We start from the raw sequence: 70,214 nt of genomic DNA on the forward strand, positions 1-70,214 counted from the left end.
AAAGTGAAGATGATACCCATGGGTAAGGGCTTCACGATCTTCTAATTTGAGTCTGAGCATGACATGGCCCAGATGTGGAAGCGAAGCCCTATGAAGATTGGAGGTCAACTCGTTCGGTTTCAAAGATGGCGTCCAGATTTTAGCATCCATAAAAAATTGATCAATAAGGTCCTAGTTTGGGTGCAATTTCTAGATCTTCCTCTGGAATATTGGCATGAAAAGGTATTATTGACAATGGCCAAGGTGGTAGGGAGGCCAGTTGGTCTCGATCAACGCACCAAGAGCGTTATATACGAAAATTATGCTCGTGTTCTAGTGGAGATGGAAGTGGGGGTTCCAAGGCTGGAGGAAATCCAAGTTGAACGCAAACAGCCTGGGACTCAAACTTTATTCTGGTTCAAGTAGCAGTTGATATACGAGGATTCATTGGGGAAATACGGTTTCTGCAAAAAACTAGGGCACTAAGTTCACACCTACCAAGAAAAGAAGGCCTATGACAAGCGGCTTAATGCTTGAGACAATGCAGAGATACCAGGGGCGGTGTATGAAGAAGACAGAGTCAACTCGGGAATGAGTAATTCACCGGTTCGAATCATCACTTCTTTGGAAAGAAGGGATCACAATCTTGTGAATTCAAATTCAAAACGTGTGAACACTGATGGAGTACTGGCTGGCTCTTTTATTCCTCTTAATTCTCTGCCTCAGTTACCAAATGTGGAAGAAGGTGAGATTTTAATTGATTTGATTTTTCCATCTTACAATTCAATTACTCCTATTTCGAAAAATCTGGAAACGGCTAAGGAGGGGGAGATTTTAAATAAGGAAGCTCATGATAGTGAGGAGATACACTCTGAATCTTCTGATTCAAATAAGGAGGTGGTATCTTCTGATGATGAGGTGGGCCGGTCTGATGAGGAGTCTTCCTCTGAATTTGGGCAGGAATCAGACCATGATACAGTCAAGGAAGGAGAACCGAACCAGTTTGGTTCAGTTTCAACCACTGGTCCGTTGGAGCTTTAGCAGCAGGTGAGCAAGGCCATGGCACCCTCCTCTCAGGGTGGGGTGAGGGTTTCTGCTCGTCATAAGAGGACAGGGGTGTCCCTAGGTAGTTCTCGAGGAGGTCTGACTGGCAGGGGGGTCGTATAGCGACGAATAGGGAGTATACTGCCCCATTGCAGCTCCCTTTGAGCAGGAAGGAGATTGCTCGGATGGGAGTTCAAGCTATCGACAAGGCGACAGAGATGATTGAGAAAGGGACTGAAGCAAGGGAGAAAAAGAAAAAGAAAAAGAAAGGTGGTGGTCAGACCTTGAGGTCGGACAAGTCTGATGGAACATCTTTTTAATTATACGGATTTTCAATTGGAATATCTGAGGTGTTCGAAAGGCAGCGGCTTCTAGAGCGTTGCATATTTTTCTTCGTGATCACTCCCCTGATGTGGTGTGTATTGCAGAGCCCATGGTGGATTCAGTGTCTTTCCCTGCCTGTTTTTTTAATCGATTGGGATTCATGACCGAAATTATTCATAATTCCCGTCTTGATAACGTGCCAAACCTCTGGGTAGTCTGGAAAAATTCTCTTGCGAGGCCTGTGGTGGTGCAGTCCTCAGAGCAGATGATTTCAGTTTCAATGCAATGGAATGGTCAGCAGGTTGTGGTTTCTGTGATTCATGCCTCGTGTTTCAGGGCAGAGCGTAGGAATCTTTGGGTGGAGATGGGCATTGTGGCTGCCCTGTCCCTTCCATGGGTTGCTCTAGGGGACTTTAATGCCACCTTGTATTCTCATGAGAAGAGGGGTCCTGGTAGATTCAATGTGGGTCCCGCGGTAGAGTTCCAGGCCATGGTAGATGCTTATGATTTGATAAGCTCTCCGTCCCAGGGATCCAAATTTACCTGGACTAACAATAGATGTAGAGGACATGTGGCGGTAAGGCTTGACAGAAGTTTTTTCAATGCTCAATGGTTAGAAGTTTTTGGTGATTGTGGTCAGAAGGTGCTCCATAGATCAATTTCAGATCATGCTCCAATCCTTTTTTCCTCGGCAGCGATTCCTAAGCCTCGAAATGCCCCTTTCAGATTTCATCATTTTTGGATGGAAGAGGAATCCTTTAAGGACCTGGTGAGGGATGTGTGGTCTAAGGAGGTTAGGGGTGGTCCCATTGGCAAGCTGGTATATAAATTAAGGGCGGTGAAGAGTGCTCTAAAAGGGTGGGCAAGACAGACTTTCCCTAACTTGGATGTAGCTCTTAAAGATGCTACTGAAGAAGTGGAGGAAGTCCAGCAAACTATCGACCAGGTAGGGATGTTTGATGAGTTATACTCCAGAGAAGCAGAGGCGAAAACTAAGCTCTTAAAAGCAGTGGAGATGCACGAAAATCTTTGGGCTGAAAAGGCTCGCTGCAATTGGGCGAAACTTGGAGACCGTAACTCAAAATTCTTTCACTTATCGGTTAAGGTGCGACGTATAAAAAACAGCATTCGCACTTTGAAAAAACAAGACGGTACAGTGGTCTCTGAGCCGCTGCAGATGGCAAAATATGTGTCACTTTTTTTTGAAAATTTTCATAAAGCGGACCATTGCATAGATCATATGGAGCTGTTGCAGGTGATTCCTAATGAGGTGAATAGGGAGGACTCTTCCATATTAGAAGCTATCCCTTCCAGAGAAGAGATTAAGAAGGTGGTATGGGGGTTGGATCCAGATAGCTCTTCTGGCCCTGATGGGTTTCTAGGAGCTTTCTTCAAACAGTGTTGGGAGATAGTGGGTGATGATTTTTGTGGGGCTGTGATTGCTTTCTTCCGCTGTGGGAAGCTTCCGAATGGAGTAAAAAACAGTTTTTGACGCTAATTCCAAAGGTGGAGGGAGCGGTCTCTCTGGATAAATTTTGCCCCATCTGCATGGCAAACTTTTTCTGCAAAGTCCTGTCAAAGATCATGGTTGAGAGGTTATCTTGCCTTCTTCCTCGTTTGGTGTCAAATGAGCAAGGGGTGTTCCAAAAAGGTAAGATTATCTCATCAAATATTGGATTAGCCTCTGAGCTTGCTAATTTATTACATACATCTGTCAGAGGGGGTGGCATGGGTATTAAGATTGACGTGCAGAAGGCCTATGACACATTTTCATGGGATTTTCTTTTTGCGGTCTTGAAACGATTCGGCTTCTCGGATGTGTGGTTTGCTTGGATTCATGAAATCTTGGTTTCTTCTAGAATTTTAGTGTTATTGAATGGTGGTCCGGTGGGTTTCTTTGGAGTTGAGAAAGGTTTGAGACAAGGGGACCCGTTATCTCCTATGCTTTTTATTTTGGCAGAAGAAGTGCTGTGCAGGGGGCTAAATGGTCTATTAAAGGAAGGAAAACTAAAGGCGCTTCCTGGTCCTAGAGGTGCTACTGCTCCCAGTCATCTAATTTTTGCGGATGACATTTTTATCTTCATGAACGCCGGAGAAAGACATGTTCAATGTCTGAGAGAGTTCCTGCTTAAATACCAAGAATTTTCTGGCCAAAGATTCAGCTTGGAGAAGAGCAAGGTTTTTTTTGGCAAAGTCGCCCCTCAAGGGAAGAGGTATATTTCTGATTTGCTGGGTTTCCCAACTAGCTCTCTTCCGATGAGGTATCTTGGGGTTGAGATCTTCAAGGGTGTTGTCAAGAAGGATAGGATGCTTCCTCTTATGGATAAAATTAAATCTCGATTACAGGGATGGCAAGGCAAACTCCTTTCAATGGCTGGTCATGCAGAGCTCATTCGGTTTGTGATCTTAGGTATGCCTATTCATAATTTTTCCATTTATTGGTGGCCTGAATCGGTGATTAAAACGGTGGAGCGCTGGATTAGGAATTTCCTATGGTCAGGGGATATTTACACAGTGAAGAAAATCACTATGAAATGGGAAGAGGTATGCCGGCCTAAGGAGGAAGGGGGTTTAGGTATCAGGCAATTGAGGGATGTCAACTGTGCGGTGCTTAGCAAACTAGTGTGGCAAATAAAGCATGAAGGATCTGCTTTTAGTTCCTTCTTGTGGGCTAGATTTGTGAATGAAGGTGGAGACCTCAAGAAGGGTTATAGAGCATCTTCGGTGTTTAAAGGAATTGCGAAGATGTGGAACTTTGTATCTCTATCTGAGCGTTGGATGGTGGGTACCGGTGAGGACATATTTTTTTGGCAGGATCGATGGATAGGCCCTTTGTCTATTGCTGAGCTCTCTCCCCTCCCTTTGTCTCATTTTTCTCATAGCATTTGCAGAGTGGCAGACTTTATTGGAGACGGTAAGTGGTTTTTTCCTCCTATTCAGTATGAATTTTTAAAAGATATATTCAAAGTTATAGGGAATATATCCTTGCCACAGGGTCAGAAAGACCGATGCTGCTGGTCTCTATCCTCCTTAGGAGTTTTCTCCACTAAATCGGCCTGGGAAGCACTGAGAAAGGTTTCTCCTAAAGTGGGCTGGGAAAAAGTGGTGTGGAGCTCGGTTTTGATCCCCCGCCAATCAGTGTTTGGATGAAGACTTATGCATGGAAAGCTTCCTTGTGATGACAAGGTAAAAAGAAAAGGAGTGCCGCTCCCTTCTAGGTGTGAGGTGTGCAATAAGGCTGAGGAGTCTATAAATCACTTGTTCTTGGAATGTGATGGAGCTGTCTACATTTGGAGGGCATTTGCTGAAGTCTTTGGATTCTATCGGCCCTATCAGGAGGATGATTTTTCAGCGCATGTTTCATGGTGGACTCAAAAATCCAAAGCCATTGGACTGTCTCAAATGTGGATGGCAGGTTTGATTATTGTTCCATACTTTATTTGGATGGAAAGGAATTCAAGGAGATTTAGGGGTCTGCATCGATCTTATGGTCAAGTCTTTCATACAATAATGGAGGAGATTAGAAGACGTGGCCCAGGAAAAAGTGATAGAATTAAATCTCGACTAGATTCTGAGAGATGCTTGAAGCTTAATATGGAGGTTCCAAGAAGGAAGATTAAAGGGGTGCGAGAAATTTTCTGGCTGCCTCCGATGGATGGTTGGTGGAAGCTAAATTGTGATGGCTCGTCCTTGGGTAATCCAGGGAATGCAGGAGCAGGTGGCATTATAAAGGGACAGTAAGTGCCAGATTGTATCGATTTATAGCTCCTATTTAGGAATAGCTTCAAATTTCCATGCTGAATTTCAAGCGTTAATTGAAGGAATTGAGAAAGCAAGAGAGATGAATTGTGCATCTCTGTGGATTGAATGTGATTCGGGCACGGTGGTGCTCATGGTTCAAAGGGGCTCGGTCCCGTGGTTTGTTTGGCAAAGGTGGTCTTCCCTTATTTCGTATCTCAGTGGTATAAGATGGAAAATCACTCATTGCTATCGGGAGGCAAACCCTATAGCAGATTTTCTGGCACAGATGGCGGCTAAGAAGGAAGTATCTACATCAGTAGTGGCATGGCCTCCTGAGGTGCTTGAGTTCATGGCTGAGGATGCGATGGGCGGATCGCGATTCAGATTTTATTAGTGTTCAATTTATGTTTTTGGCCTAGTACCTATCTTTCCGCTGATGACAATGGCGTAGGTGGAGGTGGGTCCTAGGTGGTGTGCTTTTTGTTTGTTTTTCTTTGGATCTTCTTCTTATGGATCCTCTTTGTACAGTTTTATATTTTTTCCCTTTTCGTCTCTTAATATACATGACCCTTTAGCGAAAAAAAAATAGTAGGGCCATGTTACACAATCATTTCATATATACGTAGCCATGAACTTCCCCTGTCTTTTGTTTATTTTTCTTTACTCTTTACCATCAGAGCTGGTCTCTTAGAAGACTTCCAGTATAATCAAATCAGCTTTAGTGTCCTAGGTTCCATGTATATTTCAATTTCCTTAAAGTAGGTTCCTCTTTTGAACTCATTCAGACAATGCCCTTTTAAAAGTTCAATAACAGTGGGATTCCAACTATAGTTGCTTCCAATATTTTTCATAATTATACTAAACAAATTTGATTTAAAAATACAAAAATAGGGGAGGAGAAGCCAAAACCTCAGCTGGACAGTAGCAAGCCGTGAGGTTGGGCTGCAAATTGGCCTTGGCAGCAGCTTCCTCTCCCAACTCACTTCTCTCTCTCTCTCTCTCTCTCTCTCCTTCTCTTTCTTTTAAAACTCATGTAACCATGAAAGAACTAAGGTTTGAAAAGCTAAAAACCTCACCTCCACTTCCTCTTTCTTTTCTCAAATTTCAATTGAGAAGCTCTTCCTCCACCAAAGTCGTTGGAGTCCTTCTCTCCTCCTCCTTTCCTCCACTTTCTTTACCTGAATTTGAGAAAATCACAGCCACTCTCACACATGTCCCTCCATCTCTCTCTCTCTCTCTCTCTCTCTCTCCCTTATTACGTGAGCATTCCTCCCCCTTTCTCTTCTCTTATCTTCTTCTTTTCTTGATTTTCTTTTTTTTCTCTTAGCTAACAAATGAGGAAGGTGAGTTAATGGTGAAAGGATTGGTAGGTCCCACCCAACTTTATCTCACTCTTCCTCTCCTTTTCTTCTCCACCAACAATAGACAAGCCCCCCCTTTTGTGCAATGAAATTAATATTTATATATTATATTATTTCCTTTTGTGCAATGTCATACATACATGTCATCCCATCCCCAAAAGTCTCTCATCTTAACTCCCCTTTGTCTTTTTTTATCCTATTTTCAAACCATTCCAACTACTATCTTGTTTTTTTTGTTTTTTTTGTTAAAAGATGCTATTATTAAAATAAAAGGGGAAAATACACCAACATAAAAAGAAAGGAAACACAGCCGAGACCACTAGAGAAACTTGCTCTCTCCACCTTCGGCATGGCCATCAGCAGAGAAAGCAAGAAACACCCCAGTAGAATCTGAATCTATGCCTGTCCATTGCATCATTTTCAATCTCCATCATAATATGACTTGGGAATGTCACAGAGGTTTCGGTGATTCCTGATTTTGAAGCCTTCCTTGCCAAATAATCTGCAACCACATTTGCCTCGAGAAAACAATGAGAAATTTTCCATGAAATAGAGTTCAAATAAGGGAGAATAGCTCTCCATCGTTGGAGCACAAACCATGGGACTTGGTTCTTCTGCACAGCAGACACCACACCAACAGAATCTGACTTAACCCACACTTCTCTCGCACCATATCTCTTTGCCATGATCAGACCTTTCAAAACCGCTTCAAACTCAGCCTTGAAGATTTTTTTAATGCCTAAACAAATACTAAAAGAGTTGCAAATCTGACCCTCTTTGTTACGAGCAATGCCACCAGCACCTGCCCTTCCTGGGTTCCCCAGAGAACTCCCGTCTACATTGATTTTAAACCAATTTGAATGGGGTTTACACCAATGAACTTCTAGAGGCGAAATATACTTAGGGCCCTCTACATGTAACCCCAATTTCCTACAGCATGAGAGATCGCTGATGCTCTTCACTTCACCCTTCGAACTACCCAAACAAAGACCAATCTCATGGAAAATTAATTCAAAAATATGCACATCGGATCGAGCCTTGTCCTCATGGCTTCGTCTATTTCTCTCCCACCAAATATTAGTGGCAATGATTGAGAAGCTCAGTAGCCATGGGTTTTTTAAGTTTAAGATTCTTGCCTTGGAATTCCACCATTTTATCAAACCTTCTATAGATTGATGCATCGGCCAAGAAATCCCAAAACAAGCACAGAACCTTTCCCATATGCAAGTTGAGTATGGACAGTGAATAAATACATGGTCAATGCCATCTTCATCTTGGTTGCAAAGGAAGCATCTCGATGCCATCATGATGCCTTTCGCTTTGATCAGCTCGTCCGTTGGGAGTTTCTTATGATCAAGCCGCCATCCTAGGGTAGAATACCGTGGGGGAAGACCTTTCCTCCAAATCAAAGAGAACCAAGGAACTTTTGGGGATTTTTCTCTAATTTCATCCCATGCAGAAGCCGTAGAAAAATTCCCCATAGGAGATAATTCCCAGGCGCAGAAGTCCTCCATCTGATCAGGGCAAATAGCTATCTCCTTGATGGAGTTAAAAATATTATTTAGAAGTTCAGACTGTATTATAGGGAAGTTCCATTGACCATCCTGGATAAAATCACACACTTTGGCATTAGTATTAGGGGGGCAAAGGTCCATAGTCTATATCTCCTCCATCAGAGATTTAGGTCCCCACCATTTATCCTTCCAGAAGTTTGTCAAATTGCCGGTGCCAATAACCCACCTCTCGTACTCTGACACAAAATCCCATGACTTCCGAATCCCCAGGGCAATTGATGAAGGCCTGCTTCCCTTGGAAAATTTACCATCCTTCTTAACAAATCTTGCACGAAGGAAGGAACTAGCATTCGATTTCCCATGTTTAATTCTCCAAACCATTTTACATAGCATAGCATTATTTGAATCTCTTAGCTTCCTGATCCCTAGTCCCCCTTCATCTTTGGGCTTGCACAGAGTATTCCACTTCACTGTAATTGCTCTCATACTTTCCACCTCCCCTGTCCATATAAAGTTTCGCATCCATCTCTCCATAGTAGCTAGAAGAGATGAGGGCCACCAGTATACAGCAAAATTGTGAGTGGGGATGCTAGAAATCACAGATCTGACTAGTTCTATTCTTCCCGCCATTGAAAGAAGCTTACCCTTCCACCCTGCAAGGTGCTTCTTCACACTATCCATAACAGGCATGAGGGCGTTTTTTTTTTTAACCGACACTTAAAGATTTCAACCCCTAAATATTTTGTAGGGAAGCTACAACTTTGAATTCCCAAAATATTAGAGATATTCTGCCTCCTTGCTGAATTAATCTTGCCGAGGAAAAGCTTACTTTTATCAAGATTGATGGATTGACCTGAAAATTCTTGATATTTTGTCAAAAAAATTTTTAGATTGTTGACATACCTCTGGGAAGCATTGGTGAATATAAAGATATCATCCACGAACAAGATGTGCCCTGGGGTTTCAACGCCTCTTGGTCCCTGGATTGGCTTTATTTGGTTCGACTGGATTAACCCCTTCAATCCCCGAGATAGAACTTCTTCTACGATGATAAACAGCATCGGCGAAATCGGATCACCTTGTCTCAGGCCTCGTTCCACATTAAAAAAACGTTGCGGACCTCCATTAACTAGAATTGAAATCTTAGAAGATATTAGAATTTGGTTGAGCCAGCCTATCCATCTCTCAGAGAAACCAAATCTATGCATAACCTGAAAGATAAACTTCCAGTCAATTGTATCATAGGCTTTCCTGATATCGATTTTTATGCCGATACCCCCTCCTCTGGTGGATGAGAACATCAAGTTCGCAAGCTCTGAAGCAACACTAATATTATCATGGATAATCTTTCCTTTTTGGAAAGCGCCTTGCTCATCAGATATTAATCTGGGAAGAAGAGGCTCCAACCTCAATGCCATCACCTTTGTAATCATTTTGCAGAAGAAATTGCCCATGCATAGGGGGCGGAAGTTACCTAGGTTATCAGCCCCATCTACCTTTGGGATCAGCATAAGGAAATTATTGTTCACACCCTGCGGCATGTAGCTTGAGCTGAAAAAATATCTGACCGCATTGCTCACTTCTTTTTCCACAATGTGCCAGCATCTTCTGAAGAAAGCCCCAGGGAAGCCGTCAGGACCTGGCGAGCTGTCCGGATCAAGCTCCCACACAGCCCTTTTAATCTCTGCATCACCAGGAAGGGCATCCAAGTGGTACTGATCAACTTGGTTCAAGATCAAGGGAATGTTATCCAGTAATTCCTCATGCTGAACAGTCGGGGTAACTTTGTGAAAATTCTCATAGAAATCAACTATGTAGTTCCCTATTTGGATGGGATCATCAACCATAGAGCCGTCCTGCTTCTTAAGTGATCTAATCGTGTTCTTATTCCTCCTCATTTTTGTAGAAAGGTGGAAGAATTTGGAGTTTCTATCACCAAATTTCAGCCATCTAATCCTTGCTTTTTCAGCCCACATTTTTTCATGATTCTCCATGACCTTAATCAGGGTAGTCTTAGCCTCAGCCTCCAAGGCAAACAACTGATCATCCATACCTTGTATATCAATCTGCTCCTGAATCTGAGCTAGATCCCTCTTTGTCTCTTCCAGCGCCCTATCCAGGTGAGGAAAAACAGACCTTGCCCAGTCTCTAATCACACCCTTAAGCTTTTTAAGCTTATTGACAAGGACATAGATAGGAGCTCCCGAAATCCATTCCGACCAAGAATCCGCCACCACTCTATCGAAGTCGTCATGATCCATCCAGAATTGGTGAAATCTAAATGGGCAATTCTGAGGCCTCTGACTATATTCAGACATAAGAAGCAATGGGGCATGATCAGAACCAATACGTTGAAGAACATATTGAGAAAAATTCTGAAAACTGTCAAGCCATTCTTTGTTACAGAAACTTCTGTCCATAACCGAACAAACATTTCCACTGCATCGATTGTTTGTCCAAGTGAATTTTCTGCCAATCGAGGGAACCTGAGACATGGAGCAAGCATCTACCATGGCTCCAAACTCCGCTGCAGAGCCTAGACTAAAGTTCCCTGGGCCTCGCTTTTCATGAGAGTGAAGAGTGGCGTTGAAATCACCCATCATTGCCCACGGGTAGGAACCAAAGGGGAATGAGCCGCCAAAAGCGTCCATAAAATTCTGCTCTCTGCTCTGAAGCAGCTGGCATGCACAAATGTCACCTGTATTCGATGGGCCCCCCAAGACATGGAGGCAGTTATGTGTTGCTCTGAATTAGAGACAACCACGGGCACTCTCAGATTGCGCTTCCAAAGAATCCACAGGTTAGAGACTCTATCTGCTCTATGATTAAAGATAACATCGCTATGAAATCCCAATTTATTAAAAAATAGATTCGAGAAATCACTCACAGAGATCATCGGCTCTGCAATGCACAGAAGGTCTGGGTCCTTCTTAATTATAATATCCCTCAAGGCGCGTTTACCGAACGCCTTTCGCATCCCTCTGATATTCCAAAACAGGATCTTCATAAAATCACCTATGGAGCACAGTCTCATGGTCAGACCTTGACGCCTGCCCCGTCACTGCGATTGTCTTCCCTTTTCTACTTTCTTCCTCTGCCTTGCATATGGCATTATCCAGTTCCGCAATCTCTTGGTGTTGAATAATCATCTTGCCTCCTAAGTATTGAGATGATGCCATGCTAGAGACCACATGAACCTCCTCGCCCCAGTTCTGAGTTCTCCCACTCTTGCCACCTCTAACTTGGGTTCTTCCTCCACGACCAGCGGTATACGACACTCTATTCTTGCGAGGGCGTAATTTACGCTGCACCTTCTCACTCCCCGCATTTTCTGGCACACCTACCATGATCGGACCAGCAGCCTTACGCATATTTTCTTCCTCAGAAGCTTGCGTTTCCTTCTCAGAGGAAGAGAATTCGGATTCAGTTGGGTCTGATCCATATTCATATCCACCTTCACCAAGTGGATTATCCACCATAAACGGATCATTGGTATTACTAGTAGGAACATGAGATATTGGGAGGAATATCTCCAAATCACCTTGATTCCTATCCAGATTACCTTCCAAAATTGGAGGGGAATCTCCCATTGGAGGATTTCCATTGTTTATGGTATTTTCCTTAAAAAAAAGAGGGGGAATATTACCTTCCATATTAGCCCTTCCAATGTCACTGGAAGCATCAGGATTTGCCACTGGTGAGAGCCGCCCACCCTCTGTCCGGCCAACACCTCCTTGGTCCAGAGTCACAGCTGCATCTCCCTTTAAGCCTTCATCGGACCTCTCCTTACCTTTTTTCTCCCTGCATTGGTTGATAGAATGACCCAGTTTTTTACAAAACGAGCATCTGCCAATCTCGTCTTCATACAAGATTCTCTGCTTAAACCAGAATAGAGTGTTCGTTCTCGATTGCTTTCTCTCCACCTGGATCTCCTCCACACGAGAACCCCTAAGTTCCACCTCTACGAGGATACGTGCATAGCTGCCCATAGTAGCGTTCTTCGTCCTACGGTCTATCTCCACAGGGCGGCCAGAGGCCTTGGCCATTGATAGTAAAATTCGCGCATGCCAATATTCCATGGGCAATTCAGGATAGCGAATCCACACTAATTTAGTTTGGGTATGGTCATCGTGAATACTAAATTCTGGGCGCCATCGCTGAAACCAAATGACCTGTCCCTTCACCTTAACTGGACCTCGTTTCCACATGGATGACATGTCCCCTTCGATTTCAAATCGGAGAAGAATAAAGCCTTTCCCCAAGGGAGCAAGAGTTACTCTACCTTTCAGATTCCAAGCTTCCTTGGCAGCACTTCACACATCATTCATCGAAATAAATCGAAAATTGACTCTCCCGATCAACGCAAAGTTGAAACTTTGCAGCTTCTCCTCATATGCTTCCTGAGGGATAACTACCTTAGTGAGGGGCCCTGCATGAATCGGATCTGGCAGGTTCTCGATGTTTGGAAGGGAACTCTTCGTCACCGTAGCATAGGATTTCTCCCTCTGGACAATCCCGCCATCCCTGAATACAGGTAAAGCCTCGATGGTAGCCTCCACCTGAGACTGCGTCTCAGTCCCTTTCTCCATGTTTCTGTCAGAACCTGTTTCAGTCTCATGCTGTATGCTAGGGGCCTCCCCAGGATCCTGGAGGGTGTGATGCCTATGTACAGCCGACCAAAAATCAGTGATTTTTTTTTGTTTACCTCTATCCGGCGGCGGATCCCCATGGGATCCTAGAATTCCCTCCGCCTCAGAGCTACACTCTTCTCCGTTGTTCATCTTGGTTTCACTTGCTTCATCATCAATGGCCCATATCTGTTCAAAGATTAATCACCTATTAATCACTTTTCAACCATTTCTCAAAGCTTTAACACCTAGTCATGGATCAATCTGATTAGGCTGAAAATTTAACATATAAGTATAATTACAATAAAATATGCTTTCAGCTAGCAACTCATTGATTTGATTTCTTCACACCAGAAGCAAGAGGTTGTCGTGGCTGGTTGTGTACAATATAGGCCAAGAATAGTACAACTGATGACACACCAATGCCTTGTATTTGCATACACACAATTTTTGTGTCATGGAATTTGGTTCCACATTGGTTGCATCTTGGTCATTGATTTTTCATATAAGTGGGGACCACTTTAACACGCAGAGTCGTATTTTAAAGTTGTGTGGAAAACCTTAACCAAACGGAACAACAAACATGTGGGGCCGCTATGGACTTGTGGCACAGATTGTTTTAGGTGATGATTAATGCCAAATCTTAACTTGATATATGTCTTAATTGCATCAGAGTATCCAAACTAACCTAATCCATTTATTAACACCTAACCCATTTATTAATAGGTGATGTTCATGTCAGCCAGCTAACATATCATGTTAGTATTAAGAAAAAGAATGATGTCAGATTGCGTAGTGTACACTACACAGCCGGATAAGGAGCTCAATCTTGTTAATTAGTTTATCAAATAAGCCATATTGATTCAGATAGAATCTATGCCATATGAGTTGTTAAATGTTTATTATAAAAAGATGACATCTAAACTTAGAAATTTTGGGCTCGATGCATAGACCTACATAAATTAAAACAGAAGCTATATATTCATCAATGTTAACTGTTATATATACATAGCTATATTAATCGTGGAAAAAGAACGATCCATGGTTGCATGGTTCCTGCACTCAGACATAGAGGGTGGCAAAATTATGAAATTATGCCTCTATCCCTGTGAAATTCAAAAAATCTACCATGTCTATATGCCCATTTATGCCAGGTTTGCATGACCAAGGACTGTTATTTTCCTCTAATATTAAAAGAAACTTAATTTGTCAAGTGGGTTGTGTGTCACGCACCCTCAACACTAGCTCAACTGCCCAACCCTTTTATTTACTTTCTTGTGCCGTGTTATTTCAAGTGTTGAGTTTCCCTCCATCCAAACTCTATAATTCCATGTTGTGTTTGTGTTAGGTTGTGTGTATCATGTTGAAAATTGCCACCTCTACTAGGCTACTGGTTAGGAAACATTTTTTACTTCTCAAAATAAATGAAAAATTATTTAGATGATCCTCATAAAAAAAAAAAAAAAAAAAAAAAAGAAAAAAAGGAAAAATGATTTTTTGGGTTGGGACACAAGAATTTTGGATCTGAAGATTTTCTCCAAAAAAATTGAAAAAATAAAAAATAAAAAAAATCCAGAGACTCAGAAACATCACAGGATCAAAGACAACACCTATACATAATAAGATTTATGGGATACAAATATCTGATCTGCTCTCTCTCTCTCTCTCTCTGTCTCTCTCTCTCTCAGCATCTCCAGCAACAGAAACATCCTTTAATTTGGTGCTCCTCCTCTTCCTGTTGAACCATAGATGACACCACCTTTACAGGACGAGCAACTGATCCATGATCTGCCACTACCTCAGTTTTCTTAATTGTTCCAACCATAGCATATTTGTTCATAAACTTATTTTCCCAATCCTGTAAGTTCTCAAGTTCTAATGAGCTAAGACCTGAGATATCACCAGTGAAGTTTTTCTCCTCAAAAGACAGTGTTGCCAAAGCTCTACTAGCATCCTTACCACCGAACAAAGCATAAGGTCCACTCGGTCCATAAAACTTCCTGCTTTGTGATACATCATAGATCTGTCCTTTGATTGCAATCAACAATGGCTTCTTCGGGTTCGATCCATCGTAGGCCTTCAGCTCCTCTACTGTAATCTCTCCAAGCTCAGTAGGAGGTGACAATGGCTCCATCTGTTCTTGGGTTATCACTTGAGACCTTGGAAATATGTGGAAATGTTCTTGAGAGCCATTTAAGGGGACTTAATAATTTATTTAAATGAGACACTACAGAAGAAGAGAAAAGGAAATAAAGAGGTTTCAGGTAGGTTTCCAATATTGCTTTGTTTGGTTTATTGGAATCAGTTCAGAAACCAGAATGGAGTGGCCGGTTGTACTGGTTTGAACTAGAACCTTGCCAACCACCTAAAAATAGTGCCTTATTTTACCATTAAATTCGCAGTTTTCATGTGAAAACAGTTGAACCAGGAAAATGAAATTGGAATCCGTTTTGATTCAATGTGGACAGGTTTAGGGAGCTATAATAGTAAGGTCAGGCTCTGGTCTAATTTTTTTTTTTTAAATCACGTTTGTCTAGGGCTATTTGTTATTTGGGGAGAAAGAATGCAAGACGAGCTGGCTAATGAGAGCACAGATGGGAATATCTTTAACGCTCATAGGGGCAATACGGTTATTGTGAGCCTGTTGTATCTAGATGTTTTCTGCACTAGATAGGTAGAATTCTTTTTCCCTTGCTATTTTTAGCTTATACCTATAATCCCTTTCATATTGAAGTTCTGCCTTGCCCCAATCCTTATCTTTTGGCTCATCCATTGCACTATAACTTATGTAGTTGTATCCCCCCACCTCACCTTATTCTAAAAGAAGGTTTAGAATTTAGTAAATTGGGTTATAAATTCCACCAGCTGGTTTACCAGAGAGATTAAGGGGGAAGACTTAAGATCTTCTGCACATAAGTGTGCATGGGTTCGAACCCCATAGCCAGCAAAGTATTCCTTGCTTTGGTAAGATTTGCTTTGTACTACTTTTTTTTTTTCTTTTGCTTTGCTTTATCTAAGGTGGTGCCGTGGTGTGATGTCTCTTATTTTCTCACTAATTTGATCTGTATCCTTTCATTTTGCTCCTTTTATATAATTTTTTAATTAAAAAAAAAAAAAAAATTGCAAAAAAATTTACGATTAATTGTTAGTACATCAGAAACTTAGAATGGATTTTAAACCAAGTTTAGTCCATAAGCTTTATAACAATACAAAGTGAGTAATTTTCAAATAACTATCCTGATTGAATATTAAAAGTAGTTGTTGATTCAACTATACAAATATATTATAATTACATACTAGAGAATAATATATGGGGAGAAGAACGCATCCTTGGTGCAGTGGGCAATTAATTATTCACACATGGACATAAAAAAAAGGTGGATATTTTTAGGTTTTATAGGGGTGGGGGCATCATTGTCCACGGATGGGGCTCCTCTATTGCGCAATAGAGGCGGCGGCTCAGATCTGATGCTTTGGAGCACCTCAAGGCCTGAGTTTATGTGTTGGGTTTCGTGCCGAGGTGTTCGAAGGCATCGGATCTGAGCCGCCACCTCTATTGCGCAGTAGAGGAACTGAATCCCTATTTCACCTCCCCCACCCCACACAGCTAGAAAGAGTTCATTTTTTCATAAAATATATAAGAAGATCATCAAACAAATTGTAGGATCATCTTAGCTGAGATCATCCTACAATCTAATGGTCAACCACCCATACCTAACCCTTTTTTTTTAACCCGAATATTATTTGGGACCGGAGAAGCCCTATGGGGAGTGTGGACTTCAAAGTAAGGAATTTTCTTTGATGGTTCTTAATTATCATAATTTCATGACTGATATTAGAATTAAAATGATCAATACATCATCCCTACCTAATGCATGCAAGTTCAAGATCTTGAAAATCGGTCTTGGGATTGAATAGGACTGATACCAATCTGATTTCAATTTGGATCGGCTGATACCTGTCTATATCGAACAATATTATCCCTAATTATCATTAAAAAATTGGTTTATTCTTTTACCTTATAACACTTCATCCTTATCAATCTAGTTAGTGATATGATATCTATCAAGAATCAGGATTGAACATGTCAATACCAATCCAATCCAATCCAATCAATTCAGGCCAATCCAATGCGGTCTGATTCTTCAAACCATATAAAGGGATAGTCTAAATTAGCTACATCATCCCTTGAAATAGCTCCAATGCTTAAAAATTTATATAGTGTTCGCAATTTTCTGCAATTTCCCATCTATATATCTTGTTTCTAGAGGATCCCACGTAATACATTGACTTTGCCATGCAATAATCAGCTTCATCAAAATATTTTTATGCATGTAAATTATTGTATTGTTTTGGATGGTGAAGAAGTCTCCAAAAGAACTAAAAATTAATGAAATGATAAAAATTTCATCAACCTCTTAGGTGGAACGGTCTTGATATATAGTAGGTCTTGATGCTGTAGTTGGTAGATACATAATATAATATTTTTTGCTAAAAGTCAACAAAGTTAAATCATAAAAATTTGAAAGCGATATAATTTTAAAAAATACTCATTAGATCTACTCTACCTTTGGCATGGTCATTAGCAAAGAAAGCAATCCAATAAAAAAAATTACATAAATCGAAATCTGGGTCTTTGTTGGAAGTCACAGCTTAAATCATAGTTAACAAATTGAGGACCTACATTCCAAATTCTTGAACTTCTGGTTGTCACCGCTTGCTTTGCTAATTTATCTGTCACGGAGTTAACCTCTATGTGAGAATGAGAGATATCCCATAATGTAAAATATTATGCGTAATTTGACTGTTAATTTGCAGCAGTTTACATGAACATTTCATTATGTTGTAGGCCTAGACCATGGCAATGACCGAATGCGATATAGTGAAATAGTCATATATTACGTAGGGGATTATTTTATAGTGTACGAAATCAGTTGTCAATTGTTGGATATTTTGACATTTGATGTGTGTTTATCAAACCAATTTAATTAAATTAAGTCAATTAATTATCTCATGATTCATAAGCATTAAATCATAATTATATTTACAGAGACAGACAAAGAGGGAGGCCGGGGGGAGGGGTGGGAAGAGAGAGAAAGAAAGAAAAAGAAGACAATTATGCTACCCACATTAAGGTGTAGGTTAATGTAGAGGATAGAAAACAATAGGGGAATGCAGATCTCATTAAATTATACTCGTGTTCAGAGAAATTTGAGGTGATTACGCTGTTCTTTGTTTATTTTTATGCTTTGACTCATGATCTGTGTTTAACCCTGAAAATTTAACTGTTAGAGAAAGAAAGGCGGATTTGAATTATATTAGATGTCGGATTTTGCCCAATTGAACACAAATCACTATTGCAGTCAAATCGGATTTAATCCGAAGATTTTAACAACCATTCTCGGCTGCCAAAAAGATTTCTTTTTCTTTTGTTAAATACGGGTCTATATATTTATGCATGACCAGTGCAAGGAATCTGATTTACATATAAAAAAAAAAAATTCTATAAAGGAACAAATCTCATGACCTATGTTATCCCTGAAAATACTTCCAGCACTAGCCCTACCGGGGTTATCCAAAGAGCACCCTTCAATGTTGAGTTTAATCCAACCCATGCTAGATTTAATTTGCACTAAAAAATTTCCAAAATAGCTTTAGGGAGACTAGTGGGATTCCAACCCCGATCTCTTTGAACAAGCAAGATCCCTTCTTGTAGCAATCGAATCATATAAATTTGGCTGACATCACTTAATTTACTCAACACCATTCTGATTATTAGTGTAGACTTAGATTTTGATTTATGTGATCTGGTATTCTTCTGCTTTAGATCTTTTTTCTACTGATGGTCATACTGAAGGTGGATTAGAGATTTAAAGAGTTTTTTTGTAAGCTCTCATTCTTATCATTCATTCGTTCTTATAATACATTTTTTGTGATCTTTAGAGAAAAATAAAAAATAAAAAATAAAATCAACTCCATTCTATAAATATGGATAGCCGATCTTCATAAACCCTAATATTGATGATAGTTTCGCTCCAACCAATGATTATATGGAAAAAGGATAAAACCAGCCACCTGAGCACTTTTAAAGATGTGGTAGGACCTTTACGTTTCCACCACTATTCACACAGGCAAAAGTGACCATTACAATTCAAAACAGCCTAAGAACACAGACCAAACTAATCTAGAAAAAGAGCAATCAAGAAAAATATGAGAGAAGAATCTGTATGGCACCTACAAAGTTCACATCTTGAGGCCAAATGTACCCTTTTGTTGAAAATAGATTCATCGGTCAATAGCTTTCCATGCATACACTCCCAATCAAAAGTCGAGTGTCTAGGAAGAAGACTAACCATTGATGCCCATGGAACTTTTGGATTTTTCATCCTAATCTCCTCCCAAGCAGATTTGATAGTAAAAATACCAGATGGAGAAAGAGACTAAAAAAATAATCCTTCACAATAAGCGGGGATTCTAATAGAGCATGCAACAATTTTCAAATTAGAGGACATACTAGGAAAGCACCATTGAAAATTTTCAATGTGGTTTGAAAACAATGATGAGAAATTTCGAAAGTGAATTCAGCCATGAAACATCCTCCACTGTGATATCTCCTAGCCATCTATCTTTCCAGAACCGGATATTCTTTCCATCACCAGCCATGATGCCTCAAACCTTACTGACAACCGGCCATACAGACTCAAAAAAGTCAACGAATAATTAAGTCACAGTTTTCTAAGTCAAAAGACCTCCTACTTCCTTGGGTTTGTACATTTAAGTCCTTGGTTTTACTTGGGTTATCTTATTTTGTGGACATCAACATCAATATTACAAAGTATCAGTCAAGATAGAATCATTTTTTATACTTGGCAACTATATTTTCTGATGTGTCTCATTTAGGACTCTAGCTGCTCCATATCTTCTAGGATAGGAATTGTTATCACATGTGATATTAGAATCGATTGTAATCCTATCCTATCTAGTTTGTATGGATCGATTAAGACATACTTGTGTAATCTATATATACACTCTCTATGAGAGAATTATAATGCAAGGAATACCAATTTTGACATGGTATCAGAGCCACATGGCTAAAGCCTCTATACCCTAATCAATCTCTCCCTCCACCTTTTTTTTTTTTTTTCTCTTCTCATGGTGCCAGAAACTTCCATCGCTGATACTTCCTCTCCCACTGGGGTTAGCCCTACCAACCGTCCCCTTACCTCTACCCCTTCTTACCATCATTATGTGTCCCTCAAACTGACACCCACAAACTATCTTCTCTGGAGAAAATAGCTGGTCGCTTTTCTTAAAGGCCAAAACCTTTTCTCCATTGTTGATAGCTTTTTCTTACTGCCCTTCCGATTCAACAGCAACTGCGACCTGGCACCAACAGGATGCCTCCATTACCAATATGCTCTTCTCCTCGTTCTTTGAAGATGTTTTTCCCCTTGTACTCGACAAGTAATCCAGCCTTGAGATTTGGATTGCGATACAAGGTGCTTTGGTTATACTTCTTCCACCAGACTAATGTCTCTCAACATGAGCCTTAAGAATCTGTACTAAGATCTGAGTACATGATCTGTACTTAGATCTCTCTGCACTGACCTTCAGGATATTGTTCTCTCTATCCTGACCCATCTGGAACCACCTTCTTACATTGAACTGAGTGGACTTCTTCTCAGCCATGAGAGCATGCACTCCTTCCAGAAGCTCAAGGCCTTTGATGCGCTAGCCATTGCTACACCAGCCACTGCCAATGTTGCCCAATCTAACGTCCCTACCCCCTAGTTCTTCTAACTCATCTGGCCACAACTCTAGTCACATACGTGGGGGATGGGGGGGGGCTTGGTGGTCGTGGTTGTGGGGGTCGCCATGGGTTCTTTTGCATTATTCGCCATCGGACAAACCATACAGCCCAAAACTACTATTACCGTCCTCAACCACAGAACCAATCCTCCTATTCCCAGTACCCATGCCACACCAATAACCCCCATCCTGCTACTTATTATAGCACTGCTGGCCTTCTCCCAACCCCATCATACCCTCCCTCCTCTGCCCTCACCTGGTACCCTAACACAGGCGCAACCCACCACATTACCTGAGATATCCTGTCCTCTTACAATCCCTATGGTGGTATAGACCAGCTTCATATTGGTGACGGTAAGGGTCTCCAAATCTCAAATATTGGTTCTTCCTCTATCCCCTCTAATTCTTCTTCTCGTTCCTTTCTTTTGAATAATATTCTTCATGTTCCTAAAATCACTAAGCCCCTTTTGTTCGTGCAAAAATTCACCAGTGATAATAATGTTTATTTTGAGTTTCACCCATCTCATTTTCTTGTCAAGGATCAGGTTTCCAAGGCAACTCTTCTCTCTAGACTGAGTAATGGCGGGCTATATGCTGTGTCTTCTTCCCCTTCTTTTCCTGGCATCTGTGTTGCTGAACGCACCTCCATCAATGGTTGGCATCACTGCCTCGGTCATCCTCTTGAGAGTCTTTTACTTTTTATGTTACGTGTCACTAATATGCCGTTTCAGTCCATGCGGCTCCAGTTTGTTTGTCTTGCTTGTCAGTTAGGGAAGGCTAGTCGTTTGTCGTTAAAAGAAACACATAGTCACATTTTATTTCCTCTTCCTACAATTCATAGTGATGTATGGGGACGTTTTAACATTGTTTTGGTCAATGGTTTTCGTTATTTTGTAATTTTTGTTTATGACAATACGAATTTTATTTGGTTCTACCCTATTGCACAAAAATCCGATGTATTCAACATCTTTCTTCGTTTTCAAGCATTTGTTGAACAACAATTTTTCTCAAAAATTAAGGTTATGCAAACTGATTGGGGTGGTGAGTTCCGCTCCCTACCATCATTTTTACCCCTCTTGGAATTTCTCATTAGGTTTCCTGTCCTCGCACCCATGAGCAATAGGGGTTTGTGGAAAGACGTCATTGGCATATTGTCAAGACTGGTCTTACATTCCTTGCTCATGCTTTCGTTCCTAAACAATACTGGGATTTTGCTTTTGAAACTGAGTCTGTTTAATTAATCATATGCCTTCCCGTACTAACAGTCGTGTCTCTCAATTCCAACTTGTTCATCATTGTCAGCCTGATTATTCATTTTTACGCATTTTTGGTTGCCTTTGTTTTCCCTACTTCAAGCCCTACAATCGTCATAAGATGGATTTTTGATGCTCTCCCTGTGTCTTTCTTGGTTATAGTCTATCTCATGTTGGTTATCATTGTCTTGACCTGTCTACGAAGCGCATGTATATAACACGCCATTTAAGGTTTAATGAAAGTGTTTTTCCCTTTCTCACTTCCACTCTTGGCCCCTCCATCCCTTAAAACCCCCCCTCTACCCTTGTTCCCTGGGGAATCCTACGAACTCGCCTTCCAACACCACCACGGCCTCTCTCTCTGTCACTGATCCCTATCACATCCACCAACCCCTCCCCCGCACCACCTAATCCCCAAACCATGCCTCCCACCACTCCATCACCCTCTCTCTCACCTGCCCCCTCCTCAACATCCACCACTCCTCAACGCACTCGCCCATTATTTGAGCTCTATCCCTCCACCCAACCACTCGCCACCACACCCCCCCCATCGTATTGCCTAGCTCTCCATCACCACCGACCACCTGGGATGATACCTTGCACCCCCAACCCCCCCAACATGCTCACCCAATGCGACTTCTATCTCATGCTCTCACAACCACTGCCTCTCTCCCTGAGGAGCTTACCTATTAATCCCAGGCCAAGAAATCCCTAGAATGGCATTTGGCAATGTCTGAAGAATTTCATGCTCTTCTGAAAAATGGCACTTGGACTTTGGTGCCTCGGTCCACCCATATGAATTTGGTTGGCTGCAAATGGGTTTACCGTATCAAGTGCAAGGCTTATGGCTCACTGGAATGCTACAAGGCTTGGTTGGTTGCCAAGGGGTTTCACCAACAAGAGGGCCTTACTATACAGACACATTTAGTCCTGTGTGAAACCTATGACCATTTGTTCTATTCTTGCAATAGCTCTCTCTCAAGGCTGGTCCACTCGTCAGTTGGACATTCATAATGCCTTCCTCCATGGTGTCTTGGCTGAAGAGGTGTTTATGGTTCAGCCCCTGGCTTTGAGGATCCTGTCAGGCCGGATCATGTCTATCGTTTGCACCGCTCTTTATATGGTCTCAAACAGGCCCCTCGGGCTTAGTTTCATCAGTTGTCTAGTTTTCTCCTTTCTTTAGGTTTCTTGGCATCTTGCAATGACCCTTCACTTTTTATTTACAAAAAGGGTATGATTTTGGTTTATGTTCTTATATATGTTGATGATATTATTGTCACCAGTAATATTGATTCTCAGGTGACTACCCTCTTGGCCAAGCTGGTTGCGGAATTTTCAATCAAGGACTTAGGCCCCCTTCACTTTTTCTTAGGGGTTGAAGTCATCCCGCATCAGTTTGTTATGCTCCTTTCTCAGTCGCAGTACATTAAGGATCTCCTTCATAGAGCAAGTATGATTGACTACAAGCCAATCTTGACTCCTATGGCTATGACTCCCCCACTATTTGACACAGGGGGTGCTCCCATGGTGGATCCCACAAGGTATCGCCCCATTGTTGGGGCCCTCTAGTATGTTACTCTCACACGGCCTGATGCTGCCTTTGCTGTCAACCGCGTTTGTCAGTATATACACTCTCTTATAGAGTCCCACTAGACTACTGTGAAGCTCATCTTGCGGTATTTAAAGCATACCCTATCTCGTGGACTTTTCATTACCCATTCCTCTAGCTGCTCTCTCCAGGATTTCTTTGATGCTGATTGGGCGGGAAGCAGGTCTGATCACCATTCCGCTGGTGCCTATGTTATCTTTCTTGGCCCTAATTTGATATCCTAGAACTCTTGCAAACAGAAGACCGTTGCATGTTCGTCGACTGAGTCTGAGTATAAGTCATTAGCAGATGCCTTGGCTGAGTCGATATGGGTGGAAGCTCTGTTTCTTGAGCTGGGTTTTCCTTTGCAAGGCCCTCCTATTTTGTGGTGTGACAACATCGGGGCCAGGTATTTGTCTGCCAACCTTGTGTTTCATGCACTTATGAAGCACATTGAGATAGATTTTCATTTTGTCCACGAGCGTGTTGCCACTTAGAAGTTATCTATCCAATTTATCTAGACCACAGATCAAATTGCTGATGCACTTACCAAGCCACTATCCACGACACATTTTCAGTTCCTGCGAGACAAGCTGAAGGTCCACTAGGCTGGTCCTCCATCTTGAGGGGGTGCATCAGTTAAGATAAAATCCTTTTCTATCTTGGCAACTATATATTCTGATGTGTTTCATTTAGGACTCTAGCTGATCCATATCTTCTAGGATAGGAATTGTTTTCAAATGTGATATTACAATTGATTGTAATCCTATCCTACCTAGTTTGTGTGGATCGATTAGGGCATACTCGTTTAATCTATATATCCTCTATGAGATAATTATAATGCAAGGAATACCAATTCTAACACAAAAATATAGAATTTAAAGCTCAAACTAATATTGGTCTTCTTGAAAGATTTTTTCATCTTGATTTATCTCGAAGTGCTTTGATTTTTCATATCATGAAAATCCGTAGCTTCTCAGTGGAAGTCCGTAGACAATAGTTTTCTCTTTAATCAACATGCATTTTCTTCCATCACAAGTTCCTCATCAAATTCCTGAGTATCATTTTCGAAATGAGGATATTTTGTCATCTTGTGAGTTACTTTTCATTGCGATATCATATTCTCTTGAGCTACTCCATTTGATCAGGACTATGCATATCAAGAGGGATCAAGATCCTCTGTTGTACGACATGCCCTGTTGTGCACATTCAAAGATCAGAAATGCTTTGAACTGCGTTTGAGTGTTTTGGACTGATGACATAAATATATGAACTCGAAGTCTGACTTTTAACGGTAGCCAGCTGTCCTCATGCTCGTCTTTTCACCACTTGGGTCCCTTGCTCTAATCCTTCCAATCACTTTCTGGCGGGAGCCCTGACCTTATAACCTCCCATTCTTACGAAGGAAAGTCCCTTTGTCAACTTGGGAAGTTCTACAAGCAATAGCTGGCCTTGTCCTATCTTTGGCATGTCTTTCACTTTGGAGGACCTCACCAAAACAGCCAAACAAGGGCAGCAAGTTGGGAAGGATTTTCTGCCATCCCTTATTCCTAGTTCTGATATTATTTTTTATAGCAATAATGTACAATGGAACCCCAGCCGAATAGGGTTAGTACTTCCTTGAATTTCATTGTGTCTTGATTCTTAGATCTTAGCTGTTAGTTTAGTATTATTTGGGCAAGAGAATCAGGATTCTGTTTTGTCTTTCTTTTAGTAACATAGCCTAATTTCAAAGATAATGAAAATATAAATGCGATATTTTTTTCAAGGTTCTCACTAGCTGTTCCTGACGCCACATTGTAGTAATCTCTATATATTTATGACTCTTTGCAGTCATATCCACTCTCATTCAGCTTTTTTCTTGTTTACATTTCCTTTGACAATGGCCACTGCTTTTCCAGTCTATGCACTCTTCATCATCTTTTCCTTCACCATTTTCATCTCCTTACCCTGCTTATCCATCAACACCTCTGCTACAAACCCTAAAAACCTTCGATTCGCCCTAGATCTCATCCACCGTGATTCTCCTCTATCTCCTTTTTATAATCCCCGATCCACTTTTTGGGACAAAGCTGAGAGACTATATGAAAGCTCAATTGCACGCTATGCATATATGGCTTCGAAAGGAACAAGTGACAAGTACCGAATTGATTCCAATGTTGAAAAGTTCTTATACTATGCAAAAATCAGATTTGGTGCACCAGCGGTTGATCTCTTCGTGGTTGTTGATACCGGTAGTGAACTTTTCTGGGTCCAATGTGAGCCTTGCAGCAATTGCCAGTCACAGACTGGACCAATCTATGATCGCACCAAATCAATTACCTATTCCAACGTAACATGTGGCTCTTTGGATTGCAAATTAGCTCCAAACATGAAATGTGATAGCGATTATAATGTGTGTAGTTACCGAATTAACTATGGTGATGGGAGTTTTAGCAATGGCCTTGTTGCCAAGGATGCCCTATTTTTCAGAAACCCTGGTGGAAGTGTGGTACGCAAGAATGTAGTCTTTGGTTGTGGTATTCACAACCAGGTTTCAGCCCATGGCCTATTGGGTGGAATATTAGGTCTTGCAGCAACCAAAGTATCAGTGGTCTCTCAGTTAGGTGGAAGAAAATTTTCTTATTGCTTGGGCAACTCAAGTGATCCATCTTCCAAAGGTAACGTGATCATTGGTGAGGATGCACATATTGCTGGCTTCACTACTCCCTTCACATTTTATAAGAGTTATCAAGTCTATCCTGTTGAGATTAAAGTGGGATCAAAAAGTCTTGATCTTCCTCCATGGGCATTTGGTGCACCTGCAAGTGTGATGTTAGATAGTGGCACTGCATACACATTTTTACCACAAGTAGTACATGATAAGATAGCAGATGCTATATCTCAGACACTCAAAAGCTTCAAGGTCCAACCAATTCCACCTCCAATACCAGGATTGTCATGCTACAATGGAAATATTGGCAGAGATTTGAATGGATTTCCTACTATGACTATTCGATTTCGAGGACAGGCAGAGCTGGTTTTAGAGAAATGGAGTATTTTCATCCCCAAAGGAGAGGATTCATTTTGCTTAGCTTTCGCCCCTGCTGTTGGTCGCAATTCTGAAAGCTTGATTGGTGGCATGGCTCAACAGTTTTACAATTTTGGGTTTGATTTTGATACGATGGAATTGTCTATTATCCATTCTGTTTGCATTTACTGAGAAAGATTGGGTTAGTTGGGCTTGATAATCATGCTTAATTAACTAACATATGTGTAATTATTTCGATTAGTTTTGTTTCAGTTTCATGGGTTTCGATGTGAGAATGAGTGAATCAAAACATGAACCAATAAGGGTGCATTTGTTTCTGTTTCTTATCGATTTCTCTTATCAGTTTATTATCGGTTTCCTATCAGTATACCATATAAATATATTCAAAAGTACGAAAAAAAAAAGTTTTATTTATTTATGAATTTTCGGATTGTTATCAGTTTCTTCTTGGGTTAAATCCACTTACGTTCAGTTTTTAACATTTGATTCTGTGTCTTATTGGTTTTGATGTGATTTAGTTTGGTTTTGATCTCACATAACCTCATTTGAAATATGATCCAATAAACTCATATGGCTTTTGATCAGTGTTGTTGATTTGGGCTAGGTTTTCACAACACTAGTAAATATACACCTACCTGGTCTTGTGTATACAAGAAAAAAAGATAAATACAAATGATAATTAAAAGGGATAATTACAGAAGAAAATGATTCCTAATTGACTGACTTTCGAAAGGAAAGGAAGATTGCCTTGATTCAAGGGTTTATGAGGTGGCTCGCATATCCATTCTAGCTATAAGGTTGCCTGAATCACTAGTGGATTGCAATCTATTAATGGGTACGGTATTGCGCCCTCACAAGCCATTGGAGACTCCAAGCTTGATTATGAGAAGTGTAAGCCGAGGCCGAGATACAAATTTTGTGAGCACTTCAACAATTTGATACTGAGTGCAAACATGAGATACATCAAGTAACCTTAAGCAACACGGTCTCAAACAAACACTACAATAAATCTCAATTTGGTAATGGACAAAAGCTCTCGTTAAAACCTATTTTCCCGTCGCCAAAATTATCCTCGATAGAATATTTATCCGTCACTAAAATGGCCTTTGCGCATGTTAGCGACAGAAAAAATGCCTCTATCTATCTAGCAATTTATCTTAGGCGACATTACAAAATGTCCATTGTTAAAATTTTTTCTTAGGCGACAGTCTTAAAATCCTTCATTAGGCATCTTGGGCAATGATATATTTTTCTGTCAATAATAATAATAATAATATCTTAGGCAATAGATTTCGTAATTCCATCTGCCAAATCTTTTTTTTTTTTTTTTTTTAAATTTGTTTTAAATTTCATCTTTTTTACCTGTAATTACATTCACACACTGTCGTTTCACCAAAAATACACATCCATCTAACATTAGAATTGAATACTTTATTCAAATTTAAAAAGTGTACTAAACATTCAAAAAATTCATTGTTTTTCATTATAGTTTCAATAGGTCCGTACATAATACTTCATTCGACTGTTCACCACCATAGTTAGCAAAAATGGGAATGGCAAAAAAACAGAGACGGATGGTATGTGTTTTAAACAGTAAAATCTTTTGAATGAGATGGTCAAATAAACGGTCAAAAAATAGAAAACGGAAAAAAGGGAAAACGGACGGTATGGGTTTTAAATGTGTAGATTTCAAACAAATGGGACAAAAAAAAAAAGGTAGTATTCTCGTATAAATTAAGAAATTATTACATGAATACTTGCACCTAATGTTCAAAACAACTACAATATCCAAAACTAATGCATATATATATATATATCTCATGTCCCATTATAAGTTTTATGACATATAATTGAATATCATCCAACACCAATTCTATATTCTTACACCACACATGTCCAAGTTTTATTGAGCAATGTGGCTTGGTTATGATGTTGTTCATTGTTGTCAACATAGTCAACACTCTTGGAGTAATGTATGTTCGGTTTGAGTTGGGAATCATCACTTTAGAAACATTTTTCGGCGATTGCATCAGTTTGTATCTCAATTTTGGGGTCCATACATTGATATTGAGTTGAAGATTATACATGAGAAATATAGGCCATTGAGTTAGCTTCAAGTGGAAAAAAAAATTGGTGGAGACTATGACTAAGATAGAGGGAGATCGTGCGACTTGCCGGGAGGGGGAAAGAAACGATGGCCGCCTGTCGGACAGAGGGAAACAGCGTCTGATCACGGGCTTCTTGCACCCTGCGTGCCCTTCCACTCTTGTACCTGATGTGATGCCTGGCACCGCGGCGGAGCAAGGAGAATCTGAGGCGAGAGAGGGCGAGAGAAACAATGAGGTTAGATTGCTTGTGGATCGGCAAGCATGCAAATCCTATGCGACTATGACTAAGAAGACTCTCCCTGATGTGGACGTTCTTCCAAATCCGATATGTGTCGGGTCTTTGACGAGGGTAGTGATTCCATAGGAAGCGTATGAAGAGAAACTAGAGTCTTTCTCCTTTGCACTGATAGGCAAAGTGAACTCAGGTATGTTTCTATGGACGATATAAGGAGAGAGGTGTCAGCTGCACGGAAGTTGAAGGGGAAAGTGAACCTTTGTCCCCTAGGGAAGGGTTTAATTCTATTTCCCTTTGAGAAGGAGGGAGATATGGCCTCAATATGGAGAAGAGGCCTGGTCAAAGTAGGGGGACGGATCATTCGGTTCCAGAGTTTAATATCAATGACAATTACTCCCACACCAAGCTCGTCTGGATTTGGTTCCCTGAGCTTCCCATGGAGTATTGGCATGAGAAAATTCTATTGACCATGGCAAAGGTAGTAGGAAGGCCTATGGCCCTAGACAATAAAACCTTAAATGCAACGATGGGCAATTATGCAAGAGTCCTCGTTGAGATGGAGCTCAATGGAGCCAGAGCTGAGGAGATGCAAGTAGAATGGAGACATCCAGGAAAGGAGATGCTATTCTGGTTCACTCAGCAAATCATTTATGAAGAAGATACGGTTAGATGCTTCTCTTACAAAAAGTTGGGACATCATGCTAACTAATGCAGAGGAAAGATGGTGGGGAAAGATGCTGGTGAACAGGCTCCTCCCCAAGTTGGCGGCTGCCAGGGTGCTAGCTGGGAGAAAAATCCTACAAACAAGGTAGGAGATCATCGGTCCCCTACTAGAATGGTAGCTGCAGTTAATGGGAATAGTTCCCATATCTGCCAAGATTTAGTGGTGGATTTAAATGGGGAAGAATATTTCTCAAATGAGAATATTCTTTACAATGCGGTGGCTGCACAGGGTCCGATGGGTGTTGAAGTGTAGATGGTGGATAACCCACTGTGTGTGGAGGACCTTGGGTCGACCCAGTCCTCTAGTCCGTTTGAGACTGAATCACATGCCTTAGGCGAGGAGCGATCACAAGGAGGGCAGTTCACCTGTAAGGGAAGCTTCGATATAGAGGGGGGACTCTCACATGGTGCATGCTCTGCGGCCACGACGTGAAGTAAATTAAAAACTAGGTGGCCGTGGTGGTAGAGGGGGAAAGAGTGGCAGAGGCCAAGTTTGGGAGGGGGCTAAGACCAATGAGACAGAGCTCTCTCAATCGTGCCTGGTGGAAGACCGGGTGGTCATTCACCATAAGGAAGTTGAAGAAATAGATAGGATAATGTAGCAAGTTGAAGAGTCTGATAGGCTTGGAAAGCAACCTTCTGAGAAGGAGCAGACCGATGTATCTGCTCACCACTCCTCCACCATGTAATTGCCCATGAAGGTCTTCTTCTGGAATATTAGAGGAATCAAGAAGGCGGCAGGCAGGAATGCCTTACAGCACTTTATTAAGGAAAGGGTGCTGGACATCATATGTATAGTGGAGCCAATGATTGACGTAAGTGCTTTTCCAATTTTATTTTTTAATAGATTGGGATTCAATAGTTCTTTCATTCACAATTGCAGAGCAGGGAAGCCCTCTGATTTGTGGATTTTATGGAAGAGAAATTTGAACATCCCTAATGTTGTTTCTAAGTCAGAGCAGCACATTTCAATCTCCCTTAAGTGGGAATCAAAATGGGTCCAGATTTCTCTCATTCATGCCAGCATCTTCAGAGCAGAAAGAAGGGAACTATGGCTGAGGCTAGCAGCCGATCTCCCCTAGACTTTGATCCCTTGGGGTATCATTGGGGATTTTAATGCGACTCTGCTATCCCATGAAAAAATGGGGCTAGGGAATTTAGTATGGGTTCAATTGCTGAGTTTAGGGCCATAGTGGACGCGTATGGGATGGCCCAAATGCCGTCTTCTGGGAGGAAAATTACTTGGTCTAATAATAGACGTAGAGGGAGTGTATCTACGGTTCTGGACAAATTTTTTTGTAGTGAAGAGTGGATCGACTCTTTCTAGGATTGTGCCCAACAGGTGCTCCCCAGAATTGCCTCGGATCATTCCCCTCTATTGTTCATCTCTACTCTGTCTCAACGGCCCTCAACGGCCCACAAACTGTCCCTTTAGGTTCCATAAGTTCTAGATGGAACATGGGAATTTTGAGAAGATTGTTGCCACATCATGGGAGGAGTGGATCTCAGGTAATCCGATATCTGTTCTAATGTTGAAACTCAAAAGGCTAAAGGGCGTGCTTCAAAATTGGGGGAAAGATGCCTTCCCGAACTTCAATAAAGTGTAGGAGGAAGCCAAGGAGAGACTAGTGTAGGTGCAGTAGAATATTGAAATAAATGGTCTAGACGATCATCTTTTTGGTCTAGAGGCGGATGAGAAGACCTCTTTGATAAAAGCACTAGAAAACCGTGAAAAACTTTGGGCCGAAAAGGATAAAGTTAAATGGATGAAGCAAGGGGATCACAATTCTAGGTTCTTCCATTTGTCTGCTAAAATGCGAAGACTCAGAAACTCTATAAGAAGCCTCAAAAAACCAAATGGTACCTTGGTGGAAGGTCAAGACCAAATAGGTAATTATACTGTTAATTCCTACGAGCAATTTTACAAAGTTGAGCCTTTAGTGGAGCATGTGGAGATTCTCGATTCCATCCTAGTGGTTCTTCACCAAATTTATTGCTATGTGCTTGAAGCCTTATCGGGGGATGGAGAAATTAAAAGAGCAGTTTGAGACCTAGATCCCGATAGATCTCCAGGCCCGGATGGATTTTTTGGAGCTTTCTTTAGAAGATGCTATAATACAGTGGAGAAAGAGGTGTGTAATGTAGCTAAATATTTCTTTAGTTCTAGCCAGTTGCCCAATGGTGTGACCAATAATTTTCTGGTTCTTATTCCCAAGGTGGAGGGGGCCTCTTCTCTGGATAAATTCCGGCCTTTGTGTATGGGGAATTTTTATTGCAAAATTTTATCCAAAATAATGGTGATGAGGCTTGAAAAATTTCTCCCCAAATTGATATCTAAAGAACAGGGACCCTTCTAGAAAGGAAAGCTAATCCATGACAACATCAGTGTTGCTTAAGAGTTGGCAAATATGATGTTTGCTTCGACGAGAGGGGGAGGTCTGGGAATAAAAATCGACATCAGAAAAGCATATGATACAATCTTGTGGCCTTTCATATTTTAGGTGTTGCGTCGCTTCGGGTTCACAGAGAAGTGGATAACGTGGCTAAACCAAATCTTGATATCCACCAAGATATCGATTCTGATTAATGGTGGTCCACAGGGATTCCTTGGAGTGGAACGAGGTCTGAGGCCAGGGGACCCAATATCTCCCATGTTCTTTATTATTTGGATGAAGTGCTCTCCAGAGGCTTGAAGCATCTGATCCAGGAAAATAAATTAAAGCCGATTCAAGGTCCTTGCGGTGCCAAAACCCCTGCTCATATCCTATTTGCTGATGATATATTTATCTTCTCCAACGCTTCAATAAGGTATGTGAGGAATCTTAAAGACTTTCTTCTCAAGTATCAAGAATTCTCAGGGCAGGTTATCAGCTTAGAAAAAAAGCAAGCTATTTTTAGGGAAAATTTCCCCCTCCATGAAGCAAAGAATCTCTAATACTTTAGGCATTCCCATGTATACATTCCCTACAAGGTACCTAGGTGTGGAAATCTTCAAGGGAAGAATTAAAAAAGATTCCATGTTGCCGATCATGGACAAGGTTAAGGGGAGATTGGTTAGATGGAAAGGGAAACTGCTTTCAATGGCTGGCAGAGTCGAACTAGTTAAGACGGTGATTTCGGGAATGTCGACCCCTAGCTTCTCTGTATACTGATGGCCTGCATCTCTAGTGGCGATGATGGAGAAATGGATGCATAATTTTATTTGGACAGGTGATGTAGACACGATCAAGGCGGTCATAGTGAAGTGAGACTCTATGTGTAAGCCTAAGGATGAGGGAGGCCTGGGGCTTAGGAGGCTTCGAGATTCTAATAAAGCAATGTTGTGCAAAATGATTTGGAGGATTAAAACTGAGAAGACAACAACTTTAACCTTTCTCAAAGCTTGGTTTCTAAAGAAGGATGTAGATCTCTCAAAAAATGCAACACCTCCTCCATATTTGCAGGTATCAGGAAGATGTGGACCTTTATGGATGACAAGGAGCGCTGGATCATTGGGAACAGGTAGCTCACAGATTTCTAGAAGGATAAATGGTGGGGTCCAACCTCCGTTATCAACCTGATATTGCTGGACAACGGTCAAAGCATCTCCACTTCGACAACGGTAGGGGAGTTCATCAAAAATGGGGAATGGCAGCTCCCTGAGGTAGTATCTCCTCTTCTTCATGAAATATTTGCTCATATTAAAAAGATTGATATTCCGAGTTTGCAGATGGAGGACTTCAGGGCCTAGTCGCTAGCTGCCTCAGGGAACTTCTCCTTGAGATCTGCTTGGGAAAATGTTAGAATGAAGTCCTTGAAGGTGCACTGGTCTACTTTGATTTGGTAGAAGAACCTTCCTCCAAGACACTCTATTTTTGGATGGAGAGTGGTGCATGGCAGAATCCCTACAGATGACTTGGTCCCCCAAAAAGGTGTTTGTCTCTCGTCCAGATGTGATATGTGTGGCAAGTCTGAGGAAAGTACGTCTATTATTTTCTTACGCTGCTCATTCTCTATATCGATCTGGAAGCAATTCTTAGATTTTTTTGAGGTGGTGTGGGTAGATCACCCAACCATTCAAGCGATGTTTAAGTGGTGGAAGCGGGGAGCTCGAGCTATTCAGATTAAGAAACTATGGAAGCTGGGTTTGTTAATCATCATCAACCATATTTGGTGGGAAAGAAACAAAAGAAGGTAGGGAAATAAAGAAAGGATAGCGAGGTATGCCTTCCAAAGTATAAGACAGGAGATTCAGCTGTGCTGCGAAGGGTCAAGTGAAGTAGTTCGTTCGGTATCAGACTTGATTTCATGTAGGAAGCTAGGCTTAAGTATCAGAGATCCTACCTCCCCTCCCCCTCTTGAAGTTCACTAGTGTAAGCCTCCCCGGGAGTGGAAGAAAATCAACGTGGATGGTAGCTTGCTTGGTAATCCAAGCAATGCAGGTTCTGGTGGAGTCCTAAGGAACAATGAAGGCAAGGTAATCGACTCTTTTAGCATTTTTTTGGGAGTCAAAAAAATATATGAAGCTGAATTTGAGGCGGTGTTGGAGGGTATTTTGCTCGCTAGACACCATAATGCCAGGGGTGTTTGGATTGAGTCTGACTCAGCGTCAGTGGTTTCAGCAGTCCAGAGAAGGGAGATTCCATGGTTAACCCTGCAAAAATGGAGATATGCCATTCACTTCTTGGAGTCAGTACAATGGAAGATCACACACTGTTTCCGTGAAGCCAATGTAGTGGCTGACTACCTGGCTAGGAAAGCATCCAAATATGGTATTACTGAATTCTCGGTGGAGTTCCCGAGCCATGTTGTTACTGAGTTAGCATCGGATGAGATGGACAGGCACCATTTTCAATTCGGCTAAGCCCTTTGCTTGTTCCCTCCGCTAATGGCCATGCCAAAGGTGGAGGTTGCAATTTTGCTTAGTGGTTTCGGCCTACCCCTTTGTTTTTCTCTTTGATTTTTATTATTCCTATATTTTAATAAAATTACTGTTTAACAAAAAAAAAAAAGGGTTAGCTTCAAGTTGGTGAAAGAATCAGGTCGATCAGAGTACGGGAGAGAGAGATATGGTCAATTAAGTAGACATTATATTCAACAAGTTAAGTCTTAAAAAACGTGAAAAAAGGGGAATGTGTTTAAATGCATTTTAAATGTGTTTAGAATGGGAATGCTTTCCATTTGAATTTTTTTCAAGTATCTTTGGGAAGCATATGGGAAAACATGTTTTAAAAGGTAAAAAATGAGAATGTGTTTAAAACAGAGTTTCAAACGCTTTTTTGCTAATAATGTTCAACAGTGGGATTCATTAAGAGACACCATTCCATTGTTATTGCTGTCCACATTGCCAACGAAACATAATCTGCTATAGGTCATTCCATTGTGATCTTTCACTCCACCTCTCATAGCTGGAACTTTGGAACTTCTAATTAAAATCATTGCACCTGAAAGAAACAAATAGGAGCAGCAAAACTACCTTATTAATTGCCTCATTTGAAAAGGAAAGCCTCAATCGTAACACTTGGCCTCTGTAAATGGCCATCGCCTATGTATATGTCTCTTCCTCTGTCTCTCTCTTATTTATTCATCTATCAATGGATCTCTAATATATCTTTTCAAAACAATAACAATAATACTAAATATATCCAAAGAGAACGATGAATGCATAACATTCTAAACATTCCAAACTTAATTGCTATAGGACAATCTTGTGGTAACCTGGTAATCCAAATATCATAAATGGGCTTCATAATATAAATAGTGAGATACAATGAACCATGTCCTTCCAAAGACAAAGGAGAGGGGGGTGGGAGGGGAATGACAAACGACAGAAGAAGAATTAAATTATGAAATATTATAAACCAATGCATTAGGGTATGGAAGCACCAAGCTCTCATCCCTACTATTAATGATAAAGGGGGAAGTGTCAAAATCATTCATGTTACTGTATAAGGATTGACACTATATGTTGCGCTGATATTACCACAACAGAGGCTTGCAAAGGGAAATGCCCAATTCAGAGAGAAGAGACTGAATCCATGCACATTCAGTGACAGTGGTGACTACTGAAGATATTCAACTTATGTTGAAGAGCGTGCAATGTCTCATTGTTTGTGAGGGCTCAAACAGAAAAAAAAAAGAAAAAAAAAAAGGAAAAAGAAAAAGCAGTTGAAGTTCAATCATCTTGATCACTTGCCCAATCAGCATCCAAATAGGCATGCAAGGACATAATGGCTGATTTCTTGAGGTGGAGACCATAATAAATAGTTAACTACAGATAGATGAGAGGCCGTTTGGTGGCTACACAAGGATGTCAATTCAAGATATTGTATTGATTTCCCTTGCATATCTTAGATTACAGAGAATACAAATATATATACAAAGAATGAGTAACCCTAGCCATATGCACATGTATGGTAGGTTAGATTCTTTCCAAGGATAAAGAGGATCCTTTCCATGGATAAGAGATACATGCAATATAGAACATTGGGATCCCAAAGATAGAAGATACATGCAATATGTATCTTCTATATGCACTGATAAAGGAAGTTGTAGACACGTTCATCGGTTTGGTTGTAAATGAAAAGGGAATTGTCTTAGCAAGAGTGGGAGAAGCCATATATTACTAAGAAGAAAGGAGTTCAGATTTTGTACCAAGCACCCACGCGTGCTTGTTTGAGACCATATAGTGACTTGTAAAGATTGCACATGTGCATTGTCTTAGGTCATATCAATAAACACTGCTGATTATATATATATATATATATATAAGAGCTGTAGTATATTACTATCGCTATACATATAGTGTATACTTCATCAATGTAGTAGTGGTAATATTTCATGATGCAAGCTTGCCTTTCATCTCATTGTTCTAAGAGATTCAACCTTCAAGGCAGCTGATCAACCCGCAGTCCCCACATCAACCTTGCCTAGCTTGGCAGCCCACATGCACGGCCTAAACCAAGTTCAACTTGGTCCACACAAGCAGACCAAATCCAAGGCCAGCTTGTCCAAGGTTCTCTCCCTCCTTCCCATGATTAGGGGTGTCAAAACCTAGCCTGAACTGGTAAAATCGGTCGGATCAAACCCAAAATAATTTGGATCAAATTGAACCAATAAAGTCTTCTTGAGTTTTTTTTTTTTTTTTTTTCGGTTTGAGATATTATGACTCCAAAACCAGTTTGAATGGCATAGGAAACCGAACAAAACTATAACCAAACCAGTAAAAAACCAAAAAAACAACCCAGAACTCATAAAAAATAAGGTTTTTGCATAATTTTATATAAAATTTCCATGGTAAATCAAACACAAACTAGACCAAAGCTGAAACCAACCTGATTAGAAATAGATACAAGAAAGCATAGTTGAACCAAAAGACAATAACAATAACAACAACAACCATAACCTTATCCCAACTTGATGGAGTCGGCTACATGGATCTGATATGGACTAAGATAATAGTAAGCATAAGAATAGAAGTTCTAAAAAGAGGTGAAAGGAGGTAAAAGAAGAAGTCAAAGCAGCAGTCAAAGCAACATCCTTGGAACATACCCTACAAGAGGTCGGCTACACGTGTCCTTGTCATCCATTTACCTATATCCACAGTCAAACTAGAATCGAGCCCTTCCAGCTGTATATCTTTTCTTACTACTTTGTCAATAGTCATTTTAGGTCTACCTCTCCTTCTAGCTCCATGTGATTGAAATTGGTTACTCTTCCTTATTGGGACATCCATGGGTCTCCATTAAACATGGCCATACCACTTCAATCGACTCTCATGGAGCTTGTCCTGGATTGGTGCAACCCCTAACTCTTTTCTAATACAATAATTCCTTACTTTATCTCTCCTAGTCTTGCCGCACAATCCTCTCAACATCCTCATCTCTACTACACCTAATTTATTCAAATTACTATTCTTTACTGCCCAACACTCCGCCCCATACATCATAGTGGGTCGTATTACTGTCTTGTAGAATTTTCCCTTGAGTTTAACAGGCATGCGTTTGTCACATAGCACCCCCGACGCACTTCTCCACTTCATCCATCTCACTTTAATTATGTGGGAGACATCATTCTCTATATCACCCTCTTTGCTAATGATTGACCCTAAATATTTAAAGTAGTTACTTTGTGGTCGTTCTCACTCCTTGAGTTTCACAACTTCCTCACCTCTCATAGTCTAACTAAATGGACACATCATATACTCTGTCTTTGATCTGCTTATCTTAAAACCCCTTGATTCTAGGCTAGATATCCATAGCTCCAGTTTAGTATTAATCACTTCCACTGTCTCATCAATCAAAACAATATCATTAGCGAATAGCATACACCATGGGAATTGGTCTTGGATGTGCCTGGTTAGATCATCCATGATGAGAGCAAACAGATAAGAGTTCAAAGCTGATCCTTGGTGTAACCCAATTGTAACTGGGAACTTGTTATTTTGACACTCCTCACCACTCCCTCATATATGTCCTTAATTACATCCACATAATTTAATGGACTCCTTATGTTCCCTAAGGCATGCCCAATGAGTTCTCTAGGTACTATGTCATACAATTTCTCTAGGTCAATAAAGACCATATGGATGTTCTTTTCATGAGCTCTAAATGCTACAAAATCAGACCGAATTAAAACCTCAAACAAACTAAAACCGATATTTCCTTATTGGTTTGGTTTCAATTTTGCCACTTCCACATGAAAAACAACTCATTTCGGACCAAAACCCGACAAACCGACTGATTGACACCCCTACCCATGACCCCAGTGGGTGATGACTCAGCATTCTATAAGGCTTAGGGTCGATAGCTTGGAATTCCATACCTGCCGATTCCATAGAACTTGTGTTTTGATCACTTTCCTATTTTGGGTTTGGAAAAAGTATCCATGGAGGTTCGATCGATACAAAAGGAATAAAGACATTTTGATATCTTGTGAGTTAGAAGGAAAGTCCCTTTGCCAACTATGGGAAGTCTTACTAACAACGACTAGCCTAGCGTGTCCTATCTTGCTTAGTTTCCCTCTCTACAACTACATATGACAGGTGATTAATGCATCTATTTTTATAACCTTTCAAGATATATATATATTTTTTTTGGTAGAAATCTTTTAAAATCATGAAAATATTAATGTGAAATAATTTTCAATGTTGTTGCTAGCTGTTCCAGACACCACTTTGTAGTAGTTTACCTCTATATATTTATGAATCTTTGCAGTCATCTTCTACTCTCATTCAGCTTTCTTCTTTGGTTAGAAATGGTGACTTCATTTTCACTCTATTCACTTTTCATCTTCTTCTTTTTAACCTTCTTATCATCCATTAACACCGCTGCTGCAAATTCTAAACACCCGCGATTCGCCTTTGATCTCATCCACCGTGATTCTCCTCTTTCTCCACTCTATAATTCCGATTCCACTTTTTGGGACAAAGCTGAGAGATTATATGAAAGTTCAATTGCACGCTATGCATATATATCTTCCAAAGGAATAAGTGGTAAGTACCGAATTGATGTTAATGTTGATAACTATTTCTACCTTGCAAAACTCTCCATTGGCGCACCAGCGGTTGATGTCTTCGCGGTCATAGATACCGGTAGCGATCTTCTATGGATCCAGTGCAATCCTTGCGACCATTGTCAGCCACAGACTGGACCAATCTATGATCGCACCAAATCAAAAACCTATGCCAACGTAACATGCGGCTCTTTAGATTGTGAATTAGATCCCCACATGGATTGTGATAGCAATAATGTGTGTCGTTACAATAGTAAGTATGTTGATGGGAGTTATAGCTATGGCATTATTGCCACTGATGCCCTACTGTTCAGGAACCCTGATGGAACTGTGGTACCTAAGAATGTGGCCTTTGGTTGTGGTATTAACAACTATGTTTCAGCTCAAGGCCAATTGGGTGGAATATTAGGCCTTTCTGCAACTGAAATGTCATTGGTCTCTCAGTTAGGTGGAAATACACACCAAAAATTTTCTTATTGTTTGGGCAATGCAAGTGATCCATCTTCCAAAGGTAATGTGATCATAGGTGGAGATGCACATATTGCTGGCTTCATGACTCCCTTCACATTTGATAATTTGTATCATGTCAATCCTGTTGAAATTAAAGTTGGATCTCAAAGTCTTAATCTTCCTCCGGGGATATTTGGTCCTCCTGGGAATGTGATCTTAGATAGTGGTGCCGTATACACATTTGTACCACCAGAAGTATATAAAATGCTAGCAGATGCTATATCTCAGACGATCAAAAGCTTCAAGGTTAAACCAATACCACCTCCAAGACCAGGGATGTTATGCTACAATGGAAATATTGGCAGAGACTTGAATGGATTTCCAACTGTGACAATTCAATTTCAAGGAAAAGCAGCGCTGGTTTTAGAGAGATGGAGTATTTTCATAGATGATGGAAATGGAAGATTTTGCTTAGCTTTCGCTTCTACTGGTGGTTCCAGTAAGAGAAGCACTATTGGTGCCATGGCTCAACAGTTTTACAATTTTGGGTTTGATTTTAATACAAAGGAATTGTCTATTATCCATTCTGTTTGCATTTACTAAGAAAGATGGGGCTAGCTGGGTTGATCAACTAACCCAACACAACTAAATAAGAAATATTTGCCTTTTGGTTTTTACTTTGTTTTTGTATCAAGTCTCTTTAGTGATGGGTATAAGATGATTTGATATCTTATGAGATTTCTCAGTTTGTTTCATTCTTTTTTTGCTAGAAGTCAGCAAGAGAATATCATTAAATATGAGGAAATAGAGATATAATTGTACAGAACATCCTTGGATCAATATTCCACCTTCGACATTGCCATCAACAGAGATAACGATCCAAACAAAATAAAATATAGAAGAAAATTATATAAACCGATATCTCGGTCTTTGTTGGAAATCCCAATTTATATCATAAGTTATAAAGTCTCAAGGGGGGTTCCAAATTGCAGAGCTTCTATATGTTGCAGCATGCTTTGCCAATTTATCTGTGATTGAATTAATTTCTCTGTAACAGTGAGTAATGTGCCACTGAATATTGTTTAAGTACTGTCTGAAGTTTCTCCATTGTTGTTCAAAGAGCCATAAAATAGATTGATTTCGAATGTAGCTTACAATAGCCTGTGAGTCACATTCAATCCATAGTTTATCTATTCCTTTATCCCAAGCCATTTGCAATTCAATAAAGAGAACAACAAATTCAGCACATAGTTTGTCCCAATTCCTTTAAATTGTGCAAAACAACCTAAAGGAAAGCCCCATCATTTCTTATAATTCCTCCTACTCCACAGCGACCAGGATTACCAAGAGAGCTTCCGTCTATGTTCTGTTTAAAGCATCCAATTCTGGATATTCCCAGATCATTTCCAAGATTTTTTCTGCAAGTGATCTACTAACCATCACCATTAATTTTTTAGTTAAGAGCAGCTCAGCTACAGAGGATACCTGAATTGCTACCTGTGTGGAAAACTCCTGTAGGTCTCGAAGGATAGCAGCTATCACAGAGGATGTGGGCCGTTTTTGACTGTCAAATACCCTTTTATTTCTTTCATCCCAAATGTGGTATGGAATCAGAATTGCTAGCGGAAGCCATAACTTGATGTATTGAATCATCCTAGATTTTCTTCTCCACCATGAAAATAGCTCCTCAATTGACGGGAAGCCACTCCAATGCAAAGAGAAAAAGCTAAGACAAGCTGTCCAGATAGCAGAGGCATACTTAGTTTGCTTCATTCATTGTATCAGTGCATGTACAAATATTAGGGGTGTCAATTGGTTGGTTTTGACTTGTTTCTGTTAATTTGGTTTATTGATTTGGGTGTAAGAATGAATGAAACCAAAATATGAACTAAGAAATTAAGGTCCACTGGTTTCGATTTCTGATCGATTTCTCTTACTGGTTTTGATATAACATGATTGTAGTAGATTCGTTGATTGGTCGATTAATATTGAATCGAAATCAATGGTCAGCCTAGATGGTTTTGACCATGGTAATTAGTAGTATGAGACTCGACTTCAACATGAACTAGTGTTCGCTTTGTTCAGCACACTTGCATTTCGCCTCATATAAGGAAGAGGTCCATGTTAGCATAAGCGCGGCAACATAGACATAACTACCCTTGATCTTATCCACACTCCTTAACCTAACCAGATGAGGGTTAGATAGTTATTTAACTAGGCTTTAGTTAAGTTGAACCATGGTCGAGTTAGCCGTTATAAAATTGGCCAGCTTACCGGCAAGTTGAAGTAGATCCACTAATGAGCAAAGAGTCTACATCTACCATAAAAAGAAGGATGAGGGAACTATTATATAAAGGATCCATAACAGGTCAGGAATGTAGGACTCTAATCAGATCAAGTACTGTATGTTAAGGTTTTAATTCGGAGTTAAGGTTTGACTTAGGCATCGTGCAGGTTCGCATTAAGGCAAGATCGTGTACTAACATGTTTAATAGAGGTTCTGATTGAGCACTTGATCCTGTGTAGGGAAAATGTTTATTTGCAATTTTGAAAAAGGGGACTTTTCAACTATAAATATCCAAATTCAGATAAAAAGGCCAATACTCGAATGGCAAAAGCAATTGCCGTTCATAGAGGATTTGTATCGCTTTAAAAGGTCATCAGAAAATTGGGTCAATTTCATTTCCACTTTACCCAATTCTCTTGATAGAAAGGACAAAGGCTATGTTTGGTTGCCAAGATAATGTGGAAATGTAGGGAACAAGACTATCCAGAGAGCGGAATCCAAATCATGCAAATCTTGCCCTTCCCTTCATTACGTCCAATCTTATTGCCCATGGCTGTATGCCTAGATACCTTAAGTAGGATTCTATTTGGACGATCTGTTGTCCCTTACATGCCTCTTAGTTTTGGCCTAAAATCTTTTTAGACAATTGGTAGCTTTTGTTATCAAAGCCAGGCTGGATGATAACTCTTCTACCCTTCTTTTGCTTTGGAAGTAAAACTCTAGAGTGAAGTTAGAACTTCGAGCTCCATCAAGAAGCAATAAAGGCAAAGGTACAACCACAGAAGACCTAAGGAGATCAGCTAGGATTAAGAATTGCACCAACAAGATTGGACTTGGTCCATCTAAGCAATCCAGCCCCTCTTTTACACCTCCACAGTTTTTAGTAGAGGATAGCTCATCCTTTTGGAAGGAAGGCCAGCCCACTTACAAGGATTTTTCCTTGTGTACTCAAAATATATCAAGGAATTCTTCTATTTGTGGAAACTATATCAGCAATTAGAGGGAAGATTTTTTTTTTTTTTTTTGGCGGGCGCGAGGGGAGAGGACTGCATCATTGCCAACTCACCTAAAGCTCGCACCATTCACGTTTTCATAAAGGCATCTTGCCTATTCACGGTTCTAGCAGTTTGCTGCCTTTTTAATTGCTTTAGTTGCTTTATTTTAAGCAATTTTATTCCTACTCTTGACTAAACCGAGTAGGGCCGTTCTTGGGAGGCCATATTGGCTATTCTACCATAGCCTAGGACATTATCTTAAGTCACAGTCCTAGCACCTAATGGATTTGGGTGTGACACAAAAAAACATCTCAGAATCAATACTTTATGGACAAGAGCGGTATTCGACCCATATTGTCTTCTAGTTAGTATCATACTATTAGTGCGTTGGTGTACGATGTCTTGTATTCTATCGTAGTTTAACCGAGGAAGTACTGATGCAGGGCCCCCCGACAGAACGGCAGTTCAGTTTAACCCAATTTATTTTAAGGCAGTTTTATACTTTTCGGTATTAGGGTTTTTCAATATATATATATTGAAATATATTTTTAAAGACAATTACTTTCTCTGTAAGCAATTCTGAGAGGTATGAGGACGAGCATTGTAACCCTATTCTTTATTGATAATGAAGAAGAATCTCATCTCACTAAGGACATAGGCAATCTTGCCAAACTTCGTAAACCTGTGTACATTTTTTTTTGCTAGAAATCAAAATTGTATTAAAATGGAGAATAAAAAGATATAAGGGTACAGCAAGAAAAAACCAAAGCTAAAGAAAGGACCCCACCTTCGGCATTGCCATCAGCAGGGTCCTCCAAAGCTATCTACAGAATCTAAATCTTGGTTTGGAGAAAGAATCCCATCTAATCTCCTCGATAATATGAGTAGGAAATTCCTCCATGGTTCCAGATAATCCTGTTTTTGCAGCTGATTTTGCAAGGTAATCCGCAATTGGATTGGCTTCCCTGTAGCAATGAGAAATCTTCCAGGATATAGAATTGAGGTAGTGCTGTAAAGAAAGCCACTCTTGCAGGGCAAACCAAGGGAGAGACTTGCCTTGAACAGCGGTGACTACTGCCACAGAGTCAGATTCAATCCACAAGTTTGTAATCCTTTGACCCATTGCATGGCGGATACCATGAAGAAAAGTCATGAATTCTGCATAGTAGTTCGTACTGATGCCAAAGAAATGCTTGAAGGAGAATATAACTTTCCCATTGGAATCACGAATGACACCCCCTCCTGCTCGACCAGGGTTTCCCATGGAACTACCATCAATGTTTATCTTTGACCAGGCGAGTGGAGGCTTGCACCAAATGACTTCAAGAATGGAAGGAGGGTCGCCTGGAACTGCATGCAACCCTAGTTTCCTGCAGCAAAGAAGATCAGCAGTAGTCCGAATGACCCCTTTTAAGTTGAGATTAGACTCCTTGAGCGTTCTCAATATTTTCATGAATAGCAGAGAGGCATCCCTACTCTTACCACCATGCCATCGATGATTCCTTTCTTGCCAAATAGTGTCGGTCACTATAATCAAACCAGCCGCCCAAGGATCCTTTACGGACAAAATTCTTCGCTTTCGATTCCACCAGGATATCAAATCAGCAATGGAGGATTGATCCTTCCAAAGAAGACCAAAACAGCTCAAGAAATTTTCCCAAAGGACTCGAGAAACACTACAATTTAAGAAGAGATGGGGCAGAGTCTCAGCATGAAGACCGCACATGATGCATTTGGAGGCTAAAGAGATGCCTTTTTTCCTAATGATATCATCAGTAGTAAGCTTCTGGTGACACAGACGCCAGCCAAAAGTTGATTGACGAGGAGAGAGGCCTTTCATCCAGACCAGCTCATGCCAAGGAACCTTGGGATTTCGGCGGCGAATATCATTCCAGGCTGAGAAAGTACTGAATTGACCAGAGGTAGAGAGGGTCCAAATACATGTATCTTTTATGTTACCTCTAGGGATATTGATAGTTGAAGCAGCGAGAAAAAAATCTTGAAGAAGAGAAGATGAAACCGTGGGGAAGTTCCACTCATTATTGTCAATAAAGGCCACAACTGTCATGGAGGAAGATGCAAACAAATCATCTCTCAAACCTGCCTTTTGTTGAAAAGATTCAGAGTCAACCCATCTATCTTTCCAGCAGTTTATGGAAACCCCATTACCCACCACCCATCGCTCTTTGCTAGAGACAAGAGACCACATTCTTCGAAGGCCTGGCCAAATGGTGGAAGATTTATACCCTTTCTTAAGCTCCCCATCTTTCTTCAAAAATCGAGCATTAATAATGCTGGACAGGGCTGATGAAGAGTGTCTTATATTCCATACCTGCTTACAGAGAAAAGCTTTATTGACATCCCTTAGACGCCTAATTCCCAGCCCTCCTTCTTATTTAGGCTTACACATTGAGTCCCAACTGTAACTCCTTTGGCTGTTTCAGGATCGCCACTCCAAATGAAATTCCTCATCCATCTCTCCATGATGTTCAGTAAAGAGCTAGGCCACCAGTATACAGAGAAGTTGTGGGACGGCATACCAGAAATAACAGATCGAACCAGCTCCACCCTACCAGCCATGGAGAGGAGCTTTCCTTTCCAACCAGCCATCCTTCCTTTAATTTTATCCATAACCGGGAGGAGAGGTTCACGAGTGACTCTACCCTTGAAAATTTCCACTCCCAGATATTTTGTAGGGAACTTGCAGATGGAGATTCCAAGGGTATCAGAGATGAGTTGCTTTCTATCTAGAGACATCTTCCCCAGAAAAAGTTTACTTTTGTTGAGATTGATTTGTTGACCAGAAAACTGCTGATACTTTGTAAGGAAGTCATGGAAATGTCTGACATATTTGATGGAGCCATTTAAAAAGAAGAAAATATCGTCTGCAAAGAGGAGAAAACCTGGCATTTGGACACCACGAGGACCCTTGATGGCTTGTAGTTTCTTGTCTTGAAGCATAAGGCGGATTCCCCTACACAGGACCTCCTCGGCAAGGATAAATAAAAGAGGGGAGATGGGGTCACCCTGACGCAGGCCTCGCTCAACACCAAAGAATCCAACCGGACCTCCATTGAGCAACACTAAAATTCTGGATGTACGAAGAATTTGATGCAACCAATCAATCCAAGTATCAGGGAAGCCAAACTTTTTCAAGACCTTGAAAAGAAAGCTCCAAGATACAGTGTCAAAGGCTTTCTGGATATCAATTTTTATCCCCATACCTCCACCTCTTGAACACTCAAACATGAGATTAGCTAACTCTGAAGCGAGGCTGATATTAGTCTGAATAACCTTGCCCTTCTGAAAGGCGCCTTGCTCTTCTGAAATGAGTTTAGGGAGGAGAGAAGAGAGTCTTGTAGCCATAACCTTGGACAAAATTTTACAGAAAAAATTTTGCATGCATATCGGCCTAAACTTGTCCAGAGAAGTCGCACCTTCCATTTTCGGGATGAGAACCAAGAAGCTATTATTGATACCTTTAGGAAGGGTTCCAGAGCTGAAAAAATTCTTCACAGCACGGCAAACATCAAAACCAATTAGCTCCCAACAATGTCTGAAGAAAGCACCAGAGTAACCGTCTGGGCCTGGAGAACTATCAGGGTCCAGGTCCCAAATTGCATTCTTGATCTCTTGATCATTTGGGATGGCTTCCAATCCTCTAACGTCAAGCTCGTCAAGGATATGGGGAATGCAGTCCAATAGCGATCCATGGTCAAGGGTGGGGCTGGCTTTATGGATAGCCTTATAGTACTCCTCAACATGAACAGCCAAATCATCCATGCTTGATGTAATAGTACCATCAGTTTTTTGAAGAGAGCAAATCGAGTTCTTCACCCTTCTGATTTTCGCAGATAAGTGGAAAAATCTAGAGTTTCGGTCTCCTTGAGAGAGCCATCTATTTCTTGCTTTTTCTGCCCATAGCTTTTCATGGTCAAGGAGAGCTTTCAAGTATCTGGATTTAGCATCAGCTTCCAAATTAAAAAGATGGTCATCAATACCATAGGAATCTATCTGAGATTGAATTTGCTGAAGATCATCTTTTGCAGCTTTTAATTCCGCATCAAGGTTTGGGAACACCGATCTTGCCCAGCTTCTGAGAATAGGCTTGAGGCGATTCAGCTTAAGAGCAAGAGAAAAAATAGGATAGCCATCCACAGGTTCACTCCAGGATTTATTGACCACATCCATAAACTCCTCATGGTCCATCCAAAATCGTTGGATGCGAAAGGGGCAATTTGCAGGTTTCATCATTGAATCCGAGGTAATGCACAGGGGGGAATGGTCAGAAGAAAACCGCTGCATCACCTCCTGGGTACAGTCATGAAAGTGGTTTATCCATTCTTCATTACAAAAAGACCTGTCCAGAATTGCCAAAACATTCCCACGCTTCCTGTTATTCGTCCAAGTAAATTTATGCCCTTGAGAAGGAACTGAAATCAGGTTGCAAGCATCCACAGCCGCATTGAATTCAGACGCAGACCCAACATTAAAGGCGCCCGGACCCTTTTTTTCGTACGAAAAAAGGGAGGCATTGAAGTCACCTGTAACTAGCCAAGGAGAGGAGCCAATTGGAGTCGCTGCAAGAGCCATCCATAACTCTCTTCTAGAAGCTCGGAAACAACTCGCATGTACAAAAGTTATGTAAATCGAATTGTTTCTCCAATTTATACACAGTGAAATAAACTGGTCAGACATGGAAATAATAGTTGGTTTGGTGAGAGACCTCTTCCAAATGACCCATAGGTTTGGGTTTTTATCAGTGCGAATATTATGAATAAAGCATGCATCATATCCCAGTTTATTAAAAAATAAAGAAGGGAAAGCAGCTACCTCCACCATTGGTTCAGCCAGACAAACCACATCAGGGTGCTTGTCTAGGAGAATATTGCTGAGAGTTGCACGACCAGCAGCCTTCTTTATCCCTCTGATATTCCAGAAGAGGGCACGCATCATAAACATTTGGAAGAGGCAATACGGTCAGACTTTCTAGTCTGCTCCACAGTGAACAATTGTTTTCCTTTTTTTCTTGAAACTGTTTCCATGCCGTGGCATTGTTCCTTCTGGAGGGCAGCAGCATCAATGGCGCCAACTTCCGGGTAGTGGAGGGTGAGATGACCATTATCCATAGCACTTGAAGTAATGGAATTTATCACATGATCACTGTGGACAGAGAGTTGACAAGAGCCAGTAATCAGAACTGGATTAGCCGCACAACCTGGAGAAACCAGAACGCCATGTTCTGGAATTGAGTTAGTCTCAGTGGTTTGGTTCACCATATTGGGTTTGTTTGACCCGTGTAAAGGGACCGAACCATCTCTGTTGCATGGGTCATCCAATCGATCTGCAATTGGATTATTCCTCAAATTGGCTGAGGAAAATCCTTCTAAAATAGGTAACTCAATAGCTAAAATCCCCTCTTGCGTATCCAAGTTTCCATACAAAGCTGGATCACAATTATGGGAGATGGTTGGCAATTTTGAATTTGAATTCTTTCCTATTGAGGGCTCGCCACCATTCCTGCCGGAAACCTCCACACCAGCCGCCCCCAAAGACGACTTCTCCACCCAAACAGCCCCAACAACACCACAAGCATCATCCTTGTCTTTGCGTGCGGCATCGGCGATGCGTTTCTCTTTGCAGTTTTGGATGGTATGACCAAGTTTTTTACAAAAACCACACTTTCCCAAAGCGTCTTCATATATGATTTTTTGTTTGAACCAAAAAAGATCACCTGTTCCAGGTTGTCGCCGTTCAACCTGGATTTCTTCCAACCGCTGCACTGAAGTATCCATCTCCACGAGGACACGAGCAAAGTTCCCTATGGATGCATTTCGTGTTCTTTTATCAATGTCCAGGGGGCGCCCCACAGCTTTTGCCATGGAAAGGAGGATCCGCTCGTGCCAATATTCGAAGGGGAGCCCAGGAAAACGAATCCAGACAAGCTTAGAAATAGGAGAGTTATCATGGATATTAAAATCCGGTTTCCACCGCTGGAAGCGAATAAACTGCCGTCCGATCTTGATAGGACTTTGTTTCCAGATGTTTGTCATGTCTTTCTCAGCCTCAAATTGGAATAAAGTGTAGCCTAATCCCATAGGTTTTATAAAAACCTTCTCTTTAAGTTTCCAAGAATTCACAGCTTCCTTCCGAACTTCATCCAAAGAAATAAACCGAAAATTTATTCTGGCCACCAAAGCAAAGCGATATCGGAGAAGACGTTCCTCATAGGCATCTTGGGGAATCACGATTTTAGTGAGATTTCCGGCATGAATAGGGTCAGGTAGGTCGGCAACATCAGGGAGAACGCCTCCAACCGCCTTAGAGAATGATTTCTTAGGGAGGGAAGAAAAGCCAGTATTGCAAACATCCACAATAGGCACAGCAGGTGCAGGCGTGCAACCTGTTCCAAAGGATAGGCGGGGCTGCAGGAAATCCGTAATGAGCCTCTGCTTTGCGCGATCAGGCGGGCGGCCTCCGGCCAGAATCCCAATCTCCTCCACCGTAGAGTTTCTCTCTCCACTTACCATAGTTTTCCTCAATCCACAGTTCGGCTGGTTTAAAAAGGGTGAATGGAGATACTGTCCGATCTCCCCCTCTCGAAATCAAAACGAAACTGAGAAATCTCCCTCACCCTTCGGACGCCGTGAGAACTTCGGATCTGCTCGGATCTGCTCGGATCTGCTCGGATCTGCTCAGATCTGCACTTCTTCTTCTTCTTCTTCTTCTTCTTCTTCTTCTTCTCTTCTTCTCTTCTTCTTCCTTGCTGCTGGAACAACCGAACCTGCAACTTACCTTTCTCTCCTCTCGCAAAGCATTGCTCAACCCCTCTAATTTCTCTTTGATCGGCTCACCGTTCCTGTTACTAAAGACAGCAAATACTTTCCTGAAAAAACGGCAGAGTTGGTTACCGTTCTTCAAGCAAATAACCAAATCACAAGATCGATCTTCCAAATCTGCAGCCCAAGATGATGGAATGCAAACTCGATCGTCCAAATCTGTTGTCGCACTTCAAGTGTCTCCTTCGACGAGTTGCAGAGGCTTCAAGATCTACAATCAAGTTGCAGAACTGTAGTGGAGCATTTTTCACATCTCTAAACCTCTGAGTATCCAACCCCCCTCAAACCTGTGTACATTGTTTCTTCTTGTTTTTTCCATTACCTTCTGCATCGCTTTTAGGGTTGCGTTTCTACATCAATGGTGTTAGTGTTTTTGTACTTTATGGGGCATCCCTGGGGTTTGCTTAACTTGGGTCTCTTTCCCTTCTTTTTGCTCCTTCATAGTTTTGGGGTTGTCTTGGGGCTTGCAACTGAGAGTCTTAGGGGGTCGCTCACTAGTATTTGTATATCACTTTTTTTTTTTTGGCAATGTAGCCGGTGCCAATGCTGTTTGCCTCTCTCTGTGTCTGGGCGCATCACCACGCTACCAAGAAAGATTATATTTCCCCAAAAGGAAAAGAAAAAATAGCTTTTTACGCTCTTTCGATACTAGCTGCAGAGTCTTGACCATCAAGACACAAACTAAGACTTTCCTAACTGTCATAGCACAGTGGCACAATTGTCCTTCAACTACATATAAAACTTCTACTCTTTCGTAACTGCCCTAGCACATGCATACAATTGTCCTTGGACTACAAATAAACCTTCCCATGAGAAACGTAACTCCATATGCACATGCAATTGTCCTAGCACATGCATACAATTGTCTTTCGGTACTACTTGCATAGTCTTGACCATCAACACAATTTCTGTTTGACTTTCGATTGGTGCTTCAATGTTTCTCGGATGATGCTATAAGCCTACCAAGGTTTATAATGGACTAGGTGTTTTTTCATATATTGTTAGTTTCCCAGCTCTCTAATTCATTCTCCTGTTGATGGCCATGCCGAAGGTGGGAGAAGGAACTAGTTTTTGATTGTTGATTGTTTTTGGTAAGTCCAGCTTGTCCTACACCTTTTAATGTATATGATTTTTTAGCGAAAAAAAACGTCTTGACCATCAAGACATGACCTAAGACTTTCCTAGCTGCCTTAGCACACTGGTACAATTGACCTTCAACTCCATATAAAACTTCTACTCTTTTGTAACTGCCCTAGCACATGCATACAATTTTCCTTCGACTAGATATAAAACTTTCCACACTTTCGTAATTGCCCTAGTACATACATACATACAATTATCCTTCAACTATGTATACCCACTAATAGGAATTTGGATCTGCTGCACGTACTTTCACTTGGACGTACTTGTGAATATTTAACACCTGTCTCTTTCGCTTCCATGAGAAAAATGTTGGATCTTCACATGTACATCCAGGTGAACTTATGTGCAGCGGTTCCAAACTCCAATTATAGTCTGGAAAGTATTTTAGATTTCCTTTCTGTTTATCACTATATGTGACTATTTGCAGTCATGGTTCGCTCTAATTCAGCTTTATTGATTACGTATTCCCTTTCACAATGGCCAGTGCCTTTTCAGTCTATGAACTCTCCATCTTTGTATCCTTCATTTTCATCTCCTTACCCTGTTCAATCATCGATAGTACGGCTACTACAAATCTTAAACACCGCGATTTGCCATAGATCTCATCCACCGTGATTCTCCAATTTCTCCACTCTATAATCTCTATACCAGTTTTTGGGACAAAGCTGAGAGGTTATATGAAAGCTCAGTTGCATACTATGCCTATATAGCTTCCAAAAAAAAGTGACAGATACAGAACTGATCTTATTCTTGATGACTTTGTGTACCTTGCTAAACTCACCATTGGTGAACCAACAGTTGATGTCTTCACTATTGTTGATACCGGCAGCGATCTCTAATGGATCCAATGGAGACCCTGCTACCATTGTGATCCAGAGACTGTACCAATCTATGATCGCACCAAGTCAACAGCCTATGGCAACTTAACATGCAGCTCTTCAGATTGCGAATTAGGTCCTGATATGCATTGTGATAGCCATAATGTGTGAACTTACCACATGAAATATGCTGATGAGAGTTATAGCTATGGCCTTCTTGCCACCGAGATCCTATCATTCAAGGACTCCGACAGAGTTGTTACCGGCAGTGTAAGGGATGTGGTGTTCGGTTGTGGTGATAACAACCATAATTCAGTTCATGGCAAATTTGGTGAAATACTAGGCCTTACTGCAACAGATTTGTCAGTGGTCTCTCAGTTACATTCCATCACAAAACGAAAATTCTCCTATTGCTTAGGCAATGCTAGTGATCCATCTTCTGAAGGTAATCTGATCATTGGTGAAGATGCACATATGATCAAGCTTGTTGGCATTAGAGTGGGCTTACAATTTCTTGATATTCCATCTAGGAATGTGACCTTAGATAGTGGCACCATATACACATTTCTGCCACCAGAAGTATATGGTAAGCTATTAGCTGCAATATCCCAGACAATGAAAAGATTCAAGGTCCAACCCATTCCACCCAGAAGAATAGGGCGGTTGTGCTACATAGGAAGTATTAGCAAGGATTTAAATGGGTTTTCGACTATGACCATTGGTTTTCTAGAAAATGATGAGCTGGTTTTAGAGAGATGGAGTATTTTCATCCAACATGAATTTGCAATATTTTGCTTAGCTTTCCTTCCTAGCGGTGGTCCTAATGAGCCAGGCATTATTGGTAGCATGGCTTAGGCTTCGCTTGGTTGCAAGGGGAATTTAAAGGGAAGGGAAGTGAAATTTTCATACTTAAAAAAGAAATGCTTGTAATTATTATCCCTTGTGATTCAATGTGATAATATAAACTATTTAATTTTTTTAACCATATTTAAATAAATTTTGATTTGGGGACACAAATGTGACTGTATCTATTATGTGTACACTAGATTTGATCACATGAGGTTCTTGAATGAGGTACTGCTAATTATTTGAGGACAAGGTTTTCATCGGATTTTGATTGTTCTCCATATCTAAGAGGTTCTTATCGGTTTTCCTTTTGGTAAAAGAGGTTCTTAATGTTGCAACCATATATTATGGGTTTTGTTTTACTAACAGTTTATGTCTCCTAGATTATATATTGGTGCGTTAGATTCATAGTGTTTAATAGGGAACAAGAGAAATGCTTAGCAAAGAATTTACTTTATATTGCTCATGAGTTATCTTCCATTTTCTAACAAATGAGAGAATAACTCTAGGTCTGGACCATAATTTCTTAAAAATTCTTTCTAGGAAGAAGAAGGTCTACACTTTAAATAGAGTTCCAACATGGACAACAATTAGGAGTGATAATATTTCCTTAAGAAGGAACTGCTGCGTGGAAAGGGAAATGATGATAGTTCTCCAAAATAAATATTTCATAATATTATTAGAGCCATTGACAATCATTGTAATAATGATTATTATTATTTGGGTCGTTGCTGTCCAAGGCCCATAGGCCACTAGGGTGGAAGCCCAAGAGGGTGGCCAAGGCTGGCATCCCAGCTATAAGAGAATAGAAGGCGGCCATGGGGTAGGACTGTGAAAAGGGTGGGGGGAGGGAGAAGGGGAATTACATGATTTCAAGCATCTCATGGGGACAAGTCCAATAAGTGACCTCTTCCTGGGACTTAGACCAAGTCTATCGGAATTAGCAGCCATCATCACCATGCCAAGAGACGCTTTCCAATCCATTATTGGGAAGAGATGCGGAATAACCTTCCCACTTGTGTGAATAAAAAAAGCAAGTAAACAAAAAAATAGAAATTGAAATGGAAACGAAACAAACATAACCAAAGCATATACAAGATTTAACGTGGAAAACCATTCTATGTGAAGAGAAAAATCATGGGTCAACTCCAAGAGCAATCCACTAAAAAATCAAAGCAAAGGATTACAATTTTTATTTCTCATATTTATGCTCGAAACTTGAGACAATCACAAGATTGAGAAAATAAATAACAAGCATTTGAAGATTTACAAGGTTACCTCACATGCCCCTAGTAAGCAAAAACATATTTAAAATGGTGTTCTCATTTTTTTTTTTGATAAGTAACTTTATGTATTGAATTAGAGAAAGAATTACAAAAAAAGGCAACCTCACCCACCCCCTTTAGACAGACCTAAAGAGGGGTAGATAAATCCCTTAACAAGCAGGACAGGCCCTGCAAACTGCCATGTAAAAGATTATACAATCATCTCTTCATTACATTACTTCTTAAAATAAACAGTGCGGCTGGCATCCAAGTCCACAAGACTTTGCAAGTCTTGAGGAAAATTTTCAGGGCGAATATTAGCTTCACCATCTCCTGTATCATATGTAGCCATAAAGTCAGCTGGACTATTGCTCTCCCTCCACACATGTATGATCTCTTTCCTTCCAAATTCCTTTAGCAAATGTAGAATCTTGCTTTTAAGAGTTTGGATTTCCCATGGTCCTTCAACCTGACCATTTATGATATCCACAGCTACCTTTGAGTCTGATCTAACTGATATGTGTAAAAGATTCAATTTTTTACATAAATCAACCCCCTTTAGCATTGCCATGAGCTCCATATATAAAACTGACCTTACTACCCCCTTTCCTGCAAAAGCCAGAATCGGTTGTCCTCTACTGTCCCTTATAATTCCACCATAACCTGCCCTATCATGTGTTAGAGAACCATCACAATGGAGTGCCCACATTTTATCTGATGGAGGTACCCATTGACAAGTTCGTGGGGATATACTAGTCCATGTAACACCCAATCTCCAATTGTTCACCAAAAACTGATTTCTACTATTGCAAATAGCTTTGAACCCAATAGCCTTACCCCTATTTGTCACATCATCCATAATACAAGATACAATCTGGTCCTTAGTTCTTACCTTTCTTTTAAATATTCTTGCATTCCTTTCCTGCCATACATGCTGAATTGTAGCACATATGGCTAACCTTCCAACAACCTTAAGGTCATCTTCATCATAAAACTCATGCTTCATCCAGACAACAATGCTGGCGATGGATAAAGATTGAATCCCATTTTGAGAGCATAAGGCCATAATGCTCCGCCAGATGGAGGAAGTGAATTGGCACTGAAAGAAAAGATGATCCCTACTTTCAATACCAGCCCAACAAAAAATGCAGCTACTATTCACCCCAACATTTCTTTTTAACAGATTCTCTTTTGTAGGTAGAGCATCCACAAGGCATCTCCAAGATGTAAAAGAATGCCTTGGAATATTACCACTAAACCAAATGGAGTTAGTCCAATTTACCTTATTCCCCCCGCTTCTATTAATTTCCCATGCTGACTTAGTGGTGAACTTCCCCTTGGGGTTCCCTTTCCAAACCACCTTGTCATGATCCATATGGTGTAACCTTTCTAAAGAAGGAAGGGCCCCCCAAGTCTGCATAAGTTGGAGTGTAATAGCTGGTCCTGGATTCCATCTCCCATCCCTCAAAATCTCCCAAACTTTTGCTAATCTATTTGAGGCAGCATCATGATGTATTCTATCCCCAAATTTATTAAGGAGAACTCCCAATGGATGCCAATTATCCAGCCATAATCTAGTATTTCTACCATCACCTATAAGGTGTAAGACATAGGGTTCCACTTGGCCTCTATACTTGATTATCTTTCTCCACACCCATGAAGCATCAGTTACTTGCTTAACAGTCCAAATAGAATCATTTTTTAAATATCTCTTATATATCCAGTCTACCCATATGCTCTTTTTATGAGATGCAATCCACCATATTAATTTCATAATCCCAGCAATATTCATATCTCTGATACGCTTTAGTCCAAGTCCTCCCTCTGACTTGGGTTTACAAACCGCATCCCAAGATATGAAATGTATCTTCCTTTTAAGCATAGGGCCTGACCATAAGAAATTTGAAAAAAGAGATTCAATCTTAGATATCACATTACCCGGCAATCCGAAGAGGCCTGACCAGTAGACATAGCATCCTTGCAATACTGAGGATATCAATTGAAGACGACCAGCATAAGACAGGAACCTTGACTTCCATCCCTCCAGCTTCTTCCGCATTAAACCAAGAATGGGAGCACAATCTGCCATAGATAATTTTCCAGCAATAAGTGGGACACCAAGATACCTAATGGTGTTCTCATTCTTAACGTTTTACATGCGTTTTGCCATTTGTCTCCCAAATAAAACTTTTTTTTTTTTTAATACAATTATCCTTACTTAATTGACCATTTATCTCTCTCCTGAACTCCGATCGACCTGATTCTTTCACCAACGTAAAGCTAACTCGAGGGGATACATTTATCATGATATCACCTTCAACTTAAGTCTATGCACATACCCCGAAATTGAGCTACAAACTGATGCATCTACAAAAAAGTGTCTAAAGTTATGATTTCCAACTTCAACTAAACACGTGATAATTTGGCAGTGCGTTGGCTACGTTGGCAACAATGAATAACATCATAGCCAAATCACATTACTCAATAGCACTTGGATATTTTTTTGATATGTTGTGAATTTAGAATTTATGTTGGATCATATGTCTTGGAACTTAAATTGTGTTGTGGCAAAATTATGCATTAATGTTAGATAAAATAGTTGTTTTTAACATTAGATGCAAGTATTCATGTAATAATTTCTCAATTTATTTGAGTAATATTGTTATTTTTTTTGGGTCTCCTTTTTTGAAATATACACGTTAAAACCCGAATCGTCCATTTTTCATTTTTTTCCATAACCGTTTGTTTGACTGTAATGTATGTATTTTTTTCAACATTTAAAACACGTACCATCTGTTTTCCTTTTCTTGCCGTTCCCATTTTTTCTAACTATGCACTCACCAACAACATGCTACCAAATCATCTCTAAAAGCCACCAAAAATTTCTTCCAAAGCTTGGAGAACCCAATCGAGCGCACATGAAAGAGAGAACATCCACCATCTTCTACCAAGCGGAAGAAATTCTAAGCAATCAAAACTAAATCCCTTTACTAACTTTCATTAAAGAGAAGAAATTCTAATATAACAAAGCTAAACCAGTCCCTGTGTATCATCCGCATAGCATAGAATTGGCCATACAAACCATATCAAATATAAGACAATAGCAGTCTATAAGCACGATGTAGAAGATAATTGTCTCAGACAATTGGCCTGTTTGAAACCAAAGCAAGAGATTATGACAAGCACAAATAACAAGAAGATGGAAAGACACAGAAATTACGTGGTTTGGCATGGTGGCCTACATCCACAGGACAATCACACGCAGCTTCCTTTACTATAACAAAAAAAAAAAAAAATTACAACTCGCACCTCTTACCATTCCCAACACTGAACATCACCACTTCCACTTTAAAAGGAATCTCACACTCAGTACTACTCTCATAAATAGTCTCGAAAAGGAAACACACATAGAGATGTACATGCAAGAAAATCCAAATATTCTCTAAAGGAAACATACAACTCTTTTTTTTTTTTTTTGGTAGAACACACAATACCACTCTCACAAATATTCTAAAAGGAAAAACATATAAAAAGAAAATACACAATAGAGATTTTTTGTTTTTGTTTTTGGGTCCGAACACACGAGAGAATAATTGCCCAGCAATAACAGCAGCAATCTACTTTGGCAAGTGACAAATTGCACATTCATCTATTCTTGAGAACAGCCACGATTTTAGTAATGAGGTTGCTTCCTCATACATCATTGGATCAATGTCGCCTTGTCTCTCAGCCGAGGTGGAAGTAATATCACTAAATGCAAAAGGTTGAAACAGATTACATAGAATTAGTGTGAAAAGTATCATAGCTATATGTGCTAGCTAGGGGAGAGAAACCAAAAATACAGAGCCTGTTGAAACAATGAGTAGAAAAGAATTACAAGTTCCTCATTTAAGATGTGAAAACAGAAACCATATGTATAAAGAAAAGGAAATTATTAGGATAGAGAAGCCAACCAGACTTACCTCATAAAAATTGTAGAGGTCCCTTTGCTAAATTTGGATTCCTTTTAGTCCTCAGTTACTGGGTCTGCATAGCAAGGGTGGTAAGAATGAGATAAATTTTAGGTAATAAGAGAGGAAGAGAATGAGTGAAAGATGGATGCAAACTAGGTGGAATTTGTAGTTGTAGAATTCTTTTTCACTAACCAAAGTGGAATGTAAGGAATGAATCTCCCTATTGAGCTCAGATGTGCTTCTAATGGATTTGAGATTTACCTGTGATTGGATTTTCACTAGTTTCTGATCCAGATATCTGTTGGTACTCGATCAATATTTCAGGAATGCCTGCTATCTTGAACCATTCTTTGCCTTTTCCCTTCTGACATTGTTCTTCAAGTTTCACACATTCCATAATAGTCAATGATTGAAGACTTTCTGGCAGCCTTTCTCCTGGGAAAGCTTGGATTTCCGGGCAAAGTATAATTCTCAAATTTTTAAGAGACTTGAGCTTCATGAACTCTGGAAGAGTGACCAGGTTTGGGCAGTCGATGATAGTAAGGTCACGAAGACTAGGCATGTCATATTCCTTGATTGCTGTCCATTTCTCCAAACAGGGCATTCCATCAAATTTTAGTGCCTCTAATTTCAAGAAAGCACCATAAAACTCATGGCTGATTGTTAAGTTTGTCTCGAATTCTTGACCCGTTTTGAAGATTGACCCGATCCGACATATTTTGGTGGCGACCCGAATGGGAATTTTTCTGAGATCTGTGATGGAAGCAGAGGGCTTGGGCCGATAGGCCCAAGCCCGGAGCCCATCACTGATCTCGTATCTCGTATGGGTGTGCGGGGGCGTAGCCCCCGCGGTATGGTTCGACCGGATCGATCGCGACCCGATGGGTCGAACCGCTATTTAGCGTATATATATATAATGTACTGTTGCTTGTTGAGAGTCATTGTATTCTAGGGTTTTCACGAAGCTAGGGTTTCAGGGCGAGTTCTTCCTCGCCGCTGCTAGGGTGTAATCCTTCTTCTGTATAGTGAATCATCTTCTTCTTCGCCCGAGGACGTAGCACACCACCCTGGTGTGTGAACCTCGTTAAATCTCTGTGTCGTACGGATCTATTGTCTCTCTTTATTCGTGTTTCTTGGTGTTTGATCTAACACTGATCTCTTTCAATAAATGCATTTCATGCATGTACAATGACTTGAGGGAAGGGAGTCTTCCAAGATCCGGAAGATAGGTGCAATTGCAGTTTCTTAGGTTGATAACTGTAAGTCTATAGAATTTTTCCGAAGACAACCAGTTTGGAAAGCTCTCAGCACCATACCTTGTTATCTTTAACTGCTCAATTGAAAGATGAGGCTCAATAAGAATAAATTCCATCTCACCATTACGTTGTGATGAACTCCATTGGAACTCCAATTTGTTAATTGCAACTTTGTCACCTAATTGAGCTTCATTAGCCTGATCTTTGGTAACATTCTCCATCTTTGCTATGCAAAGTGACCCTCTAAGCTTCTTCATATATTTCAGCTCTTCAATCCGAAATCCTTCCTGTCTTCCCACAACGAATATGCTCAGTGTTTGTAGATTAGTTAACTGCCCCATTCTTGGAGGCATGGAAGTCAATTGATGCACTCCATCCAGATTGAGATACTGAAGATGGATGAGCTTACTCATTTCATTGGGTAATACAACAAGGTCTGAGCAATTTCTAAGCTTCAATGTTTCTAGATTATAGAGTTTACTCAGTGATTCCGGCAACTTTCTCATTCGAGTGCTAGAGACGTCAAGGTATCGTAAATGTCTCAATTTGCAAACAGAGGTTGGCAACTCCTTGATTTTTGTAGAACTCAAATCCAACACTCGTAAGAATTTCAATTTCACAAACAAATTGTGAGGAATGTGCTTGATGGAGCTTCCAAACTCAATCCGCAATTTAAGTGTGCGTAACAACTCTGCTTCATGAAACCTTTCAAATATTTTCATATCAAAGCTTTTGCAAATTTTGTCATCAAGCAACAACATGGAATGCAAAGTCACTGGAGAAATCTTATCTGTTTCACCTTCATCCATCATAGAATATTCATTTGGACAATATTGTTTTATTAGCTCATAGACATCCTTATGAACTCTGTATGTTGACTCATAATTTTCACAAACAATAGATGACATTTGAAAAATAGAAAGTCTGTGAAGCTCTTGGAAGTATATTCGACCTCTCTCCATTAGTTGCTCTTGTCCCGTCCGTATAAAACCCACGGAAATCCATAACTGGATCAATGTATCCTCCTCAAATTCATAATCTCCAAGAAATAGAATGCAAGTGTAGATAACACATCTCTTTAGATGTTGAGGTAGATTGTGAAAGCTTTTACATACCTCTGAGGTATTAGAAGCTTCAGAAATTGATCCTTCAGTAATCTTGGTGTCCATGGATGACACTTGATCTATTCCAGGCTTAGGCTGTACAATCTCATGATAAGTATGAACGGAAAGAAGTGGATCCTCATGTGGTCGCCCTGCCATTTCAATAGTTTCAAATAGCAAGGAGATGTTGCTTAGTGCAACTGAATTATCATAGATTGAGTTTATGATATCAAGTGCCACATCTCTTTCATGACCTTGCAGTGGTAGTTGAATCAAAGGTGTTGCTTCTGAAACACATGAAGCAATGGCCTCCAATATATTCCCTAGACCTTCAAATAGAGGTTGATGTTCAAGAAACTCATGTTTTGATGGATCTCCCAATTTATGAAGCTCTGCATCTCTTAGCATGGTCAGGGACATCTCTAGCCTCTGTAGCACCTGTAGAAGTGAGGAAGAAATGAGGGTGATATCCCCAATTCCCATTTCTTCAGGATTTTCAAGTATAGGCCTCATCTTTCTCAATATATAATCCAATTGATTTAGTAGAAAACCTGGTGAATATTGACCTGCAAAAATTCAAGAGAGATGCAGTACCATGAATTCTTAATATAAGATTAAAAAAGGTTAGAAGAAATAACTTGAAAGATTCAACTCAACACATTTATAGCAACACTGGATAGACCCCTTCAGCCTCTTTAAAATCAAGGATCCACAATGGATCCAAGTACAAATTGAGTTGTGAGGCTAATTTGGGAAAAAAAATTATTTTTCCTTTCTCAGGATTTTTTTTTTGTTGCTAAACTTTTTCTAGGATTGACGTGAAAGGAAATGAGGTTTAAATCACCACCTTTATACATATGCCTATGCAAACATCTATTCTTTTTTTGCTAAAGGGTCATGTATATTAAGAGAAAAGGGAAAAAAGAAAACACTGTACAAAGAAGATCCAAAAAAAGAGGATCCAGAGAAAAACAAAAAAACCAGAAATCACCCCACCTAGAACCCACCCCCACCTACGGCATTGCCATCAGCGGAAGGATAGGTGCTCGGCCAAAAAAAAACAGAAAAAGAAAAAACTAATAAAATCTGAATCGCGATATGCCCATCGCATCCTCAGCCATGAAATCAAGCACCTCAGGAGGCCATTCCACCACTGATGTAGATGCTTCCTTCTTAGCAGCCATCTGCGCCAGGAAATCCGCAATAGGGTTTGCCTCTCGATAACAATGAGTGATTTTCCATCTTATACCACTGAGATAAGAAATAAGGGAAGACCACCTTTGCCAAACAAACCACGGGATCCAGCCCCTTTGAAACATGAGCACCACAGCGCCCGAATCACATTCAATCCACAGAGATGCACAATTCAGTTCTCTAGCTCTCTCAATTCCTTCAATTAAAGCTTGAAATTCGGCATGGAAATTTGAAGCTATTCCTAAATAGGAGCTATAAATCGCTACAATCTGGCACTTGCTGTTCCTTATAATGCCACCTGCTCCAGCATTCCCTGGATTACCCAAGGACGAGCCATCACAATTTAGCTTCCACCATCCATCCATCGGAGGCAGCCAGAAAATTTCTTGGACCCCTTTAGTCTTCCTTCTTGGCACCTCTATATTAAGCTTCAAGCACCTCTCAGAATCTAGTCGAGATTTTATTCTGTCATTTTTTCCTGGGCCACGTCTTCTAATCTCCTCTATTATTGTATGAAAGACTTGACCATAAGATCGATGGAGACCCCTAAATCTTCTCGAATTCCTTTCCATCCAAATAAAGTATGGAACAAGAATCAAACCAGCCATCCACAATTGAGACAGTCCAATGGATTTGGATTTTTGAGTCCACCATGAAGCATGCGCTAAAAAATCATCCCCCTGATAGGACCAATGAAAACCAAAGACTTCAGCAAACGCCCTCCAAATGTAGACAGCTCCATCACATTTCACGAACAAATGATTTATAGACTCCTCAGCCTTATTGCACACCTCACACCTAGAAGGGAGCAGCACTCCTTTTCTTTTTACCTTGTCATCACAAGGAAGCTTTCCATGTATAAGTCTCCAGCCAAAAACTGATTGGCGGGGGATCAAAACCGAGCTCCACACCATTTTGCCCAGCCCACTTTAGGAGAAACCTTTCTCAATGCTTCCCAGGCCGATTTAGTGGAGAAAGCTCCTAAGGAGGATAGAGACCAGCAGCATCGGTCTTTCTGACCCTGTGGCAAAGATATATTCCCTATAGCTTTGAATATATCTTTTAAAAATTCAGACTGAATAGGGGGAAAACACCACTTACCATCTTCAATAAAATCTACCACTCTGCAATTGCTATAGGAAAAATGGGACAAAGGGAGGGGGGAGAGCTCAGCAATAGACAAAGGACCTATCCATCGATCCTTCCAAAAGAAAATGTCCTCACCTGTACCCACCATCCACCGCTCAGATAGAGATACAAAATTCCACATCTTCGCAATACCTTTAAACACTGAAGATGCTCTATAACCCTTCTTGAGGTCTCCACCTTCATTCACAAATCTAGCCCTCAAAAAGGAACATAAAGCAGATTCTTCATGCTTCATTTGCCACACAAGTTTGCTAATCACTGCACAGTTGACATCCCTCAGACGCCTGATACCTAAACCCCCTTCCTCCTTAGGTCGGCATATCTCTTCCCATTTCACAGTGATTTTCTTCACTGTGGAAATATCCCCAGACCATAGGAAATTCCTAATCCATCGTTCCACCGTTTTAATCACCGATTCAGGCCACCAATAAATGGAAAAATTATGAATAGGCATACCTAAGATCACAGACCGAATGAGCTCTGCACGACCAGCCATTGAAAGGAGTTTGCCTTGCCATCCCTGTAAACGAGATTTTATTTTATCCATAAGAGGAAGCATCCTATCCTTCTTGACAGCGCCCTTGAAGATCTCAACCCCAAGGTACCTCGTCGGAAGAGAGCAAATTGGGATACCCAGCAGATCAGAAATATACCTCTTCCTGTGAGGGACGACTTTGCCAAAAAAAACCTTACTCTTCTCCAAGCTTATTTTTTGGCCAGAAAATTCTTGGTAATTAATCAAGAATTCTCTCAGACATCTAACATGTTTTGCTCCTGCGTTCATGAAGATAAAAATATCATCCGCGAAAAGCAGATGACTGGGGACAGTAGCACCTCTAGGACCAGGGAGCGCCTTCAGTTTTCCTTCCTTTAATAGACCATTTAGACCCCTGCACAACACTTCTTCTGCCAAAATAAAAAGCATAGGAGATAGCGGATCCCCTTGTCGCAAACCTTTCTCAACTCCAAAGAAACCCATTGGACCACCATTCAATAAAACTGAAATTCTAGAAGAAACCAAAATTTCAAGAATCCAAGCTAACCAAACATCCGAAAAGCCAAATTTTTTCAAGACTGCAAAAAGAAAATCCCATGACAATGTGTCATAGGCTTTCTGCACGTCAATCTTAATACCCATGCCACCCCCTCTGACAGATGTATGTAATAAATTAGCAAGCTCAGAGGCTAATCCAATATTAGATGAAATAATCTTACCTTTCTGGAACGCCCCTTGCTCATCTGACACCAATCGAGGAAGAAGGCAAGATAACCTCTCAACCATGATCTTTGATAGGACTTTACAGAAAAAGTTTGCCATGCAGATGGGGCGAAATTTATCCAGAGAGATCGCTCCCTCCACCTTTGGAATTAGCGTCACAAAACTGTTATTTACCCCATTCGGAAGCTTCCCACCGCGGAAGAAAGCAATCACAGCCCCACAAAAATCGTCACCCACTATCTCCCAACACTGTATAAAGAAAGCACCTGGGAACCCATCAGGACCAGGAGAGCTATCTGGATCCAACCCCCATACCACCTTCTTAATCTCTTCTTTGGCAGGAATAGCTTCTAATATGGAAGTGTCCTCCCTATTCACCTCATTAGGAATCACCTGCAACAGCTCCATATGATCTATGCAATCGTCCGCTTTATGAAAATTTTCAAAAAAAAATGACACATATTCTGCCATCTGCAGCGGCTCAGAGACCATTGTACCATCTTGTTTTTTCAAAGCACGAATGCTGTTTTTTATACGTCGCACNATCTTCCTCTTTTAATCTCTCACTGCCTCTTTCGGGAGATAATGTTTTCAATCTTCTTGCTGACATAAAGGGGATGGGAAAATATTAATTTTCGGAGTCGCCACCTAGGATTTGAAGGTCTAGAACTCTGTTGGGGAGCTCAATACCAGTTAGGCAACCAAGCTCGGATTGGGGGTTGATTTCGATTAAGACATCAAATCAGTTTTGAATTCATAAATGGTTTGTTCATAGAAATTCGGGTATGTATCAAATTACAAGAGTGGGAAGATGCTAGGCACCCAACTCGCCCAAAAATTTCCGATCTTTCTACCAAATGTTTGATATTTTGAATGTTTTCCCCCGAGAATTTTCACAATCCTAGGACAACTTGCATGCCATATTTGCTTGAACATGCTCAAATCATAGATAAGCTATCATTTATATGAATGAAATGACATATGAAACTGTAAACTATCACATTAAATGATAAAATAAACTACTATTCTATGTACTTAAAACAGAAAATATCAAAAGGAAGAGGAAAGGTCACACTCTCTCTGAAGGATCCTTGGGTGGCGGACAGCATTTAGAGACATGGCAATGGTGCTAAACTTCCTAGTTATGTCTTTCATAGAATTCTCATTGAAGTGAAGGAAGCAGGCTGGATTTGACAGGAGTTGTTAGATGTGTCAACGACCTTGTGTACTGCAGAAATCTGGTATTGCAGTGTCTCCTAAAGAAAAAAGCTTTTGTTCTCGAAGTTCATTAGTGCGCCCCCAAGTATGGATGGTATGGGTTGAATGTAGATGGTTGTTCATTGGGTAATCCAGGGCGGACTGGAACAACAAGCATCCTACGAGATCATAATGGAGTCATAGTTGAAGCTTTCAATGCCTTTCTAGGAACGCAATCAAATTATGCAGCAGAATTCAAAGGGCTTGTGGAGGATACTTGGAAGGCAAAAATTAGAAAAATTTGGGCTCTGTGGATTGAGACAGACTCAAAGGCGGTAGTCGCAGCAATTCAGGCAAATAACATCCTTGGTTTGTAATGTAGAATGGTATGCAGTCTATCCTTACCTACAGTCCATCTCGTGGAAGGTAACTCATTGTTTTACAGAAGCTAACATCGTTGCTGATTACCTTGCTAAGTCAACAGCAAAATCAGGCATTTCAGAGAATAATCCAAGTCTCCCATATCATATTAAGGAGGAAGTGCTCTTTCTAGACCTAGGTATCAGTTTTCTTAGTTGCTGTTAAACACCCTTGCTGATGGCAATGCGGAAGGTGGAGGTATCATGCTCTTCAGTTCTATGACGTATGTTTATTTTTTTATTCATTTTCTTTAATTCAAGTTGGTACTTCTAGCGAAAAACAACATAAAATATCACATGAAATAATGAAACTAAGCTATCATTTTATGTGATCTATCACATGGAATGATCATTTTTATGGATCCATGTAGCCAATCCCATTAAGTTAGGATAAGGCTGAGTTTTTTATTGTTGTTTTTATATACTAAAACATACCATAACATATAAAATTAAAATAAAAAATAAAAAATTAATAATAAAAAAAATAAGCTTTCATTTTTGTGATGAGAACATAAAAAAATGCATGAGATGATGATATCTACGTCGTGCTAATGGGAAATCTTACCTGTACTAGGAAAAGATTCCTTCACTTCATGTGTGTTTTTCCGGAAACTACCCCAACTCAAGGACAAAGACTTAGTTTTTTTCTCACTTTCTTGGAAGAGTCGAATCTACAGGCAACTCGACAAGATTTTGGCAGAGCTTCTGCTCTAAGGTTTAGTAGTTCTTGGCTTTGGGAATTCACACAAGGCTTCCACACTAGGTTTTGAAAATGGATAGAGTTAAGGAACTCGGGCAGAGCTTCCGCACTAGATTGGAAATGGATGATACCAACTTCGGGTATTTAGACAGAGCTTCCAAACCACAACTTTGGAATCAGTTGCTGGCTTCATGATCTCGGTTGGGCTTCTGCACTGGAACTCTAGTTTTTGTCTTAAAGGCAATGTGATTTCTCACATAGTGAATTTGCAAGAGAAGAAGTAATTGATTGGTTACTATTTATAGGGATTTACCAACGGTATTCTGGGTTAGGCTTACATGGATTTGGCCATTCGGATTTGCTTCTCTTAGCAATTCCATGTAAGCCTTCATGGCTTAACTAGGTCCAACTGATATCGGCAAGTCTGGGTTCGATTGGTTCAAATGGGTTGATTTAGTTTGGTTTGATTGGTTCATGTAGGTCTGATATAATTGGTTCAAATATGTTTGATTTGGTTCAAACAGATTCAAAGTTCGGGACAGAACTGCAACATATCTAGGCATTCGATTTTCACACGTGAGATATTGACAAAACCATATTTCTAAATATTATCCAATGATAAAGAAATTGAGCTCATGTTTGGCTCAATTTTCATATTTGCGCAAAGGGAATCAACGACCACTTTCGATAACTCTCCCTGCATCATTAAACAATATCGTGTTTGGATTCCAACCCCTTTTATGCTCAACCGTACTTCATGAGTTCATGCACAGTGGGTTTAAGTTAGGGGTAGCTAGGGTTTGACTAGGTTTGATTGTGCTTTTGTCGAAAATCCTATTCCTTCGCTAAAAAGAGCATACTATCCTCGTCTTCTCCTTCAAGAATTCATCTTGGGGAGGGGGAGAGACAAAATTAGGTGTCTCCAAGCACAAATCTCCTTCATTTCCCTAGAATGAGTAGCAGTGAGATATTATTAAGAATGAGTGATCCCCTTCTGCTCCACAATACTCGCCCATCCCATAATAGGATTTTTAAGGTGAATCCCTTCCTAGGCTGACCGAACAGAGAAATAACTTGACTGAGTGAGAGACCGAACCCTCTCATTTTCCTAACACATCGAAGGAATTGGAAAGTCCCTTATTTGAGAAAAAATCTCCTTCATTTCTCTAGACTTAACATCCTGCAGCACATTCACTGTCTAGTAGGAAATCAACCACTTTTGCAATCAGATGGCCATTCAAGACAGTAGATACCGAGCTAATCTTGTTAATTTTAGAATTTGACAACCATCGGTCCTTCCAAAAATTTATCGAATTTCCATTTTCAACCACCCATCTCTTTTGCATGTTCAAAAATTCCTAAACTTTTCTAATCCCTGACCTCATATTAGAAGAAAAACACGTCACTTAGGATCACCCTTCATAGTAAGATAACACTTTCTCAAAAAGGAAGCAATGGCTTAGTCATCGGATTTAATAAACCAAGTCAGCTTCGAAAGCATAGCAAAACTCACTTCCCTTAACCTACGAATATGTAACACCCCCAAATCCGAGTGAGATATGGTTGCAGGCCCTCATGGGACACTGTTAATAACGACATAAAAATGACCGATCAACAGAACCTCAAAAATTTCATCAAATTATCATGGGCCCACCTCTATTGTTCACCCTACTAGTCACAGGGCCCTCCACACTCCTGCTGAGCACTTTGATTCAATTACACTAAATATACATAAAATATCACTACAACTCAAATGTATAAATTAAATCTCCATAATTCAATTATACACATCATGTACCCTGTGTACAAAATACAATAAAATACATTTAATTAAAAAAAATGCATTCCATAATTTCTCAATTGATCTATTCTCTGAACCAAGCCACACCTGATATGTAACACATAAAATTGTAGCGGGGTGAGCTAAAGGGAATTAACTTAGTAAGATGGAACATGTTATAATCACAGATAGTACAATAGTACATATATTTATATTGTCATACTTTTCTCATACATACATAACACAATCTTTCTAAACATGATAAAATAAACTCCTTGACTTGGCCATGTCGCCTCACTGGATAGTTTATTGACTTGTCCCAAGTCCTTGCCCTTTTTTTGGTCCTCAGCTCAAAGGATTTGGGATAGTGTCTTGACCTGGGTCTTATGCCCTTGTTTCTTGGCATTTATGTCCATTCCCCATTCATAGAAATCATCATAAATCATTTGCATAAACTTGCATCCAGTCGTCATTGTCAATTTCAACAATCGGGTGGAGCGAGATATTGATGGAGTCCTTAGTGATTCTCCCCTACTATCCCATACTAGCAGGGTGGACATTAGAAGAACCCATTATCCTTTCTAGTCCCTTTGTTGGAAAAGCCTTTGTCAGACTGTTGCCCTTTTCATACATGAAAACTATACTTAAAACTGTTCATAGTATACATACATACTATAGGAAATTCATGCATAACAGATGAATCATGGCAAGGTCCACTTAGTTTGGGATGCATCTACCCATACACAAATCTTCTCCATATTCTGGCTCCTCATCCCCCTTCTCTGGTTCTTGGTTTCTCATCTCCCTCTCTCGGTCTCTATCTTTCTTCTTCTCTTCTATCTCTTCTATCTCTTCTTTCCCTTCTCTCTTTGCTTTCTTCCTTTTCTTTCTTTCTTTTCACTACTTCCTTATAGCCCCGACATAATCTTAGCTAATAGGTGAGGGGGTGTGGAGTGGGGACATGTAGGTCCCACCTCACTTTCCCCTCTCTCTCTCTCTGTCTCTCTCACCTGAAAGAAATCCCACCCCTCTTCTTCTTCTTTCTTCGTCCTTCCCCACTTTCTCTCTTTTGTCTTCTCCTTAGTCACTCTCTCACACACACATCAATCTCTCTTTTCTTTTCTTTTTCTTTTTGTTTCTTATGAATAAATGGGGAAGGTGAGGGGATAGGTGGATCCAGCCCACCTTCCTCTTTGTCTCCCGTGGGTAATTAAAAGGAATCGAGATCCTCTCTTGAGTGGTGATCGTTTAGGTCTTGTCCATAGTTATCTAGACACATATCAGATAGTTATAGGTTGACCTTGGCAATCACGGCTCAGGGAGAGGATCCAGATCCAATTAGATGGGGATAATTTTGGGGGTGAGGTATTAAAGAATACCCAATCCATCTTCCTTTTTTGGCGTGCAAACTTAAAGTAGTTTACTTTAAATGCATTAAAGTAAAGTGGAAATAATCCATTACTCGAATCATATCTTTTGCTGCAGCTTTTGCCAAGAATTAAGCAATTAGGTTTGCTTACCCGTGAGTAATCTTCCATTGGATTGCTTTGAGGTATAGTTGCACATACAGCCATTTTCAGAGAACACTTCATGGTATCTACCTGAAAGAATAGATGAAACAACGGCAATAGTTAAAGGGAAAGAGCAGATGGCTGACACTGAAATCGCTCCTTTCTTGAATAAACTGGAATACATGCTGTTAGAAGAGGTTGATTCTCTCCACGAAGTTGAAGATCAACTCTGGTCGCTGCATTGGATGTTAACGCGGCTAACGTCCTTTCCAACGGAAGTCGTTGAGAGAAAGCAAAGCGAAGACTTAACGGTATATAGAAAGAAGGCCATGGATTCCATGACCCTAGTCCATGAGGCTGAAGATGTTACGGATTCATATCTGAACACTGTAAGAAGCAGAAATTCCAGCTTGCCTGGTAAAGCTCAAGAATTTCAAAGCCAAATTAAGGGAATGATGGAGAAGCTCAAGGGATTGCATGTGTGGTTCCATGAGTTCACAAAGTCATCTACTTCTGGCACTTCCTCATCATCATCATCAAAGAGGGGACCACCAATTGATGATAAGTTAGTAGTCCCGGAAGATGAGGTAAAAAAAGATGATAGATCTGCTGCTGCTCAAGGAGGATGATCAGGAGAATACTCAACGGCGTCGTAGCGTCATTCCCATCGTTGGGCCTGGAGGCATAGGGAAGACAACTCTTGCTCGACAAGTTTATAATCATCCAACCGTTGTGGGACACTTTTCTTGTCGTTCATGGATTTACGTATCTAGCGACTACAAGTTGGAAGAATTGTTGCATGTCATCATAGAGCAGATAAAGCCTATTACAGCAGCCCCCGCTGCCGCCTCCGCTGCTGCTGCAGCATACGATGAGAGAAAGGAGATTACGAGCCTCAAAGGTTTGGCCTTTCAAACCTACAAGCTTCTCAAGACTACTCCCAACAGCAGGTACCTTATTCTTTTTGATAATATTTGCAAAACTCAATTCTGGGCTGACATTCATATGCTCTTCCCCAACACAAAACCCAATTCTGCTGGTGCTGGTGGAAGTAGGATAATTTTCACCACTCGCCACGATGAAGTGGCTTTACATGCGAGGCCAAGTAGGCCTCCTTTTTATTTGCGATCACTTACGAAGGAGGAGAGTTGGGAGCTTTTCTCAGAGAGAGTTGGCCTCGTGGAGGATAAGTCCAACCAGAATCGTCTTTAATGGCAAGAATGGGTCGACGCTTGTGGTGGGCAGCCGCATACTTTTTTC

General features: G+C 40.5%; 9 protein-coding genes across 9 annotated transcripts; 5 read left to right on the plus strand and 4 right to left on the minus strand.

The window, feature by feature from the left end:
• Positions 1-1,208: 1,208 nt before the first annotated feature.
• Positions 1,209-2,839, plus strand: LOC122072648. The gene is made up of 2 exons (XM_042637026.1): positions 1,209-1,299; positions 1,452-2,839. The coding sequence occupies exons 1-2, from the start codon at positions 1,209-1,211 to the stop codon at positions 2,837-2,839; spliced, it is 1,479 nt and encodes a 492-aa protein (XP_042492960.1).
• Positions 2,840-2,895: 56 nt separating this feature from the next.
• LOC122072657 lies at positions 2,896-5,088 on the plus strand. The gene is made up of 4 exons (XM_042637037.1): positions 2,896-3,259; positions 3,308-3,525; positions 3,694-4,128; positions 4,684-5,088. The coding sequence occupies exons 1-4, from the start codon at positions 2,896-2,898 to the stop codon at positions 5,086-5,088; spliced, it is 1,422 nt and encodes a 473-aa protein (XP_042492971.1).
• A 3,652-nt stretch (positions 5,089-8,740) lies between these two features.
• LOC122072664 lies at positions 8,741-10,563 on the minus strand. The gene is made up of 2 exons (XM_042637050.1): positions 8,867-10,563; positions 8,741-8,762 (listed from the first exon to the last, which is right to left on the minus strand). Exons 1-2 carry the CDS (start codon positions 10,561-10,563, stop codon positions 8,741-8,743), a joined length of 1,719 nt encoding a protein of 572 aa, XP_042492984.1.
• Positions 10,564-14,180: 3,617 nt separating this feature from the next.
• Positions 14,181-14,818, minus strand: LOC122073876 (membrane steroid-binding protein 2-like). The gene has a single exon (XM_042638562.1). It carries the CDS (start codon positions 14,723-14,725, stop codon positions 14,276-14,278), a length of 450 nt encoding a protein of 149 aa, XP_042494496.1. The 5' UTR covers positions 14,726-14,818; the 3' UTR covers positions 14,181-14,275.
• Positions 14,819-25,123: 10,305 nt separating this feature from the next.
• On the plus strand, positions 25,124-26,443 carry LOC122072673 (aspartic proteinase CDR1-like). The gene has a single exon (XM_042637062.1). It carries the CDS (start codon positions 25,124-25,126, stop codon positions 26,441-26,443), a length of 1,320 nt encoding a protein of 439 aa, XP_042492996.1.
• Positions 26,444-38,528: 12,085 nt separating this feature from the next.
• On the plus strand, positions 38,529-39,957 carry LOC122084133 (aspartic proteinase CDR1-like). Its single transcript, XM_042652215.1, has one exon. It carries the CDS (start codon positions 38,573-38,575, stop codon positions 39,881-39,883), a length of 1,311 nt encoding a protein of 436 aa, XP_042508149.1. The 5' UTR covers positions 38,529-38,572; the 3' UTR covers positions 39,884-39,957.
• A 608-nt stretch (positions 39,958-40,565) lies between these two features.
• Positions 40,566-47,515, minus strand: LOC122072682. Its single transcript, XM_042637070.1, has 4 exons — positions 45,197-47,515; positions 43,619-44,894; positions 40,766-41,016; positions 40,566-40,646 (listed from the first exon to the last, which is right to left on the minus strand). The coding sequence occupies exons 1-4, from the start codon at positions 47,513-47,515 to the stop codon at positions 40,566-40,568; spliced, it is 3,927 nt and encodes a 1,308-aa protein (XP_042493004.1).
• Positions 47,516-50,841: 3,326 nt separating this feature from the next.
• On the plus strand, positions 50,842-52,217 carry LOC122072691 (aspartyl protease AED1-like). Its single transcript, XM_042637082.1, has 4 exons — positions 50,842-50,923; positions 50,972-51,059; positions 51,196-51,267; positions 51,569-52,217. Exons 1-4 carry the CDS (start codon positions 50,842-50,844, stop codon positions 52,215-52,217), a joined length of 891 nt encoding a protein of 296 aa, XP_042493016.1.
• Positions 52,218-56,689: 4,472 nt separating this feature from the next.
• LOC122075484 (putative disease resistance RPP13-like protein 1) lies at positions 56,690-60,384 on the minus strand. Its single transcript, XM_042640525.1, has 4 exons — positions 58,583-60,384; positions 57,688-58,087; positions 57,436-57,499; positions 56,690-57,223 (listed from the first exon to the last, which is right to left on the minus strand). Exons 1-3 carry the CDS (start codon positions 60,296-60,298, stop codon positions 57,480-57,482), a joined length of 2,136 nt encoding a protein of 711 aa, XP_042496459.1. The 5' UTR covers positions 60,299-60,384; the 3' UTR covers positions 56,690-57,223; positions 57,436-57,479.
• Positions 60,385-70,214: the final 9,830 nt, after the last annotated feature.

The sequence above is a fragment of the Macadamia integrifolia genome, chromosome 1, assembly GCF_013358625.1.
Source record: "Macadamia integrifolia cultivar HAES 741 chromosome 1, SCU_Mint_v3, whole genome shotgun sequence".
NCBI classification, from domain to species: domain Eukaryota; kingdom Viridiplantae; phylum Streptophyta; class Magnoliopsida; order Proteales; family Proteaceae; genus Macadamia; species Macadamia integrifolia.

Excerpts from the sequence above, each read along its gene's own strand:
- LOC122072648 (XM_042637026.1), top strand. The coding sequence starts at position 1,209 with ATGGGAGTTCAAGCTATCGACAAGGCGACAGAGATGATTGAGAAAGGG. Across the intron at positions 1,300-1,451 it reads AAAGAAAAAGAAAGGTGGTG|AGCCCATGGTGGATTCAGTG; the intron begins GTCAGACCTTGA and ends TGTGTATTGCAG.
- LOC122072657 (XM_042637037.1), top strand. The coding sequence starts at position 2,896 with ATGGCAAACTTTTTCTGCAAAGTCCTGTCAAAGATCATGGTTGAGAGG. Across the intron at positions 3,526-3,693 it reads TCAGCTTGGAGAAGAGCAAG|GGATGGCAAGGCAAACTCCT; the intron begins GTTTTTTTTGGC and ends TCTCGATTACAG. Across the intron at positions 4,129-4,683 it reads CTCTATCTGAGCGTTGGATG|GAGGATGATTTTTCAGCGCA; the intron begins GTGGGTACCGGT and ends CGGCCCTATCAG.
- LOC122072664 (XM_042637050.1), bottom strand. The coding sequence starts at position 10,563 with ATGGGTGATTTCAACGCCACTCTTCACTCTCATGAAAAGCGAGGCCCA. Across the intron at positions 8,763-8,866 it reads TTCACCAATGCTTCCCAGAG|CAAGGAGGCAGAATATCTCT; the intron begins GTATGTCAACAA and ends AGATTAATTCAG.
- LOC122073876 (XM_042638562.1), bottom strand. The coding sequence starts at position 14,725 with ATGGAGCCATTGTCACCTCCTACTGAGCTTGGAGAGATTACAGTAGAG.
- LOC122072673 (XM_042637062.1), top strand. The coding sequence starts at position 25,124 with ATGGCCACTGCTTTTCCAGTCTATGCACTCTTCATCATCTTTTCCTTC.
- LOC122084133 (XM_042652215.1), top strand. The coding sequence starts at position 38,573 with ATGGTGACTTCATTTTCACTCTATTCACTTTTCATCTTCTTCTTTTTA.
- LOC122072682 (XM_042637070.1), bottom strand. The coding sequence starts at position 47,515 with ATGCGTGCCCTCTTCTGGAATATCAGAGGGATAAAGAAGGCTGCTGGT. Across the intron at positions 44,895-45,196 it reads CTCGTGAACCTCTCCTCCCG|GTATGGAATATAAGACACTC; the intron begins GTTATGGATAAA and ends CTCTGTAAGCAG. Across the intron at positions 40,647-40,765 it reads CCACACAGGTAGCAATTCAG|AACATAGACGGAAGCTCTCT; the intron begins GTATCCTCTGTA and ends TGCTTTAAACAG.
- LOC122072691 (XM_042637082.1), top strand. The coding sequence starts at position 50,842 with ATGAGAAAAATGTTGGATCTTCACATGTACATCCAGGTGAACTTATGT. Across the intron at positions 50,924-50,971 it reads CTCCAATTATAGTCTGGAAA|TCATGGTTCGCTCTAATTCA; the intron begins GTATTTTAGATT and ends GACTATTTGCAG. Across the intron at positions 51,268-51,568 it reads TATATAGCTTCCAAAAAAAA|CTATGGCCTTCTTGCCACCG; the intron begins GTGACAGATACA and ends TGAGAGTTATAG.
- LOC122075484 (XM_042640525.1), bottom strand. The coding sequence starts at position 60,298 with ATGAGGCCTATACTTGAAAATCCTGAAGAAATGGGAATTGGGGATATC. Across the intron at positions 58,088-58,582 it reads AAATGCATTTATTGAAAGAG|ATCAGCCATGAGTTTTATGG; the intron begins ATCAGTGTTAGA and ends ACAAACTTAACA. Across the intron at positions 57,500-57,687 it reads TAGTGAAAATCCAATCACAG|ACCCAGTAACTGAGGACTAA; the intron begins GTAAATCTCAAA and ends CTTGCTATGCAG.